The sequence below is a fragment of the Colossoma macropomum genome, unplaced genomic scaffold, assembly GCF_904425465.1.
Source record: "Colossoma macropomum unplaced genomic scaffold, Colossoma_macropomum, whole genome shotgun sequence".
In the NCBI taxonomy this organism is placed as follows: domain Eukaryota; kingdom Metazoa; phylum Chordata; class Actinopteri; order Characiformes; family Serrasalmidae; genus Colossoma; species Colossoma macropomum.
The window spans coordinates 1,859,539-1,931,627 of NW_023494797.1; the positions used below are offsets into that span (position 1 = coordinate 1,859,539).

General features: G+C 37.8%; 2 protein-coding genes across 2 annotated transcripts; both read right to left on the reverse strand.

Moving 5' to 3' along the window:
* Window positions 1–586: 586 nt before the first annotated feature.
* Window positions 587–23,737, reverse strand: lpcat2 (lysophosphatidylcholine acyltransferase 2). Its single transcript, XM_036584140.1, has 14 exons — window positions 23,367–23,737; window positions 20,321–20,463; window positions 18,397–18,614; window positions 16,451–16,563; window positions 15,294–15,354; window positions 12,227–12,285; window positions 10,503–10,537; window positions 8,497–8,551; window positions 6,126–6,208; window positions 5,890–6,015; window positions 5,162–5,315; window positions 4,710–4,808; window positions 3,517–3,658; window positions 587–2,878 (listed from the first exon to the last, which is right to left on the reverse strand). The coding sequence occupies exons 1-14, from the start codon at window positions 23,514–23,516 to the stop codon at window positions 2,694–2,696; spliced, it is 1,623 nt and encodes a 540-aa protein (XP_036440033.1). The 5' UTR covers window positions 23,517–23,737; the 3' UTR covers window positions 587–2,693.
* A 2,983-nt stretch (window positions 23,738–26,720) lies between these two features.
* On the reverse strand, window positions 26,721–54,439 carry mmp2 (matrix metallopeptidase 2). The gene is made up of 13 exons (XM_036584017.1): window positions 54,118–54,439; window positions 53,383–53,609; window positions 52,318–52,466; window positions 51,013–51,141; window positions 50,610–50,783; window positions 50,123–50,296; window positions 47,597–47,770; window positions 47,302–47,457; window positions 47,076–47,202; window positions 39,707–39,843; window positions 35,568–35,727; window positions 34,137–34,246; window positions 26,721–27,725 (listed from the first exon to the last, which is right to left on the reverse strand). The coding sequence occupies exons 1-13, from the start codon at window positions 54,271–54,273 to the stop codon at window positions 27,625–27,627; spliced, it is 1,974 nt and encodes a 657-aa protein (XP_036439910.1). The 5' UTR covers window positions 54,274–54,439; the 3' UTR covers window positions 26,721–27,624.
* Between the last annotated feature and the right edge of the window lie 17,650 nt (window positions 54,440–72,089).

The following is a 72,089-nucleotide window of genomic DNA, read 5'->3' on the forward strand; positions in this document are numbered from 1 at the left end:
ATTAATAACTGAACATTAACCGTAAGGCTCCAGGGGTTCACTTAAACTCTGCTCCAGTCTAAAGAGGTGCTGGCCTTTAGGTCTGCCTTTTATTGTGTTCTGTTATAATTACGGTGGTTTTGAGTTGGCTTTCAGCTTTAGCTTTGTTTTGATAATGGAAGTGGTAACAATGCCTTATGTTTGGCTTTGTTCAACAGAAGGGCATTAGGAGGGGTCACCCCCTTTGACCTCTGTGCACTCTGCAGTGACCTTTAGGGCTGGATGAGTGGCAGTCACACACACACAAACGCACACATACACAAACTACAAAGCAACCAAAACATAAGATACTTAAACATCTTTTGAACCATGTTCTGAAAAACGCACAGACTAAACATTGCTCCCACAGTCTTCAGTCAATGTGTTTGCTCTAGAACAGTGTTCTGCTGTCACCTGGTGGAAGACCACAGTATGAGAACACTGCTGTTTTCTCTGGCTCAGCCATTTCCCATTGTGTATCTACCATAAGTTCTCTGCTGTGGAAAAATTTCCCTAAACAAATGTTCAAACAGTGTAACATAAAAGACACTATAAACAAAGCTTGTTAAAATTCAGTGTATTTTTATTGCAAAATAAAAGCACAGTGCTGTGTTAACAAAAAACAGTCCTAATTGCAACCTGAGCTGCAGCGAGGCAGCCGCACCCCTGGTACGTGCTGCTGTGTGTGTTGTGTTGCCTGTTTGCTCACAAATTGGCCTATTTTCAGCCGCTGGTTGAGCATTAGACTAAACAAGCAACAGGGACAGAGCGCTAACTCAGCAACATCTCTTCTCAATAGAAATGCAAATACCAACAGATGCCGAGCAAAAAACCTTTGATTATTGAAAACCTTCCGCACCAGAGTCCCTGAGCAGAGAGAAAGAGAGAGAGAAATAGAAAAGGAGAAAGAAGGCAATAGAGAGAAAAACAGCATGTATATTAGCATCTTCCCTTGGGCTACAGTTCATCTGCCTGCCATCTTTAAAAATATGCTTTTTTCTTAACACAACTTTCTGTAACTGGCCTGTTTCAGCTGTTGGACCCATTTTCCAAAGTGACAAAAAGTTTGGCAATTGCTTACATTGTTCTATCGCAAGCCTCTGTATCCACTACAAGCTAATGATCTTGCTCTAATTCTGTGTTGGCCTGACATTATATTATGTTAGAATAAATATTAGCAATTATTAGCTTTAATCTGCAGTTACTGACAAGCTGCAAAATAGTGATTTCTCAATATGGCAGTATGAATTATTTCGAATGAAATTAACATTCAATAATAATAAACTGTTTGCAAAATAATGATTGACGCGTCTCTCAGCAAATCACAACTGTCTCTTAGTGCCACTTCCTCTGTCAAACGAAGGAAAAACTCAGACAAAAACCCTCACAAGAAACCTGCAGTGAGAACGGCACTGGCAGAAAATAAATCTGAATTATTTGGCTAAGAGAGGTGCAAAAGTGTCAATGGTGAGCATGTAATTCAGACTCATACTGTTTTTATTTCTTTGCAGAGGCTAGAAAACTTGGACTGATCTACAGACAGCACTCACAGCTTGAAGGCAAACTTATTAACAGGCAGACATAAGCTGGCTCTAAGGTAATGTTACAGAACAACAAGATTAGTTGGCTAATGTTAAATATGTTAGCTCTTCTTAATTCAGCTGCTGATAGCTAGCTTGAGAAATTAGATGAAACAGAACCTTTCAGTGTTCACATTTGCAAAAAAAATTTTAAAGATCATAGTCATGCACTTGTATGCATACCATCATGTTTTGTTCCATTACAGTTTACCAATGAAATTAAACGATCTCTCTGGTTTGATTAATGTAAACATGGTTTCCAGAATACTTTTTGCTTTAAATTGGCCTTCATTCATACTGTCATTTCTCCAACATTTATTTTTATGCTGACCATCTTGTGAAGCCAGTTTATTTTTGAATAATAATGAATAATGTTTAAGGTAATGCAGTTAACCTTTTGGGTCTGTAAGCACAAGTGTTACAGATGCCACCAGGTGGCCAGAGCTGAAAAATGTGAGTAATGTAGCAATGATAACTAAAGTAGAAGGGTCTTTTCAGAACTTTGCAAAGGGCCAATTGTTAATCTTCAGGGATGAAACAAAAACAACATCCCCCTACAGATTATTAGCAGAGTATGTTTCCTAGTCTGACAGTTCAGACTAATTTACTGCCACTGCCATTCTCACTGCAGGTTTGTTTTGAGAAGACTGACTGAAAGGCATGTTATTTTTGTGCAAACAGTCAATCGGTGAAGCACCATATAAAAAAGCCTCCTGCCATAATCACAGTAAAATACAGCACACTGCTACAGAATGCTTTAAATAAAACAGCTGATGCAAGCAGCAACATCTGAAGACAGTATGTGAACAACAGGCGGGTACAGCTCAACCCAGATTTGCTGAACTGTATGTAAAGGAGATTTGCAGCCTTTGGAGAAATGTTGCCTATGGCCAGGGCAAAGCGGTTACACACTTCTAAGGCACGGGTTAAGATGACATTGGCAGAATTTCATCCAGGGGATGGTTGTGTTTAAAAACAATGAAAGGCCAGCTGATCAGTAGCAATGCATGTTCTGTTAGAAGTTCTCCAGTGATTCTCTACTTATCTCACATAACCCACATGTAATAGTTTTGGCTTTGCCTATCACATGGGGACTTAGTCATCTTTCTTGTCTGAATTGCTGTCTTCCTGGTGGTCGCTAGGGGAAACAGTACAGCAGTGGGAGAAGGAGTCTGAGTCTGGCCCCTCCCCCTGGAGGCCTTGGTAGCGCTGGAGCTCGATGTATGTGGTGAAGAGTTTGGCATATTCGGGGTGGGACAGAGCAAAGGAGCGGAACTCATCTACAGCAGGAAACATTAGAAAAGTTTATTTAGAGCTTATAAATGCATGAATGTTTCATTGTGCATGAATGTTATTGTGTACACTGCTTACATAGGAATAATATCCTTTTAAAAAGAAATAATTACAGTTTGAGCACGACCACGATCATACATCATGAAGGTTAGTCACAGAACACCCCAACCGAGTGTTACTGGACCATCTGAAGTACAATGTTGTTTAGCAGTCGAAATGCTACACACATGCTACAAACAAGCTAAAGCACTGAAATGACGTTGCACAGAAGTAGTATTTTATAATATAACATATTATATAACAACACCAGCTACTCACTACCGTCCAAACAAGTGGACTGATGTCAATCCAGTGTGCAGCTGTGTTAGCTTGCCTGTAGCAATAATCAACTCCTTAACAACTGTGTAATCCAATAGCAATACGAGGAATTATGGATATACTGCAAAACGAACATTTCTGTTTACAATAGCATTGATTTTCTCCTTTTTTGTTCTCATTTTCTCACATTTTTCCCATTGAGAAATCTGCTTATACCCTAATATGCATGATACCGACTGCAGAATGACAACTTGACTTCAGGGATCTTTTAGTGCAGCTTGGATTCTGAGGTGAATTTTATACGTACCATATGTGATATGTCCTGATCCATCAGCATCGATCTCATTGAAGAGTTTGGAAACGTTGAGGTCACACACACCTAGAGCGGAGCGTAGAATGCCAGCAAACTCCTCCCTTGTAATGTTGTTATCTTCATCTATATCAAAGAGCTGAGGCAAGAGACGACAGGCGATAACTGTGCAATATTTGTCATACTGACGTTATCAATGTTTACACAACTGAATGCATGTCAACAATGGATGCACCTTAAAGCACCTGAATTAATGAAAATGTATTAGAAAATGTGGCAGGAGACTTTTGGATTTAGAGTGTATTAATAAATAATATAGGCCTGGACCTGAATATTCAACTATTCGGACGTTCGTTCATTGGGTAGGTATTCTGTTTTTAATTTTGGGAATCTGCCTTTTTTTTGGCTAAATATAGGCTATCAATAAAGGTGAACTGCCAAACTGTATTCGGGCTCCAACTGTATTCAGGCTCTTCAACATAAATGTCTGTGTATGAATGAACCTAAAACAGGCCAACATGAACATTTCTTCTCTTTAAAAACTGAACTACCTACAATGCAGCGTAGCAACACCACAATACATTTTGTCAGCACATTATTGTACTATATTTATACTTTTTAATTGCACTGTTAAAATATGGAAACATATACCATCTCAGCTTGGGCGACTCACAGCAGTGAACGTCACGATGCTAACACAATGCTAGATGGCATGTATTCCAATGACGGCTGCAAACAGTGGCCCGCCATACTGGACCCTTAGGGCTACGATATATACCCTTCATGCCTCAAGTTAGACCACCTCCATGAAGCGCTGTTTAATCTGTGCACTGTGCTATTATCCCATGGTCGCTGCCAAGAGAGGCTAGCGGGCCTGGTAGATGGGACAAAGCCGTATTGTGAGGACCACAGCGCTCTGTAAGGAAAGCAGCTAGCCTAGAGATTCGGATTTTACTGCGGATGAAGCCGCAGATGTGCTTTCAACACAGGTGTCGGATCTGGATTTTCTAAACAACTTTCTCAGCCCAACCCCTAACCCATGGGGCTAAGCTTCAAATATTCACTGTTAATCACTGTCGAAGCTCTGTAGCTCAAAAAAGCATCTGGAAAAGCCCTAAAAATACACTCAGAAAAGAACAGAAAAAAAAACCTAAGGAAATACCTAGCTAATCCTCATAATGGGTTTGTACCTTAAAAGCTGTCTGGATGACCTCCTCTGTGTTAGCAGGTCGACACAACACAGTCACACCAATCACGTACTCTCTGAAGTCAATGGTGCCATCCCCATCCTACAAAAACACACAGTAAACAAATCAGTCTGCCATATAAGGCAAAAGTCAAGCCTGTTCAATAGAACAGGAGATAGAGGGCATTCCTACTGGGCAGTCCTCATTTTTCCTCAGGCTCTGTCACCTTACCATAATAGTTTTGTCAAACAAAACTGTTCTGCCTAACTATTCTATGAAATGACACTATTTCTGTCTAATAAAATGACCAGTTTATGTAGTTTATTGTTAGTGTAGCTAAAGACGTTCAATTTGCAACACCGCCAACAAAAATATGAGCTAACAGTGGAGATTGGGTGTTGGTTACATACACACAGAACACTGGATGTTGGTTACACAAACACCTAGCAACACACCCTGTCAAAAAGACTAAAGAGCTCCTGAAGGGCTGGGCTGATAGGTAGTTTGAGGAAACTGGCAAACTCCTTGATTCTGATTCTGCCTCCTTTGCACGAGCATGCTATGGTGGCGAAATTCTCCAGCTCCTTCTTCACATTGTCCCATTTCAGACTGAGGGAAGCACAGAAACAGAAAGTTTTTAAGACAATAATTAAGTTATTTAATAACCACTACTAATTACATGATTCCATATTAACTGACTTGACAGCTGCATATGTAATGATTTCATGTGGTTAGTGTTTATATCTAGAGACCTTTGGTGTTTAGGCAAAGTATGCTTAATATTATTATTCACAGATTATTATAATCAAGAGTTGTAATTACAAAGTAATTATAATGTAGTAGGTTTGAGATGATGCAACCAAACAGGAATGTTTTGCCATTTCTCGGGAGCATTTGCCATTTTTTGACATTGAATCAGACAAACAGAAAAAAAAAGGCAGAAGTGCAACCTATTGATAAAGAATACAAGTGCAATGTAAATGTAATTTATTATATAACTATGTAATTAAACATGTAATTGTGTCATTCTATTTGAATAATATAAAGAAATGAAAGTAATAACTATTGCATATAAGTAAATTACATACTATATACTGTAACTAATAACTACTAATATAACAACTTCTAAGAGTCAGCCAGTACATGAAAAATGAAGTGTCAAGCACTGGGCGGTGTGCCTTACTCAAGCTTCCTGCTGATCTTGGTGAACTCCACTAGCCCCGCCTCCATGGGTAGGGTCAACTCCCCTGCAGAGATCATCAGACGACAGTCCTCAAACGTGTGGTCTGTTACTGGGACACGCAGTGATCTGGCAACATACACAGCATGAATTCATCAGTACAGTCAAGCTGTCTGCCAGTATCCAGTATAAACTTGTATTTTGTGTTAAAAATGGAAATGGTAATCATCCTTCCTTACTCAGCCATTAGACTCCGGACTGACTGAGCAAATTTGTTGGGATTCTTCTTCTCATCTTCTGTTGGAATATGAGGGGGAAGAAACTAAAACAGACAAAAGCACATGTTCAAAATGATGTCACACTTACTGTAAATTACACTGTAAACTAAACTTTTTAAACAATGCAACACTTTTTAACACTTTACAGTGTTTAGAGGAAAGCCTGACTGTAACTAAACTTCAGTGTTATAGAAGAGAACATGTGGCGTTTAGGTTTTAAATATACTTTAAAGACCACTTATTTTAAAAAAACAATCTCATGGCATTAGGGGTGGGTGATATGGCACAAATTTAATATCATGATACTTGAAGACATTTTCATGATACATGACATGTCATGATATATCATTTTTTTGAAGTTAGATCATTTAGGACAGGAAAAAGCCCCAGTAGTGGCACTAAAAATATAAGAGTATGTGATATTTGTTTAACATTGCACATACTGCGCTGCACTAAATCCTATTAAACAAGACAAATTATGCACTCTTTGCAATAAAACATGCAGTTTGTTAGTGTTCTTTAAGCACTAGCTATATCCTCAGCATGCTCAGAAAAGTGTACTGTGATGTAATTTATCACAATGATGAAAAAGATTATTTATAATAATAATACATTTTTTAAATAAATATTATTATTCGTATTGCCCAACTCTACAACACATTTAGCTTTCAAATACTGGTGTTTATTTGTTGTTGCTGCAAAATGTCCCTCTGTTTGTTCTGAATATATAATATTTAGCTTTTCAGAGCTATAATAAGTTGGACACCCTGAACCAGCAAAACCACAATTACTGCTATCAAAAACCATAAGTACGACGATTGTTTATATTCAACTGTGCAGCACTACAGCCAACTAATCAGGAACAATCACACAATCAAACACACACTGAAGACAAGGCAATAGGGCAAGACCTTACAGAGTTATGCCATGGGAGCTCCAGTTAAAACTCTTTTTAATTAAACATGCTTTGGTCACTGTTCTGGAATTACTTATGATGCCCACAATATTCTCAGAAAAACATATGGTGATATAACTTGACATGATAATGTCACATCATGTCGACCCTCCCTCCTGTTATAACTCAAACTTAATCTGAAATGTCATCTGTATAATCTCTGAACTGACATAGCAAGCAAATACAAATTACTGTATAACTGACAAGCTATATTTTTCTTTTCCTTGCCTGAGGAGCAGAGGATGGTGTAGTCTGTGGAAATTTTTTAACATAATTTTTTTCAAAAGTGCTTTTACTTTGGAACTTTTTATTATATTATTTTTTTACTCTATCTATTCTGTCACTGTGTCTTTTGTATTCTTTTATTTCTTTACAATCATATTTATTTAGCTTCTAACGGCTACTGTTGCATATATTTTAAGTTCTTGTTCTCTTTATTCTCTTAGCTTTTCTGGGTGCTTGCCCAGAAAACTACAGTCTTCTGCAAAAGTTTGGGTGCCCAAAGTTTGGGTGCCTCACTTCAAATTGAAGTGAAAATTACTACACATCTTCTACAGAGAACACATTCCTGCACATTTTAATTCACAATTACTGTTTATTTGCTAAACCTAAAATAATGGGGGGAGACATAAATCTGGCCTGTGCAAAGGTTAATGCACGTTTTATATTTTGTGTATTATTTTTTTCTAATATATTAAACTCAGTAAAGAAATATAAATTGTGCATTAAAGTTTGCATAATGACATGTATGGCATATTAATGGCCATACAAATGATATACAAATTTTATGACTGTATATTACACATAACAGTAGTGTAGAAATCTATTACGTACTCACAAAACAAGCAAGTTGATGTCAAATTCAGAGCTGTTACAGCCTACTCCACTAGTGGTGTAGGTGCAGATATAAAGCACTTTCCAATAGCTTGAATTACAACAGCTAGCTATATAAATATAGATCTTGTACAGTTTCCTATACAAAAAAAATGATTTCCTTTACTCAGGAACACTGATATCTTACAGTTATAACTGATACTTATGACACTACCTATGATACTATACTTATATGACTATGCTTATGGTACTTCTTTATAAGCCGGATGTCTGATACCTTAGATTTTATCATTCTGAGTCAGACAAATCTGAAAAAACATTTTCTCCCATTAATTATACAACACTTATTATATTATATATTATATTATAATTAAATTATAATTAAATAATATAATTCTATATATATGTCATTTCATGGTCATGAAAGGTATTTTTGGCTATGTAAAAACCATCTGATGCCGTTTGCACATAGTACTAATGAAGAGCTTAGGTATTTCACAAGCCAAAGCTAGAACAGAGAAGTAGTCACCGGAGGTGGCTAACCTCAATCTCCACTGTCGTGTAGAGCTGACACAGTGTGCGAAGAAGCAGGGCCCGCCTGCAAGAGGAAGCAACAGTGATGTTATCCTACTTTCTCATAACCTCTCAGGGTTTATGTCAAGACAGAAAGACGCTACAGCAAGAAATGATGTAATATTAAAAGAACACCTCCAATAAAGTAAAAGCCGCAGTGGGGACTTTCTGTAAATTGCAAATTTTTTTTATTCACACATAAAAGCAAACAATATGCAAGTCTAACAAATATGACACATTTAAACTAGTTCTGTAAAAGCTTTTTTATTTACATTTTTGATTCTGAGCTATTAAATCATGTGCAGGGCAGCTCTGGTACAATTGCTGTGGTAAATCACATAATTCTGGGTACTATAATCACAGCTATCTAGGTCAGTAATGTGGATATGCCTGAAAAAATACATCTGTTTCTAAATGATGAACTGAATGTTCACATAAAGTCAACAGGAGCTGATGTAACACTTGTTTCAGCAGTTCTGTAGTGATGCCTGGATTTGGCACAATTTCAAGGAATTAAAGCAAGCAAGTCTGGGCGCAACATGGGTGAAAAACAAGAAAGAATATAGTATGACTTGCTATGAATCCCACACCATCCCATCTGTTACATGACTGAGCCTGTCCACAAAGTACATTCAAAATCAAGGCAGAATCAAGTGCTTGAGATACAACCCAGGTGTGAGTATCTTCATATGAATACAGAAGCACAGATAAATACAGTTAAGATTTGACTTCAGTAGTGCACTGATTAAAAAAATATGCATGAACTGCATTCTCTGGAGTGATAAAGCTCCATCCAATACCTTTGAGATGAGCTGAAGTGATCCAGAACTAACCATCTAACATCAGTATCTGACCTCACTAATGCTCTTGTGGCTGAATGCAATCAAATCCTCACAGCAATGTTCCAACACCTTGTGTAAAGCCTACCAGAAGAGTAGAGGCTGTTGCTGCAGCAAAGGGGGAAAAACTCCCTATTTGCCAGTTTGGACCGTGCCTTCAACATATGGTGGTAGTATAAGGGGGGACTGATTGAAGGGGAGAGAACTCTGAGAACTTGCGCTGGAGTTCTAGGTGGCTTCTGCTTGGAGCTAGAAAGCTGAACCCACTCCTTTTGAACTATGGTAGGACTGAGGAACAAGAAGAAAATGGTGTGGTGGTAGGGATTGCAAAAACATTGTCATGGGAAAACACTGGATGAGTGTACATATACATTGTATCTTGTGGGAATTATGTTGTATAAAAACATAGTTACATATATAATGTTATAAAAATATAGTTTTGTTAAGCTGATGTGATCAGTGTTTCCCTTAGGTTGCATGCCATCATGCATAAGGCGATAAGAAATTAGCAGTAGATTGAGGGTTAAGTGTGGGGAAAAATCTCTGCCAACAATTTTTAATTCTCACCTCACTTCTCTTCATCTACTTAATTTCATAGCTCTTGGATTCATTAACGGTTATTGTAACTATGGCATTAACTGTTGTTGTTTTGGAATGGTTTGGAAATATTACAGGAAACATTTAAACTGTTACCTGGGAACACTTTGCTTCCTGGGAATGTTTAAAGCATGTGCAAAATACCACAAGCAGCATATGTAGTGTATGCAGTCCAGGCATACAAGAAACTGAAGCTAAACACTAATGACTGTGCTGTTAACATACAGAGCTGCATATCTGTGAACAATCAACAGGTTAAATCAAGTGTTACAAATGATAAGCACACTATTCACATGAACTTACCGTATATGTATATGTAAATGTAAGCAGTTCTGAAAAACTGATAAATATGTTTAGTATTTCAGTGACAGTTGCTAAACAAACTGAGAGGGTGACTGTGGGTGGCTCTTTTATCTCAGGAGGTGGGGTCTTGATGGTGTGAAGATAACCATCTTAAGTTTGAGTCATGACTGTATCTTCTTCTCAGGGCTTTTTGTACAAATGAAATTCATGTAATGATTTGAAAAGGTCAGCACTTACGATTTGGGCCCTTGCCATGTCCATGTCACTGTATCCTGAAACACAGAAAATAAACTGTCAGTGTGAAAGTATGACTCACAGTAGTGTTTCACAGATAAACTGTTTACTGTTCAAGCTGAGGACTGCAGCGTAAGCAAGGTCTGAAACATGGAAAATAAGAGACTAAATAACTGTATGAAATACAGCAAGTTCCTCAGTTTCTGGGCGCATGAGTGTTGCTTGGTTACATTTCCAATGATGCACAGCTGCATAATTAGCCCACAAAGCTTAAACGTCTCCCAGTTATTACTTACTTACTTAAAATGTATGCTGTAATGTGACTGATGTGCATAAGTTATATGTGCATAACTTCAGTTTAGGACTGAAAAATGATTCAGTATTTTTCCAGAAATTGCTCATGTAGTCTTTCTTGGCAGTACCAGTACATGCATATTAATATTGTTCTGGTACTGCAGCTTTAAGATGAGAGTAGATAATGTGCGGTTAATACAGATTTACTTACTTCTGTTATTATTCTATGCTTTATCAATTATTCAAAGGGCTGCACAAACTATTGTTTGTTAATTGTTAGCATGATCTTGACCTATTTATATAATTCTGATACTGAAAGGCTGCAATATGCAAATTAATTGTCTAAGAAATTATAGTTTTATTATATTATGAGCTGTGAGCATTCTGACCAACCTCAGATATTTCTACCGAGCTGAGTTTATGTGGGTTTTGATAAATTAAGGCATCACACAAATGTGTTTTAATGTATTGCAAGAGAGTATTACCACAGCACAGTTGTAACCAGATTTGCAAGTTGTAACCTTATTTCCACCTCTAATCATAGCCTTTCCATTACTAGAGTGATAATTAGCTCCATTTTTTGTTTTTCAAATATTACAGTATCTCATTCTAACAAATCTTCAACCCAAAATTGTTCAGCACAAATGCACTATATGGGGAAAAGTTTTTGGACACTTACACATTACACCCACAGGAGCTTTTATGACATTCCATTCTAAATCCATAGGCAATAAAACGGAATTGGTACCCCCTTTGTAGCTATAACAGCTTTCACTCTTCTAAGAAGCTTTCTACAAGATTTTGGAGTGTGTCTGTTTGAATTTTTGTCTTTAGTGGCTAAGCTGTTGTTCCACCTAGACACTTCTGTTTCATAATAATAGCACTTATGGCTGATTGTGACAGATCTAGCAGGACAGAAATTTCACAAACTGACTTGTGGCAGAGGTGGCATCCTATGAAAGTGCCATGCAAGCAAGCAGTAAGTTAACCACAATTAAACTAAGCAATTTTGATGTAAAGATATTGGCATATATTGTTCGGTTAGGTTGTTACCTGTCGAGAATGTTAACTTATTTTCACTTAGAAAATCAACCCAATGTTTTCAAACTTTTGCTCTCGACTGTATCTCACTAGTACATAAGAGAGTAAGACTTTATATGTTTCACTCTTTTATCAGTGTACGCACTTGTTTTATTCAATATAAAGAGCAGTAATAAAGTGGACTGGAAAGCTTAAGAACTTTTTGATAAAGAAAATATTTTGTGGGTCTCAGAATAAACACTTCCTCTACACGCTTCCTCTACATGCAGGCAAGCAGTGAGCCATTTCCTTGAAGAATCATCCATTAAAAGGCTCTTTAAGGCACCAAAGGTTAATGAACCTTTATTTTTAAAGAATGTGGCATTAGGAAAAGGGGGGCAAGCACCACTTACCAGCTTATTGGGGTACCTCAAAAGAACAGGCTGAACAGGAACTCCTGGCACAAAGGCACCTGAAAAGAGAAGCAGAGAGATAGAAAAGTAAGGATTGTCACAATCATGAAATTTTAGCTGACAATTAATTGCCATATAAATATTTGAACTAAATTGTCTTTTCTTGTTCACGCAGCTACTAAAGTACTAGCCTTAGTTGCCCTGCTGAAAAAAAACTCAGAACAGCATGTAGTCCAAGCTGGTCTAAGCTGGTTTATGTTAGTCTAGTGCTGGTCTGGTGCTGGTTTAGCTGCTCTCCTAGCATGGTCATGCTGGTTGACGAGCACACCAGCAACCAAAACACAACATATGCTGGTTTTCGTGGTGATCAGCATAATAACTTTCATTGCTACTGACCAGCGTACCAGCATCCAGCATGATTAGCTATCTAGCTTCTTAGCTATGTTTACTAACTAACTAACACTAGTTGTACCCACGAAACAATAGACTACACACACTGACAAAAATGTCTAAATTACAGAGAATCATGGGAAGAGTAAAAATATATGAAAATATAGGCAAAAAACTCTCATTTTGCTAGCATACATGCCAAACAACTACATGGCTAATATTATTTGCACTGCCTTCTAAATGTTTACAGTACCAAATTAAAAGTTAGAATGTTTATTGTTTTCAAAAGGCCCATCATGTGACGCAATAGATTTATACTGATTTGCCTCAACCTACAGCATCAAAACACATTCATAAAATGCAGAGTTGGGTAGTAATGGAATACGTGTAACGGCATTACACATGAGGACACCAAAAATGGTAACTGTAATGTTACCTGTTACAGTTCCAGAAAAAAGGCAGTAATCAGATTACAGTACATTATAATAGCAGGGTGGTTACATTACCACTCACTCCATTTTTCAGCTAGCAAAAAAAGTGATATTTTATTCATCTGATGTCTACTGGTATAGCAACATCCAAGTTCACCAGACGATTAGGTCATAGCAATTACTCTTAAAGAACATCAAAAAGATTCATTTCTCCTCTGCTTTGTCACATATGGAGCTGCGTCCGAGAATTTGTAAAGAGGAGAACCATTAATATGGAGCATTTTAGCAAAATCAAAATTTGGAAACGCTTAAACACAATATAGATAAATGCATTCAGAACAGCATAAAACATTTTAACACCACTGTTATATTTTTGAGGCTTTTGAACTCCAGTTATAGGACTTTATAACAGCGCCTCATGTATGTTCATGACATCAGTGTGTAGACTGCTTCATTCAGCCAATAAGCTGATCAGCTCGCCAACCAATCAGCACTCAGTAGCAGTAATTCTAACAATGCCACATGGATAATGTGTAAAATAAAAATATTGGCTAGCACTTAGCACATTACACCATCTTTGACCAGCAAGGGGCAGCTGTATTTTTCCCCCTTTCCCTTCATGGACTGGGTAAAAAAAATTATGAATTGTCATAAAAATTCCTAACTGTTAGCCAGTTAGCTTTCCAGTATTTTTTTACACTTCGTTTATAAAAAGTAATGAGAAAAAAAAATCAGCTGCTTCCTTGTGGTCGAAGCTGCTGGGGCATACTAATTGTTAGCCACTTTGCTTTTTTTTCACCTGGTTTATGAAAGGTAAGAAAAAAAATAAAAACAAATTGTACTGTTGTGGAAAAAATTGTGACAGAATTTTTTGATAGCTGCAATTTTACAAGTGATGCTAAAAATATTTTTTTGGCTGTTTGGTGCATTATAGAGGCAGAAAAAATGAATAAAGTGGAATAAATAAAGTTGATTTTAATACTACCCTTAAGGGCTTCCCTTGTTTGCCTGTTTTACTTGATCAAAGACATCTTATTGAAATTTGTTTGAACTCGTCTTTATTTAATAAGATTTTAAAAAGACAAGTAATCCAAAATGAATTCAAAAGTAATCAGATTCTGTTACTTTAAAAGAGTAATCCTTTGGATTATGTTAAATATTACATTTTAACATGTAATCAGTAGCTTTTTAATTTTTAAAGTAACCCTGATAATATGACTTTTTATATCTAGCAACTGTGGAAAAAGGTTCCAGTCAGCAATCTGATCACTTTTAAAGTATTTTTAAAGTTATATCATAGAGATTCTCCTATTTTTAATCATTGGGTTCTACCGGAATACATATTCTGTACTCCCAACCCTGATACCATGACTGTTATATCTAACAACTGAACTCAAAGTGCAAATACAATTGGGACAAAACACACAATAGTTAACCCTCTCTTCACCTCAAACCAGAGGCTGAATATCAGTTAACATTCTTTGCTGCTCTGAATGTCAGTCAATAGACTCCATTGATCAGACTGTGTCCTAGATTATGCATCCTATTTATCCTACTGTGCAGCATGGTCTCATTCAGTCAGTCAATAATTACTGATTACCAAGCCAGTTCTGTGTGGTTAATATGGTTTGCAGTTGAGGCCTTAGATTAAGTAAATTCAATACATATTGATGATGGCAGAGCATCCTGAAATGAATGTCTGCAACACTGAAATGATCTAAAATATGATTATTGAACAAATATAGAAACAAAAGAAGGAAGTGGCTAGTATGAAGGTCATATCTAAAAGATTTCACATCCCTCTCTAACTTGTGTTCCTGTTTTTGCTAGCCTCTGTAAACAGCATTCTGGATGCTTCTGTAAGCAAAAGCAAACTGCTTATGGCATGAAAGCCCCATTCATCCTCCCTGGACGTCTCCCTTTCTGTGCATTTGCATTACAGGCAAATTGCTACACTGGTTCATTTCATGTGTAGCAAACAAAACTGAACATACTCTTTATTCATGGTGCATCCATGTCTGTGTAGACACAACATTCTTTTCATATTATGCTGACACTGTAGCCACCTGTTAGAACAAGCTGAAGATTGTGAGCTTTTTTAAAAACACACTTCAGAATATGGCAAAAGCTCAGTGGGAATGACTGCCAGTATTAGTGCTATTAACAAAAATCACTAACTAATGTAAACAAATATTAAGCAAATAAACAGACACATACACAAATTAGGCAAGAGCATGGTTCATTACCTTGCTTGAAAGTAATGAGACAGGATCTGTTTGTGCATGTTCCTTCAGGGAAAATCAATACCTGAAAACAAACAAACAAGTACCTAAAGCTGTTTTCTTTTAGCAGAATATTTTTTTTAAAGAAAACAAGCCTAAATAGTTGCATTATCATTTGAATATTACAATTGTATGGCCAGAAGTACGTGGACACCCCTCCTTATTATTAAATTCAGCCGCACCTGTTGAAAATTAGGGCTACGATTAAGCACATAGCCACGCAATCTCCATAGACATACAATAGCCCCATTTAACTGTAAGTGTTATTGTTGTGTAAGTATAAGTAGTAGTAAGTATAAGTGTGGAGGAGAACAGCTCAGCTAAGAGGTAGACCACGCAAACTCACAGAATGGGGCCGATGAGTGCTGAAGCACATAGCATGTAAAAATCACATATCCTCTGTTGCATCACTAAGTACAGAGTTTCAAACTGCGTCTGGAAGCAACATCATTGCAAGAACTGCGTGACTTGAGCTTTATGAAATAAGTTTCCATGGCTGAGCAGCTGCACAGAAGCCTGAGATCACTATGTGCAATGCTAAGTGTCAGATTGGACAGATTGCAGTGAAAACATATTCTCTGGAGTGATAAATCATTGTTTACTATCTGGTAGTCATATTGGTGTGATGGTCAGGTGTTCACATACTTTTGGCCTACAGTGTATGTAGGTTATAAAATTATCACTTTCACAAAGTTATCAAACATACATTTTAGTACTATTTTATATTTATTGAAAATAATTATGTATAAATTTATCTTTAGTATCCTCTGGTTAAATGTGGAGATTTAGGCCTTCCTACATCATACAGGAAGTAAAGGTCACCATTTCCAGCTTTCGAAACACAAAGACTCAACTCTGAAATTCCCTTTTCAAGACCGGTTGTGAAACTGCCATTGTTGGCTCAATTACATCATACTGTATTCCTTCAAGTTGCATGTTTGCTTGATGGTATGTATGCAACGCAGAACTCAAGATATCTCTGTGAACAAGTGGAACACAAGTGGAAAATTCCTGTTGTGAGCTACTGTATACTGTTAAACACTTGTATGTGAACAAACACATGATTCTCATTCTGCTTCAGGAAGGAAATATAAAAAACACTAGCAGTAGTTCAGCCTAACCTGCGGCCAGCGGCCTCCAGATTTGGCCCGGTTGCTGATCTCTAGGATGGTGTTTTTGCGTGAGTCTGGGTCTTTGCGAGAGACGAGCACAGGCTGCAGGCACCGCAGAAAACCTGAAGCACACAAAACAGCCTCAGACACACAGTGTAAAGCATGCATTGTATTGTTTACTTACCCAGTTAGCTTCGTAGACTATTTCTCTTTATCATCGTGGTTTAAAATGCACAGATGCTTGCAAGTTTTAACGGTTACTGCCAAAGCCAACATGCAAACTGTTTCAGGTTTTTTGGTACACAGCTGATTATATAGAGCAGGGCTGTCCAAGCATTTTGTCTTTGAACAGAAAGTCAGGCTAAAGGACAAAACAATGTACAAATGAAGCAGGCAGGTGGGTTTTAAATTGAGTCTTGCATGCATTATATTTATTCATAGTTTTTTCTCTAATAAACGTCAGGTCTACAATACTGTGCAAAAATACCACCCTTCAGTTATTTAATTTCTAGTTTGAAAAATATTTAACAATATAGAAAAAATGGGACAGAAAATAGAATTTTCGTGTGGAAAAATATCCCAGCAGATTTCTTTGAAAAACTGAAGGTAAGTCTTTTGCAAGACAACAAAGTGGAGACATTAAATACTGTAAAATTTGACATTACATTTTGTTGTCAAGGCTTTGTGTAAATTTCTATAAAAATATTTTTCTCCCGATGGTGAAAAATTAAATAATTATTCTTACGGGAAATACATTAAATGAAGGGCGGTCTTTGACTTTTGCACAATGCTATATATCATTTCCTTTGGTACACCAATTTCATGATATCCAGGTCAGTGTTCGCTTATTATTCTATTTTTTTAGTAACCATACACTGCTTGGTTAATAAAGTTGCTTAAAACCATAAAGGAAACATCAGACATTGTATACAAATGTTCTCTCACTGGGTGAGGGGATTATAACCCTGGTATAGACACCTCTAAAGGTGGCAGTGCTGTAAACCCATTGCACCCCTTTTCCCAAAGCAGGGTGCAGCATATATGCTTTCCACTTGTGAATGCTGACGTATAATGTTGTGGTGTCCAAGCAAACCTGCATGTCAGTTCCTTTCTTGGAAGCTTCTGCTTGGGTTGAAGACCAATTACTTTCTGACAACTGTTCTAGCCTCCTTTTATGCACAGCTTAGTCTGTCAGATGGCCCAGACATTTGTGCCAGGTAGTTCTTTCTTAAAGATGGATCTGCTTTATTGATATGATTTTGGTATTTATCTCTATTAAGTATCACTGCTTCATTTGTGATGCTTTCTTTCATTTCACTGATCAGTCCATGAGCTACACTTTTGAAAATGAAGGTGTCAAAATGTGTTCTTCCATAAAAGAAACGCATTTGGTTCCATATAGATCCCTTCAATGTGCAGTTCTTTAAATAATCGTTTTTTTAAATGAGGGTGTGAAGAACTTTCTTAAAGAACCTCCACAAAATGTAAATCTTCTATACCAATTAGATCAGTTCTCCTAGCACCATATATCTAAACCAAAAAAACATCCGACCCCTTAAAATCCCAAGCCTATAACATACTAAGGCTTATTAGTCAGTAACTACAGGCACTTTAATGCAAACTGGCTGAGCTATACTTAGGTTATAGAAATGTGTAATAAAACTGTGGGCCCGCTGGTGGGCCCTGGGCATGTAAGTGGTCCAGAACATCACATTTTTTAAAGTGCAAAGTCCGAGGTCAGTGGCTCCTACATGACATTAGTCTTCAGTGCAGCTGGTGAGGAATTTAGGAATTTGTCAAGAATGAACAGCACCTGGGAAGATGTGCCAGGTTCACATTTCCATTTGATTTGCGAACAGCTTTCATCCATCACACAAAGATGGCATTATTATAAGGTAAAAGAAGTGTTATTCTGAAAGTCAGAGAGCCAAAATCAACAGCTGTTGGATACTCACGACCAAATATGGGAGTTGCCAGAGTCTCAGAGCGGGACACTGTGGATGGCAGCCCGGCCACAATACAGACAATGGCATCAAAGTACGACGAATGAGGAGCCACAGCCAGGATCGGGGCTTCAGCACTACTTGCCTGCTTCCCCTTCACCACTACGCGAAAGCCCATAGAAAAGAAATACAGCCGGCCTAGAAACCCCATCACTGTGCGACACATAAACCTGCACACACACACACACACACAGACATGACCAGAAATTACATACACGGGGCAGAGAGGGGAACAAACTAATGTGGGGTAAAATGTAACATGGCTATTTTATGTAGTTAAACAGCTTCAAGTAGAATGTGCTTTTAGTTATGTTCTCACAGTCCCATTGTAACTTCATCTGTGAATTTTGTCAGCAATCAGCCAGATATTTGTCCAGATTCACCATGAAGACTTGTTTTGTACCATAAAAGGAAGTATTTTCAATTACTGAGCTGTAATTACAGATTTCCTATCTATACTGTTTAATCACCTTCTTGTTGTGCAGGTAAACAACAGTGAGAGCTATCTAGAGTAAAGTACAGTTTCCACATGGCAGGGTTAGTTGTAACAGTGTTACAACCAATGGGCAGATTTACTAAGAGAAGCACTGATTAGTGTCAGACTACTGTGTGTCTGTGGGGATGGTCAATTTAGCGGCTTACCTACTAAGAACATCCATGCAAATGAACCCAGGCACAACTTCGTAACTAACATATGAGCAGCACAATATATGCATGTGTTTGACTCACATGTCAGGTTGGCAGGTAGGCTTTTTTATCCTTCTCTAATTCATTATTAGGTTATTAGGTTGAAAGAATGACTTATTTTTTCAATATTTTGATTTAGTAGGTCAAATTAATGACTAAAGAATAAATTGTTACTTTTTGAGAGAGTAATATGAGACATCATTATTTTGAGAAAATAAGATATTTCAACATAATAAAGAAGAAATTGAGACAATAAGTAATTATATTGACTTTTTGAAGCACAACTGTTGATTTGAGCTGAACTTGAGCTCTGTGCCAAATGTATTTGGAATTCATGTGATGTAAAATCCCTGTTTAATTTCACTGAGTGCTTCCTGCTTGATGCAGGACTGCATGATTTGAACCTGTGATGAACACATCCTCTTAGCTCTGTACAGTACATCAAACCACGACTGTGACATTTTTGTAACAGAAACTTAGAATATCAGGAAAAAATGTTATTTAACTAGGGATGTTCAAACTTTTGCAGATGACTATATGTGTATTTGCTAATTCTATGCTAAAAATCATGGAATGACCCTCAAAATATTTGTAAGGGGATGGGAAAGCGTCACTCTGTGTCTAGATCATCTACCAGTGTTTAGCTTCTCTGACCTTATGACCCACCACAATATCTCAAATATGTTATGTGATATAATCACAGCCATTTCCAATGTATTTTGTGTATTTGAACTATTCTGATTCGGAATTCTGGTTTTGTTGGATTCTCTGCATATTCGTTGACTCCTACCTTTGAACACTGTTCTGTTTTAAACTGCATACAGTTCCTGTCATTAAATGCCTGTATATGCATCCACGCTTTATGGCTTTAGCTCGCTCTTTTCAATCTGCTGCAGCTTGTATGCAGCTCTACTAGATGAATGAGCATTTGGGCCTAAGGCATCGTTTGCTTAATCAGATTAGAAAAGGAAAAAAATACCCTGGGCATGTTAGAGTTGGATAGTATCCTTAAAAAAATGTTTCTTGGAATCTTATGTGAAAAGGTGTAGAATGCTATGCAAATACATGTTTTGAATAGAACATGCTATTATTTGTAAGTGAAATAGACAGTCACTTGTTCCTGGTGATCAGTTAGATGATACATATCTCCATTGTTTTGATAAAGAAGACTTTATGTCCCTGTATGTACCTCCTCCAGCCGGTCATGGGCTTCATGTCTCCTTTCAGAGGGCGCCTGAATGTTATCAAGGCAGCAACAGGCCATGTTACCATCAGAACCAACACCATGAAAATGGACCGCAGTGGCACAAGGATAATTCCCAGGAGGAAACACTGTGTACATAAACAGATATGAGGTTTAAGTACACAAAATAAGGTATCTGTTGTCCATTAGAAGTTAATACAGTAACAGTACACACAGACATAGACGTAACATCTGTAGAGCATGCCTCAGTGTGTGTTAAAAATATAGGTATGGACTGACTTTATGGCTCTTATTTTGAAGCACAGTATTCAAAGGTCCAGCTTTCTAAAGCAGGTGTTATGATAGCCACAGATTGGTTAAGCATTTTCCTATATGAATGCATTTACCCTAAGAAACTGTTCATTAGTAAGAGTGTAACAATTTCAATACAGTATCAAAAAACTGGAAAAATTAACGTTTGAGTGTATTAAAACCACTGTCAGTGATCAAAACTGGGCATATGGGTGCATCCAATCAGAGTAAAGTGGGCAAAGAGGGGTGGGGCTTATTCTTTACATGTACCAACACTCAAATGACTAGAGCTGGTTCTTTTGAAATGTTTGTTTCAATAAATCGAATGTCCGATTCAACCTATTCATTTTCACTCCGGGGTGCTGCAAAGTGGAATGACTCAGTAGTATCAAACCAATTTTCTACAAACACAGGGCTACATGACAATGTGAATCAAAGCCAACACACAAAACTATACAAAAAAGTAGTGTTTATGCTTTGATCTAAACAAAAACATGTCTTTATCTAGTCCAATATAAGGTGTTAAAAAACATGTTACCTGAATGCCTGTTTGCATCTTCAAATATCCATGTTCAAGCCAGGGCTTTAATACTAATGCTACTTCAAAGTGTAAGTAAGACTAAATGGAAAGTTAATGAAATGACTTTAACATGTGCTTTATTTCATGACTGCATATTTCTGTTATCAGCCTAAATGCCTTCATAAGGTCGCAGTGCTCTACAGGTCTGGCTCTATTGAGCTTTCAGCTCATTTTTAGCTGAACATGGCAGAAACCAGCTTATCTATCCAGTTCGACTGAGTTTAAGACATTACGGTGATCACATTGGAGAACTGATAAAGTTCGGCTTAGACCGGTCAGGAACTGCCACTGTGGCTCTCAGGTTCTGCAGTGCCTAATATATGAGTTTTGTGAGGTTAAATTGTGAAAGATTATTATTCTTTTTTATCTGAGTTATTCAGTTTATAACAAGGGCGTAAACTTTGCAAACATGCTACAGAAAACTTTGATTAACCTCTTAAAAATCCCAGGCTTATTACATACTATTTTTCATGTAAATATCTGCCAATGCTGATGCTAAAACATATACATCTATGACATGTAGAAATTGAAAATGGATCCATCTGGATTAGATACATGAATACAATGTAGATTTTTTCAGCACAGCAGTCCAGCCTTGCCTTAACGTTCTGGTCTTTCACACTGCAATAAATACATCATCAAACATTCATTTAAAATATCAAAAATCTAAATATTTGTCTGATGATTTCATTTAAGCAATTATCTGCTGTACTGATGTAATTCTGATATTCATCATTATTCTTTATCGCTGCTTCACTTGGGATGCATTCCTTCATTTTACTGATCAGTGAAATGAGCTACACTCTTCAAAGTGCAGACTTTTTTTAAAGACTTTTGAAACAGTTTGACTGATTTTTGAAATGCACCAGTTCATAAGAAAGCTTCATTTATGAATTTGACATCACTATGAAAGGGTTAGAGTGGCATGCAATAAAAAGTTTATTTATCTTATATTTATAGTCAAACAACTCTGTGTAGTCAGCACTTGTGTATTGCTACAGCCTTATTCATTAGCTTTGCTTGAGGCTGTCTTTATGACCAGACATTTACAAGTCTTAAAGGGATATTCCACCAATTTTTTAAATTTTCAGATTAATTCAGTTCTTGAGATGTATATAGAGTCATCTGGACTAGTTTGACATGAAATGGTTCATTGTAGTGAAACTTACAGACTCTGATTTCTTTAAAGTGGTGATGATAGGAACCAGCGGTCAAAATGTCTCCAACACAAATACAGCCATTTTATTTACTATACAACACCACCAGTGAACCTACATATGCCTTCTGAGTTTTTATATGTAACGGTGATGATAGTAAAAAACTCATAAATCTGAAATCTGGGGACTATTTTGCCTCACAACGTCCTGTGTGTGCCCCTCCCGCCGTGAATGGATAAAAATAAATGGATTCAAATAAATTTTGCGCCAAACCTTTATCACGAAACTATCATCAGGCAGCATGTATCTAACCACTTCTAGTAATGACCTTCTGTAAGGGAGCTTTTAGAGGTGGACCTCTGTCATGAAAAAAGCCTTATATCACTCACTACCTGAAACCAGTGAGTGAGGAAACGTAAAGTCAGGTGTTCTAACAATTTGTCCTACCCACTGAGCTATCCTGCCCAGCATGCGCATATCAGTAGTGTAGTGTAGTTCTTAATGTATTCAGTACAGACTCAACTTAATATTACTAGATATTAAAAGATTTAGGCTATCAAAATATCCAAAGTGTATTTTAATGCTGGTATGATTATCTGACAAGATGATTTAGACTATCGAATATCCTGTCTGTAGTTTTGCTGCTGGTAGCCTTTTCTTTCCCAGAGATTTAAGGTAACTATATATCATTCCTACAGTTTTATGTACGGAGCTACCCATAAGCGCTGTGGTAGAACATTTCGTCAGAACACCGGAATGTGAGAATACTTGTGTTTACACGCCTTATCTAACCCTGGGCTGCTCTTAGGAGAGTACACGGATGGCCAGAGGCTTTATCGGATTAGATTAACTACTACAACCAGTCAGTGGACGCGTTAGCCATAGCACAGTACTGCATTCCCTGCCATTCTTAACCCAGCCGTACGTTAGCAGACAGACATAGTGCATACAGATGTAGGGAAATGTAGGCATGAAATCAGGAAAAAATATACTCAGTACTCACTTTAATTTTCTCTCTTCTGGTCAGCTTTGCTTCCAGCACAAAGGGGTTGAGAACAGCGGGCAGAAACAGAGACTGCTGCCTGGGCAGAGCGAACACTCTTTGGGGAGGCATGATTACACACTGATCGCCGCGAGCCTCTCCCTGCTTCATCTGCCGCTACGGATGAGAAACTTCCTTGATGTGCATCTTGGCCCGTTGCGCAATGTGGGCCAGGCTCTACCTTCCGTCTCCCCTCCTGAGGTGTTATCAGCTCCCTGTCAGGAAGGTTTTTTTTAACGTTTACCCAGCCTCCCCTAAAGCTAATCCTCTTCTGAGGTGCAGTGACACCGTGAGGCGACTGCTGCCCTCGCCATTGCTGGTGTAATCACGAACTGAGACCAGCTTCCTATTCGCTAGCTTAAAGGGGGTTTCCACTGATTTTTCGAAATTTCTGCATAGTGAAATCGTTAAGGCGTAAAGAAAGTTATTCAGAGTGGTTTAGTGTGAAATGTTTCGCTCTACAGAATCTTTCCGAGTCAGAATTGTTCACAGTGGTGGTAGAGCTGACACCTCTAAATCCTCCCTCACAGAACGTCATTACATGAAATGGTTATGAATACTTAGCTTGATATCTGTTTCACTGTAGTTTTGTGTTAAAGTTTTGGGCTAAAACGTATTTTAATCAATTTATTTTAATCTGTTCATGTTGGAGGGATACATAAAGGGTGTTTAAGACAAAATAATCCCTCAAGAAAGGGCCAACATCATATATATATATATATATATATATATATATATATATATATATATATATATAGATAGATAGATAGATAGATCCGGAGTACTGTTGGCACACGTTTATCTCTACTAATGCTGACAGTGAAACATGACGCTGGCATCCTGTGTAATGCATTAGTAAGTAATATTTAAGGGCGTGAATGACGTAGCACAGCCTTCTTGTGAACAGCCACAAGGTGTCGCTGTTTATTCAACTGTTAAATGATGAAGGCCGTCTGGAGGCCTCTGTGCACCACCGTCCACTTTATTAGAAAAACCTGCACTGTCCACCTGAACATCATACAGTTACAAAATACATCCCATCTTTTAACATGCACAAGTTGTGTCAGCCATCTTCAAAAATGGTCAGTTTTTTACAGCAGTATCTGCAGTTTGCTGGCTAGTAGTGCCACTGATGTGTAAAAATTCCAGCAATACTTCTTTGTATTTGCTACCCTCCTACAAACACCATACATATATGACCATGCCACCACAATGTCAATGTCACTGCTGTGCTGAGAATGGACAACCACCCAAATGATATCTGGATGGTCAGAAAATGACCAATGATGAATGGATTCAAGGGTGGCTGACAAATCATGGATGACAGTAGATGAGAGCAAGGTGTGACCCATGGGCCAAATTTGGACATGAGGACACTTAATTTGGCCTGCCAGAAAGTAACTCTAAAGGCACCCTTGCACTCAATATGAGAACAAACATATTTTTAAACTATATACAATTTATTAAATTCTTATTTTCCTTTTACAGTCGTATTTGTTAAGCATTTCTGTAACAAAATGTAATGTTAATGTGTAATGTTATAAATTACATTTGTAAATTCTGCTTTCTTTATTTGTATTTTGTTTTGTCTTTTTGGCCCTCATTCCACTATTAACATTTTACAATTTTACATAGGTCTAGTAAGTATTTTTTTCCTCTCAGTTGTTTATAATATTTGTATTAGCTTAGCTTTTCCAATATAAAAGTCTATGTGCATTTAAAATCTGTTTGAGAAGATTAAAACTAGTTAGACCTTGTATGCAGGACAATAATCTGGGCGGTCAGACTAGCAGCTGGCATACAGTCAGCGGGGTGCCGGACCTTAATAAGCCAGCAGACCAATATATGCCTACTTTGTGGGTACCCTTAGATCAGGCTTGTCAAACTTGGGACCTTCCGGGCCAAAGTGCTGCAGATATTATTGTTTACCCTCGTCTAATGCTCTGAATTCAGTTCACAAAGTTCTTGCTAATTAGCTGAGGAGCTGAATCAGGTGTGTTTAATGAGGCAGCATGCTGAAGTCTGCAGTATTTTGGCCCGCAAAATTGGAGCCTGACACATGCTTAGACAATAGTCTAATTAGGCTTGTCACAATTATTACATAATCACAATTACGTTATTATTACAGTATCTCTTAAGCGCAATTATTTAGGCTAACTACAATTCTCCTCCACAATTGTTAGATTTCACATTCATATTATGCTGTGACAAGCAGAATTTATATTGTTTGCACTAAGTTAAGGCCAAATCAGTGTATTTTTATTGTGACACATCATGTCTAACTTGGTTCTATAACACATTTAGAGGGCAGTACAGGTGAGGTTTGTTTATTTGTTAGTTATGTAACAGTTTTAAGCATGTATGCTAACAGAGTGTTGTTATGTCTATATTTTCACTCACAAGAAAAAAATTTAGCCTTGACTCTACACATGAATCTGTATGACTGACACTGCACACACACAGCAGTGTAGTGTATCATTTTGACAGTGCAACCTGTGTTAGCTACTAAGTAAACACAGCTAAGAAGACATATAGCTAATCAGCCAATTGTCCACTTGAGGATATTGTAGTAGTTCCATACAGTGAACAATAAAAGACAATTAAATCATCATTAGCAATTTCTCATATGGCAATTCAGCTAAAATTGCATGATCATGCCAGATCTAGGACTTTGGTCATAAAGTGGTGAGTGAGTGCAAGTACAAGGTAGATGTTATACAATAAAGTGATCAGATGTTTGTCTAACAATTAAATGGACATTCTAAAATGAAAGAGACACAAAAACTGCAAAAATTACATCGTTATACGTGAAAACTTCTTAAATGTAGTCAATACATATAAAATTTCTCGTATATGAGATTCTTGTAACATTATACGCTTATTCCACCTATTTCTACACATTTGCATTTGCTTTAAGTCATTTTACATAAATATTTAAAGTGTCTTATTCCATTGCCAGATCGTTTTATTTGTTTCAAGATATAATACAAGTAGCTGTGCTAGTTTAAAGAAATAATGATTAAAAGTAGTGAAATTATCTGCCAATAAAACAGGATGTTTTCATAAAATAACATTACTTAAAACAGGTAAAAATGCCTAGAAAAAGTTAATTAACCTTATAATATTCTTACACCACTCTCATAATGAAGAACAGGAATAATGAGGGAACTAGATTCAAGATGTTTTCAGTTGCTTTGTAGTACTAGTGGATGTACACATAATTGTTCCTATGCTTAACTGACATAAACTGCCATAGACCACTTTTGACTTTTTAAACTGTTTAAACAAGCAAGCAAGCAAGCACAGATACAGGAATATTAGACAATCTGTCTTTATTTTCAGAATTACATGTAGTGACAAAGTGCACAAAGCAAATAAAAAAAAATTATAATGCCAACTCAAAAGATAAAAATAATAGTACATACGATTAATCAACAGCATTTTCATGATACTTTCTAGTCATGAGTCCATCATGCCACAAACCCCTATACAATCTCAGGCAACCCGTGCCCTGAATGACGTCATGAAATACTCTCATGAAAGGAATCAAAGACAGACGAGAAGTAAAACTTTGTGTGCTACTGATATGTTTGGTCTCTGTGTTACTGCAGAACACAATTAGAATCAATGTACAAAGTGCTATCGCTTATGAAATGTAAAACTTGTATCTGATATACATTTAAAAGAACTGCGTCAGATTACTTTACTTTTCCACAATCCATTTAACGTGATTATTGTGAATGCTTTTCAAAACATTTCTGAAACATTGCTCACACTGTTGCCCTCATAATTGTACTTGTGCAGTCCTACTTGAATGAATCCAGTTTAAGTGACAATAACTATACTACAATGAGGCAAAAACTGCATGAATGTTCAGTGGGGACATACCTGATGTCTTTGCAAATATGGTAATACACAAATGATTTTTTTTTTCTTTTAAAGAGGCCAAAAAAAGAAACAAAAAACACTTTAACAATGAAAATAAACAGCAAATATCACACAGTATAACAATACAAAATGGTTTTATTATCTCTCTGGTGTTAGCCATGTTCCATTACGGAAGAGACCCAGAGCTTAATGACTATGATAAAGCCTCACAGGCTAGCTAAGGCTAGAGTGTCCTCACCAGGCTGAGGGAGAGAACAGTCTGACCATGGTGGAATGTGATGTGGTGACCCAAGGTTAAAGTTCACCTTGTGGCTCAGGATTGTGCTGTTGCTCAGCAACGCAGCCAGTCCGTTTTCACCTCGCCAACTTTGACGATCTTCAGGCTCTCATCCATTTTCAGATAGTGGGAGTCTTTGAAGAAGTAGCTGTGGCCTGTAGAGTAAACAAGAACAAGAACATCACAGAAAGCTGAAACAATGCCAGAGGAATAAATGATTGAGACAAAAATAAAAAAAATAAAAAAATAAAAAGGACCAGTTTGCAGACTTTAAGATGGCTTGACAAAACCAGCTAATAATGTTTCAAAAGCAGTGGGCAGAACACCGTTGACTGTTTTTGACAATACTTGGGTTAGTTGGGCTTATATAGTAATTGCAGGCAGTTGCTATGATGTTGCTACAAGGTTGCTATGATATTCCTGATTGTAGTCAAGGAGTTGCTTGGTGATTTCTAAGGTGTTACTAGCCTGTTGCAAGGGTATTCCCGGTGGTTGCTAAACTGTTACTAGGTTGTTGCTATAGTATCCCAGGGGGTTAATGATTAATTACTGAATAATAAAGTCTGCAGTTTAACCCTGCTGGCTTGTTAGGATCAGTATGTGGACTCATACCTCCATACCTAACTCTTATTAGTAGAGAACATAGTTTTTTTTTAAATACTTACTGAATAATTTATAGTAAATACTTAATAATTTGTCTTAAAATCAATTAGTAAGCCTGCATTTTAAGGAGTTGCAACACACTTAATTAACATTTACTTCACTTAAATACCATACCTATTTTGTCAGTTTTGTATGTTTCTTTTTCCAAAAAAGTTGGGAAATGTAACTGAAAACAGAATGGAATGATGTGCAAATCATGTAAAGCCTATATTTAATTGAAAATGGTACAAAGACAACGTATCAAATGTTGAAAATGAGAAATGTAATTGTCTTTTGAAAAACACATGCCCATTTGAAATTTGATACCAGCAACAAAATTTTAAAAAGTTGGGATGGGGGCATGTTTACTACTGTGTTGCATCACACTCTGTAAGTGTTTGGGAACTGAGGAGACCAATTGCTGTAGTTTTGAAAGTGATTTTTTTCCGTTCTTGCTTGATATAGGATTTTCAGCTGTTCAATAGTTCTGGGTCTCCTTTGATGTGCTTTTCATTTCATAATGTGACAAATGTTTTCAACGAATGACAGGTCTCAACTGCAGGCAGGCAAGTTTAGCACCTAGACTCTTTTACTATAGAGCCATGCTGTTGTAATAGGTGCAGAACTTCATTTGGCACTGTCTTACTGAAATAAGCAAGGCCTTTTCTGAAAAAGACGTCATCTGGATGGCAGCATATGTTGCCAAAACATGTATATATCGTGCAGTGCTTTCACCCATGCCATGTACACAAATGAATCTCCATACCATCATGGATGTTGGCTTTTGACCTGTGTGCTTTTAACAAGCCGGATGGTCCCTTTTCCTATTTAGCCTGGATGACAAAGTCTGTGATGTCCATTAAAGAATCTGAATTTTTGATTCGTTGGACCACAGGACACTTCTCCACTTCACCCCAGTCCATCTTCTGTTTATATATGTTTTCTGCATGGTAGAGTTTTAACTTGCATTTGTGGATGTAGCAATTAACTGTGTTTGCAGACAATGGTTTTCAGAAGTGTTCCTGAATCCATGAGTGATTTCTACTACAGAATCGTAACTGTCTTTAATACAGGGCCCAAAGATCACAGCCAGCCAATACTGGTTTTCAGTCAGATTCTCTGAATTGTTTAACGATATTATGTACTGTAGATGATAAAGTCCTTTGCTAGTTCACGTTAAGAAATGTTATTCTTGAATTGTTGCACTATTTGTCTGTGCAGTCTTTCACAGAGTGGTCAACCCCTCCCCATCTTTACTTCTGAAAGACTCATCCTCACTGAAATGCTCTTTTTATACCCAATCATCTTACTGACCTGTTGCCAATTAACCCGATCAGTTATGAGATATTCCACTAGGTGTTTTTTTTAGCATTTCACAAATTTACTATTCTTTTGTTGTCCCTCTTCCAACTTTTTCCAAAACATTTTGCTGACATCAAATTCAAAATGGGCATATTTTTGTTCAAAAGGTAATAAAACTTCTCAGTTTCAACATGTGATATGTTGCTTTTGTATTATTTTCAGTTAAATATAAAATACAAATGATTTGTACATCATTGCATTCTGTTTTTATTTACCTTTTGCAAAACATCCCAACATTTTTGGAAACTGGGTTGTATTATTTTGTTATTATATTTTTTCCAAACTGCTTTTATTTATTGTATTTATCATTTGTCTATTTTCTGTTTTAGTTTTTCACCACTTTTCTTTTCTTTTGGAAAGCATTCACATATTCAAAGCATGAATGGTGTTATAAAAATAAAAGTTAATGATTCTTAAAATGAGCAAAAATTAAAGCACAATCCAAGCACTGCTCTGTTGGTGTGACTTGGCTTTGTGAGAGATGTTGGCAGTTTTATGAGGCTATGTAAATACGCAAAGCTTCTTGCAGCACAGCTGAGAATGGGGAAATGCAGTAAAGTTAATGGGAGAAGCATAATGAACTATAAGGAAAGCATTCATTATAAAGCAGTTGCACTGGAAATGGCAACTGTCTGTTTAAGAAGGTGCCAGCATTTAGAAGAGGCAGAAGCAGTGATGTACAAATCTGTTCATCAGCACTGACGCTCCATCACTGCTGAAAGACACAACCTCTGCTTTCCAAGCATTAAGGTGGTTAATTACCAGCACAGAGGCTCCTTTCACACATTACACAGACTTGCTCTATTTAACAGCTCTCTTAGAGAGAGCGTGTGTGTGCCTGTGGGTACTAGTGCAAGTCTGAGTGTGTGTGCATGTTGCTTTCTGTAGAAATGTGTGTGTGTGTTCTGTATTCTCCTGTGTGTAGGAGTATAAGTTTAAGTGTATGTTTTGTATGCAGTAATTCATAGATGGCCCATATTCTACATTTTTCTTGCTTTTCTTTCTCCCTGAGATCCACTTAACGCTGTTTGTGTTAGTGATGGTAGAAATAAGCAAGATGATCAATGTTACACTCAACCTCATTCAAGTGGGCTGGACTAAAAACGTTTAGTAGGTTTAGCAGGCTAATAGACCAAATCAGAATGTTTGTATACATCAAGTTTGGCTGTACTTCTGGATGGAAACTCATCCAGTCAGCATGAAAATTACAATAAACACACAGAGACCAAACATTCACAATAATGGTAAAATGTTATGTTTGAGGCTGTTATGTCTGGACCCAATTATGAAATGGATTCTTATACACATTTTCCAGCTTTAAAAAGCAAGTAGAGTTGCTATAAGCAGTATCAAGCCCTATTTGAGCTGGATTAGTTTTACTAGAGAAGGTCTGGTAATGTGCATGATTTGACTGGTTGACAGGATAAAGTATGTGTGTAATTTCCCCAAAGTAACATTGGTTCATTAAATTTAGCAAATGCCTCCCAACAAGACAGAAAATGCATTGCCCTGCAAGAGGTTCTTTCGAGATATTTCATGTTCTTTTACCTTGTAATTCGTGCATCATCGAAAAATGTTGTATATTACAGTAGTCTTGTAATGAATTTGAGGATTAAGGAATTAAATCAAATCAAGCTCCATTTGAGCTGTTAGCCTGGTTTTCAGGTCAAGAAAAAGAAAAAAAAAAAATTACCCGGTTTTGTTATTACATGACTGTAATGTTGATTTGAACTGGACTGCTATTACTGAGGGAACTCTGAGTTCAGTGAATTATGAGCCCTATTCGTGCTGGATTGGTTTTATCTGGGGACATGCTATAATTTGAGTAAATATAGATGAGATCCGTGATTTTAATCCAGTATGAATCTGTAATGTCCATAGTTTTTACAAGTCTGCTAAGTAATAATTATGGAGCGAATTACATTTTATAATGCGCCAATCTGTGTGCTCCGTCAGTAATAGCAGTCCTTTTTAAATCAACAACACAGTCATGTAATAACAACACCAGGTAATGAAAAGTGGTGTCTCCATTTTTTCCATGTTTTATTCACAACCTGAAGACAAGGCTTACAGATAAAATGGATCTTAATTTGACCCAATTCTTTAATCCTCAAGTTCAAGACAAAACTAAAATCCACATTTTTGGTGATGGCCGAAGTAGACGGAAAATGTAATCTTCATTTGCCATTTGGCCGCATAACGTGTTGTTATTGTTCGGAAGTGTGGCATCTGTCGCATAGTGTTGGCATAAACGTATGCGCAATATTTTGATCCGGGCTATTCAGGGGTAATTTGAGAAAATTACAGATTCTTTATCCTGTACGAGTTAACCAGCTAAATCATGTACAAATCACATCCTGTGGTAAAACTATTCCAGCTCAAATAGGGCTACAGAGGGTAATTTGCTCTGGAACTGTTGCTTGTAAAAACTACAGGCATTGCAGATTCATACTGGATTAAAAGCACAGATCTCCTTGGTTATAACTCAAATCACAGCAACTTGCCAGGTAAAACTAACCCAGCTCAAACAGGGCCTTAATCTCACTGAGGGATCCTCTGCGTTTGCCAACACTTGCAGCTGAAGCTAATGACAATTTAACAAATTCTGTACTCCTCCAGAACAAGTCACCTGGAACTATTACATGACGAATAAGAACACCTGAATGTGAACTAGGACGTATTGGGAGGTTGACTGCTATAATTACAATTATTACTTTTTAGAGAGTCTGACACGAGGCAAAAAAAATTAAAAAGCTGACACTATTAGCATCTATCCTAGTGGCCACAGAATGAGTGCCTTTGGCTCAGGTTTTCACACCTGACAGAGTAAAATATTAACTTTGTTTGATTCTAGACATATGATAGTACTCCTCAAGCAAGGATACTAAGGGCAAAAAGCCGCAGTATATTAAGTCTTTTTCTAAAGCTTCAAAACAGTGTTTCCCCAACAAAGGACTTTGACTGAGCATAAAGAAACCAAACATGTTGCATGTTGCCTAACTGGAAGTTCTTTCTATATATTTATTTTCCAAGAGCAGGCAATTCAGTAGTGGGATCGGAGAGACAATGGTTACTGCCTTACCCAACATCTTCCACTCCCTTTCTCCCTTTCTCTTCATGCTTATGTTACAAGGCATTACATTATGACCACCTCCTTTTTCTATGCTCATTGTCCATTTTATCTATATACTATATAGGTGCAGTTTGTAGTTCTACAATTACAGACTGTAGTCCATCTGTTTCTCTGCATATTTTGTTAGCCCCCTTTTACCCTGCTCTTCAGTGGTCATGGACCCTCACAAAGCAGGTACTATTTGGGTGGTGGATCATTCTCAGCACTGCAGTAACACTGATGTGGTGGTGGTGGATTAGTGTGTGTTGCGCTGGTCTGAGTGGATCAGACACAGCAGTGCAGCTGGAGATTTTAAACACCTCAGTGTCACTGTTGGACTGAGAATAGCCCACCAACCAAAAATATCCAGCCAACAGCATCCTGTGGGCAGCGTCCTGTGACCACTGATGAAGGACGAGAGGATGACCAACACAAACTGTGCAGCAGTAGATGAGCTATTGTCTCTGACTTTACATCTACAAGGTTGACTGACAAGGTAGGAGTGTCTAATAGAGTGGACAGTCAGTGGACACAGTGTTTAAAAACTCCAGCAGCACTGCTGTGTCTGATCCACTCAGACCAGCACAACACACACTAACACACCACCACCACGTCAGTGTTACTGCAGTGCTGAGAATGATCCACCACCCAAATAGTACCTGCTCTGTGAGGGTCCATGGGGGTCCTGACCACTGAAGAACAGGGTAAAAGGGGGCTAACAAAGTATGCAGAGAAACAAATGGACTACAGTCTGTAATTGTAGAACTACAAAGTGCACCTATTCAGTAAGTGGAGCTGATAAAATGGACAATGAGCATAGAAACAAGGATCATGGTCATAATGTTATGCCTGATCGGTGTAATGTGACACCATAGTGGGACCATGTTAAGAGCTGCTACCCTGCATATGTATAAAACCTGATGAAACTGCAACTTGTTTGACTAAAATGCATTTCAATAACAAGTTCTAGTACTAAGAAATGAGACAGGCTCTAAAGCTGTGAATAAAATGCTCCCATTTACAGTCCAGATGATGGCTTTTTATTGCTAGTGATGGCCTAATGCTAGATGGAAATGAGGTTTGAGTGTAACTGGCAAGGACTCTGTAACAGACTCCAGACTGGTTCTCTGAAATCACTCACCCACACACAGATACACCCACATGCACAGGGTCAGACAACGGCTAGAGTTACACTAACCCTAAGAACAACTTGCACCAAATCAACATGTCAGTGCTTTGCCAACAACAGATTTCTAACCATCTGGTTCAGATTTCCCACACAGCAATATTTTACCTCAGAAATGTCATGGTTATATTGTTTTTATTTGCGATATTAACTTTACCCATTAAGTGTTGTGTAAGATATTTCTGGTCAGTCACACAAACCCCTCCCCCCCTACCCCCCCCCAAAAAAAAACAGTATAAGCTTTTTTCTGACATAGACTCTTACCCTTTCCGTTCATACTGAAGGCAGCGTCCAAATCATCAGGAACACCATTCCAGGAATCAGCAATAAGTTTGGGAAAGCCTGGATCCATCTTCTTCTTGGCTTCATTGTACCTGTACAGTTATTACAGCGCAAATCAGGGCTGCTTACATGCCAACAGACCACACCACTTCCATAGTTCCCCCCTTACAATTAGCATTTTTTATTCCATTTTGTGTGTGTTTTTTGGAAGTGTAGCTGGATTTAACCTCCCTCCCCCTGCTTCCCCATAGATGGATAATGCTTAGAAGGTTTATATCGCTGTAACTAGAGTATTTCAACTAATTTCGCTGTAACTAGTGTATTTCAACTAATTTCGATATTCAAGTATCCATAGCAGTTAATGAATGCATATCCAGTTAACCCCAGAGTAGGAAAATTCTACAACAAAAAGGAAAAAAAAAACAGACTTAGGACTGTAAGCTTACATTTCAGATGACAGCACTGTTGTCACAAGGCTTCAATAGTGAAAACATCTTTTATTATTCAAAAATAGTCAAGGGAAATCTGTAGGTTTTCCTGTGGGATGAGCAATCAAGGCTGCCTCAGATGAGCTTATCTGCTAAAACTAAAGCACACCTTACTGGTATGCCATCGGACACTGATGAAAACTTGTCTTCTACATGAGGCTTTTTACTCCCTATACTATGTGCCAATATGCCTTTTCACTGTTTATGGACCTAGCTAAAATCAGCTAGAGTAAGCTAGTTAGCCTGTTAATCTGCTTAATGTCAAACCATATCAACTACCAGAACTACCAGACCATGTCTTTATGGATCTCGCTTTGTGCACAGGGGCACAGTCATGCTGGAACATGAAAGGGCTTTCCCCATATAATTGTCTAAAATGTCTTGGTGTAGCATTTACATTACCCTTCACTGAACCGAAAGGGCCTTGCCCAAAATCTGAAAAACAGCCCCAGACCATTATCCCTCCTCTACCAAACTTTACTGTTGGTACTATGCAGTCAGTTCGGTAGCGTTCTCCTGAACCAGCTTCGTCCTTTAGACTGCCAGCTTTCATTTCAGAATAAAAGCACTTATAGTTGACAAGGGCAGATCTAACAGGGCAGAAATTTCCCGAACTGACTTGTGGCAAAGGTAGTATCCTATAACTGTGCCACATTTAAAATCACTGACCTCTTCAGTATGACCCATTCTACTGCTAATGCTTGTCTATGGAGATTACATGGCTTTGTGGTTGATTTTATACACTTGTTAGCAATGGGTGTGGCTGAAAAACTGGTCAATGATTAGGAGAGGGGTCCACATACTTTGGGTCATATAGTGTACATCTATATTTATAACTACCTAGGTGTAAGCATGAAACAAACAGATGGGCAAATCACAGCTTAATTTAACCACTGTTGTAAATAGAAAAAAAATTGGCTGGTACCTCCAGAACTTGTCTCCAGAGAACAGATATGTTTTCTTGCTCTTGTGGTAGGAATAGGCTGCATCTACGCGGTGCAGGTCTGTTGGTAGGCCCATGGAAGAGATCTTCTTAGGATAGCCCCTTTCCAGAGTACTGGCCGAATACACCCACATTTCATCACCTGTGATGCAAACAAAGACAATTATCAAATTTTTCATGTGACTACAAAGATGCTGTTAGGATGTATGTGAAGTATTTTTAGATGCAAAGCACCTCATGGAAGTCGATTGTGACCTACTCTTTCACTCATGTTTAAGAGGCCACAAATTCTTCACAAGAGGGTGCCATTAGCAGTAAAATAGCTTTTGATGCTTCATTAGATTGGTCCTTTGCATCAGACATCTATCATTGTTAAGAATTTAGTAAACTAAATAGTCATTGTTACTTATCAAGAGATGATTAAAATGTTTATGGTATAATCTGCTTTTATCAATCATATCAACACTTCACAATAGTCATGGTCAATTCTTCATCAAGATAAGCAGAGTATTTGTGTATGTCTAGGTTACAGTGTGCTTTTACTAACAAAATAATCATGCTGCAAAGCTTTGACCTGCTCTACTTACTGTGAATTTGTTTATAATGCAGTGTACTGTGAAGTCCAGCTATGCTTTGCTTTCCAAGGAGGTTTTCATCTGGCCAATGCCTCAACTTTACTTACATTTAATCATGTTCAGAACCCATTTTCTCCCAGGTATAACACCACAGACCTAGCTTTTCAAAGCTTTTTTATTGTTATTATTGGCACTGCAATTCATAAAACTGTCATAGCTGCATACAAGCCACCAAAGTCCTGATATGCCAAGGATAGCATCTGGAGTTAAAAGGTACAGAAGTGCACAAATGTATAAATCTCTTAAACCTGCTGAACTCTTTAGTCCATAATCCATGTGTAAGAGATTCCACAGAGGTTAAATAAACCACTGTGAAACAGGATATTACACCACTGTTAAGTAATGGAGAAATAAAGGAACATGCTCAATAGCTCACATTTAAAAAAGATGCTCAGCAGAATTCTGAAAAGCAGTCTTAGCAATGCTGTACAGTATATTGTAAAGGACTGAACTAAACACTATGGATAGAAACGCAGGGAATAAATTTGATTGCAGTGTTAATACATATTTAGAAATCTGATTTTCCTTAAAGGTCCATATGTTACATTTTCTTTTTATTTAAATTTCTCTCTGAGGTTGACTTTTGACATTTGTGTAGTTTTATGTAACAAAATTATTAATTTTTACATGACCAGTTTGCTTTGAATTAAACAGGTTGTTCTTGTTGCTGTGCCTTTAACACTGATATATGTAAATGAGCTCTGTTCTGATTGACCACCCTGTATTGAGTCTCATTCAAAAAGCAGTTTAGGCTGAAACACTCTGTATAACTCCAGCGTGAATGGGCAGAGCTTAACTGAAGTAGGCTGAATGGCGGCTATATGTAAGTGTGTTGGGTTTTGTGACATCACAAAAACAATGATTTCAAAACAGGCTACACTTGTAAGTAAATAGTACATCTTGAAACTTTAACAACTTTTACATACTACTTCAAACTTCTCTGTTTAAAAAAGTGAGGACATTGTGGTTTTTTTCATGACGTGTGACCTTTAAAAAATGGCTTCTTGATCTGTTATGTGCCACTGCAAGCTAGCATTTTATTACGTTCTTTTTTGTTGCATTTGATTTATTATCCAATTTAAATATATATGTATGTATATTACTAATACTAATTATTTTAATTTCCTTTTACTATTTTTATTTCTACTTTATGCTTTCTTTTTTTCCCTTCCACTGTTTTACACTTAGTAAACAGATATGCAATGTACTGTTTTGCAACTTTTTATGGTTTTATGTAAATAAAGTGTGATACACTTTTAGCTGCCTTTTTGAACACAAAGCACCTCATGGACCTGGCTTCTCTTTCTCCCCCTCTCTCTTTATGTCTCTCTCTTTCTCTCAATCTTTCTATGTCTCTCACTCACTTACTAACTCATGTTTAACAGACAGAAAACTGTCCACAAGGGGGTGCTATTAGCCCCAAATTTTTTTGGTGCTTATATAAGCAGTGCCTTGCATCAACGACACTGTGTCTTTGTTAAGCATGAAAGATGCTACTTAAAGTTATTAATGTTTTTCTTCTTCTTCCTCTTCTTCTTCTTCTTATTATTACTACGTAAGCACAGGTGAACACAATTACATGATTTATTTCAGTAACACTAAGGTTATGTTCATAATAAAGATTAAAGTGGACCAAATCTGATCCTTTTTCTTCAAATAGGACACAGATGGCAGTGCAAACAACAGAAAACACACTGAATCAGATGTCACCTAAATCCAATATGTATATGATATGTGGCAGTATTAAAACTGTCTGAACAGTCAGATCGGAATTCACATGACTTTTACGTCAACCTCACACAACAGACCAAGAATAGACCCTTTATGGTAACATCAACATACCCGTTACTATGATGATGCTTTGCATATTTCGTTTTTCAGGACGAGAGAGACAAGTGCGGATAGTGTAAACAAGTAAATTCAGCACTTAATAATGAGACAAAGCAAACTAACAGCTATTCAAAATCAAATTTACTTTTCAAAAAAATGTTTCCTAAGTTTAAAATGAGATAGGAGAAAGAAACTGTGCTTCTTATTTTCTCTGTGGTGGTCATTTTAGTGTCTGCTGTTTGTCCTGCAAGTTTAAACAAGCAGTTTGAACATGTAAAAGTTTGATGTAATGAGACAGAAGCCTATTAATCTTAAGGAAATGTAGAGGGCAGCTGTGTTTTTGGATGAGTGTGCCAGGTGGATCAGTGTTCTTTTGTGCATGTGGTTCAGTTCAGGAGCACAGTCTGTTCAGACTGATATCAAACATGGGCAATTCTACTGAATTAGTTCAACTGAAGACCCACAGAAAAAAAAACAATAAAAAAGAAACAATTAAGCATTTAGACATTAGATATTTACAAGAATTATAAATTGAGATAGTAATAAGCTAATATATACAAAATCATCATGTATAGGGTACTTTCTGTTGAGAGGCGCCCGGCACAAACCCCTACCCCTACATTTCAACTCATGAAAATAATACTTACATTTTTTAAATAACTTTTTGATTTCTTTTAAAGTAAAGTTCAAAGATTCAGATTTATCAGAGTTCAAGTTTTAAAATAACAAACATTTTTTTAAAAAATGCTGTACCAATTTTTCATGTCACTACCCAAACACAGTTATCCCCACCACTGTATTGTAGAGCAGGAAGTGAGACTGTCCCTGTCCTTCATGGCCACATGGTGAGCAGTTAGACCCCATTTACACCTGATCACTCTATCCATCTTGAGTATCAGGACTGTATGTGGATAAGGCCAAGCCATGTAAGAATGCAAGTGTAAATGCATCCAAGACTTGTTTAAAACAGATACAAATCTGATCACTCAAACCACTTCAGGAGGTGCTCTGAGATGCATTTGCGCCACAATATAGCAGTGTAAACGCACCCGTCTCTCTAAAACACGTTCAACAACCAAATCCCCTCCCAGTACATCCGAGACTCCTCCCCATCAGCATGTGATCCGTGTCTATGAGAACAATATATGATAGAGGACGCACATGGTTGGGAACCAGATGAAATGAAATGCAACAATATGGACAGACACTACTGTGCAAAACAAACTGCAGATGAAGAGGCTGAACGGATAAACAACTGATAATTGGTAGCCATGTAACGAGCGTATTTGCATACTCTGTCCCACAAAGCAATTAGATTTCAGTCCGACTAAATGCACGTGGATAAAATCTTCTCAAGATATAATCCAGATACTAGTCACATTAAGTGACCAGGTGTAAATGGAGTCTTACTTCTCAACGTTTTGAAGTAAACATGTCCCAAAGTCTAAAAATCAGCGTGTAACATTATTTGTCACTACCGAAACACATATTTTCTGCAATTAAGTAAACTTTTTTGTGAAAAATATTATTATTTTATGTGTATAAAACTGTTCAGATTTGTGTCTGCTAGTTATGTACTGGCTACATTTTTTTTATTTCTGCTCAAAATTAGCCATAATTCATTGCTTTCGCTATCATGTTGCTGTGCAACTTCACCTGCAAAGAACACTGTCTTTTCCTCCAGAGGGTTTTCATAGGCAGCATCTATCTTCTCAGGGAGCTCACTCCAGAATGTGGCCACCAACAGCGGGCCTGTTGGCTTTGTTTGTTGATTAGGACTCCTGAAGAGGAACCTGAGAGAGAGAGAGACAGAGAGAGAGAGAGAGACAGAGAGAGAGTGAGAGAGAGAGAATGTCATGAACTAGGCATGACTTATGAATTGCTGAACTTGAATGACACTACAAACAAATCAAAATGGAGAAACCAAGGGAGGGGGTTATGAGTAATACGACAACTTCACATCAAAATAGGGAGAGAACCGGCAGCCAGAGGCGAGAGAGAAAAAGAGGAGGAGTGAGAGACAGTGAGAGACTGAGAGACAGGGAGAGAGAAAAAGAGAGAGAGAGAGAGAGAGAGAGAGAGAGAGAGAGAGAGAGAGAGACAGAGTCTGTATTAGTCGATCTATGGCCTGGCCACAATGGGGTGATTCATTTCAGCATCTGTTTCTCATTATGGCAGCGGGCTGAGAGAGCAGAGCCAGCGGAACAGGCCCAAACTCGCCCGCTTTTCCAGCATTCAGCACAGCAACAATACCCACTTCCCCCCCAACCCCTTTTCCACTGACCTATTTTTCCAATGGCCAAAATATTTCAACCTCTGAAAAGGCAGATCTGGACACCGCATTTCGATGCGTAGCAAATACGACCCACTTCTGGCTACTGTAAACTTTAACTCATTACATCCACCCTTTGAGTCACATATGATGCAGAGGAACGAACCAGACAGGAAAGATCTTTTTTTCTATAAGTCTATAAGTCATTTTTCTTAGGTTGTCTAGCTGATTATCTGAGATTATCTTATCAGGCTTGTTGCTGCAAGAGTCACCTTTAACTCTTTCCTCTTAGTTATCAGTTTTCAGACCTAAGCCTAGCTTTAAATTAAGACAAAGTTTAGGTTGTATCCAAAAGTTGACCCCCAGTCAAAGCACTTAATTCCACTATATTCCTTTTTACTTTTGTATTCATACTCTTTGGCTTTTACCTTAATCATTTTATTTACAACATTATATTTTATAAAGCTGCCTTTTGAGACCCATATCCTATGTTTTTCTTGCATTTTATTTTTTTCCCTAGGACAAAAATCCACTTTTTTATTTGTTCGTGTGGGTTTATGTACCAAAAACTGTTGTAATTCTGATTGCCGGCCATGTTCATTCAAAAAATCTGAGCCAAAACACTCCTTATGACAGTGTGAATGGGCGGTGCTAAACTGCTGTGGACTGAATCGGTGGATATGTGCAAGTAACAAAAACAAAACTCTTGCAGCTTTATATATATATATATATATATATATATATATATACATACATACATACATATACATATATATATATATATATATATATATATATATATATATATATGCTTACATACTATATCAAACTTAAAAAAAAAACATTTCCATGATTTGAGACCCTTTATAGGAAAAAAGGTATGAGATTTAGTCCCAGACAAAACAGCAAACGATTAGAAAACAAAGACAAATTTGTGCATGTAGTTTCTCCATTACCTCACGCTAATTAAAACAACAGTGTTCCTACAAGAATGCACTCTGCCTATACCTCCAGACAGGTTTGGAATGGCAAACAAGGTTTAATGAGAGGTGATCAAATGGCTAGCCTCCAGACACCACGCCCTGCTAGCACAGCGTTAGCAGCAACACTGCGCCTTCAGTGAATCCAGACATGTCAGCATTCCCTTCTTACACATGCTCCAACAGGACAGCAGGAGAAAACTGCCTAAAGCTCCTCCGACTCAGTGGAAAAGTCCAGGACTTCAATTAAACTGGAGATAAAAAATGTATTAATGTAATATGCTAGATTTAAGGCAATAATAAGAGAAGAAATGTGGATTTCCAGGCAGCTGCACAAATACAGTAAAGGATGTGAGCCATAGATGAGTCTTTCACCCTCTCACTGTTTGTCTCTGTCTCCCTGATGGTTTGAACAGCTGTGGCAAGTGACCCAGCTGTGTGAATATCTGAAGGCTAAAGTCATCCTCCCTCACAGAAAAGTAAGCCTCTTTACTTGCTGACTCTGAGTATGCACGATCATGCTGCAATACGTTTATTATCATAGCCCTTGCACAATGACATTTCCACTCATTTTGGTTACTAAATAGTAATTCAATCATTTGCAAGAAAATTAAACTCTTTTAAGCACATGGTGTATTATTCTCAGATTATTGAATTATGGCATGAATCTCAGTGTTTAGACATACTGATTCACAGCTAGAAGGTTGAGGATTTGAGCCTAACTGGGCACCACAGGAGACTGTTTTAAAGGATATGGGTTCAAAGCAGGGGTGAGAATGGCCAGGTTTTATTGGCAGAACCCTATACTCTTACAAAAGATGATTCTTCAAGTATTATTTAGTAAGTTATATAGAACTATGAACACTCAAAGAACCATTTGCATGCTTAAACAGTTCTTTGCATGATGAAATTGTTCATCAAATTGATGGAGAATGTAGAACCTTTTTGAAAAGGGTTCTGTATAGAACCAAAAAGGGTTCTGTTATTGTTACAATGCCAAGCTTGTAACAATAGAAGAAGCATTAACACTGTCCTTCACATTACTCTCCACTGTAGCTAAGGGGCCCTGAAAAAAACAGCCCCAGACCACGACTGGTCTCCTGCCATCTGCCAAATCCAGATTTGTCCATCATACTGCCAGTAATAGAGCATGATTCGTCTCTCCAGAGAACACCAGTCCAGCGGCAGCATGCTGTACACCACTCCAGCTGACACTTGGCATTGCACATAGTGATCTTACGCAGGTGTGCAACTGTTTGACAATAGAGGCCCATTTAATGAAGCTCCTGACGCAAAGTTACTTTGCTGATTTTGCTTCCAGAGGCAGTTTGGAACACTGTAGTGAGTGATGCAACAGAGGGTAGATGATTTTTACACCCTAAGTGCTTCAGCACTCAGCAGCCCCACTCTGTGAGTTTGTGTGGTCTACCACTTCTTGGATGAGCTGTTGCTCCTAGACACTTAAATAATAGCACCTAAAGCTGACTGATGCAGATCTAGCAGGGAAAAATTTTCACAAACTGCCTATGTTTGCCTACAGAGATTGTATGGCTGTATTTGTGATTTTATACATGTTATCAATAGGTTTGGCTAAAACACTTGAACTCAATATATAGAAGGGTCCATATAGTATAGGTTCTGTGTAAGCTAACGTTAGCTAGCTGATTAGCTGTAAAGAAGTCTGCTCATCATTTTACAAATTTAGCACCAGCGTTCAAGCTTAGTGTTCTAGTCTTGGCAACACATGTGAAGTGTAAGGCTTTGAAGAGATTGAATGGAGGAGTTTCCTTGTATTTGTTTGGCTGTTTCAAAACAGCTAGCTTCAGCTAACTGCTGCCAAAATGTGTTTAGTGAGAATGAAAATACAAATGGCTAGTTATTTGCTGGTCACACTGTCAGAAGTGCCAGTTAAAACAATTTAAACAGAAATTTCACATACAAGCACAACTTGTCAATGCACATGGCCATGATAGCTAATCCTCAAGATAGTTTTATAGTACATCATTTCCGGCTAAGCGACAGCCTGCATACACTCAGTATGTGTGTGTGTGTGGTCTTCTGATTATCGTTGTTAGCCACAGAGGCATAAGGACTTTATTCGTATTAAAGATGGGTCTGTGTACAGGATGGTGGGTGGCTCTCTCACTCCATCAGCTCTGCTCTGAGAGGATGTTAGCGAACTTCTGTTACTGAAGGCCTTTCAGTTCACTGCTGTTTGCTTTGGACACTGAGTCGCATGTTCCATTGGAAATTTACCTACAGAGTGTGTATGCGTAGGTGTGCTTTGCATCCAGTCCATCAGCTACTCTATATCTCTTTGACGTGTGTGTTTCAAAGACGTCTGCACAGAGCATTGTATTATTTGGGTTAGCTACTCCCAACAGACCTGGTCCCCGACAGAGCACATCTGGATTGGATGGATGTCTGTATGTGTGGAGTGCGTCTATGTGTGGGTGTTGGCAGCACTGAGGGATTTACTTGCAGTCACACTCTGGATAAAGGAAGAGTTGACTAAACATGCTTACACTGCTAGCAACAAATGGCAAGTCTTTAATGGTAATTGGCAGCTATTTACTTTCATTCATTGTTAGAAGCATTATCAACTTTTGACTAAGTTTGGTGTCCAAGTTTTACTTGTTTAGGTTGGAACTGGAGGCTTGAACAAGGCTAACACCATGCTTAGGTTAGTGCTGGAGGAGTCCACAATTCTAATGATGTTAACAATGTCCTTAATGAAGACCTGGATGTGGTTTAAGCGGGTTGAAAGAGGTATTTTCTGTATTTACAGAAAAGATTTGGGTGACTACTGACTTCTAGCGTTAGCAACTTTATCTACACAGCTCAGATTATGGATAAAAATTTAAGTTGAAAATCAGTTCTTGCAGTGGGAAAATGTGAAATTCAATGCACACAACATTATTTTTCCATAGTAACATGCGAAATGTGTGCCAAAATGAAATGAATCATTTGTGTCAGAATTGAATGCAATCCACCTTGAAATGTGGTCAAGGCACATCTATAATGCTTTCCACCATGCAGTGCTATACATGCAGTCATAACAGTGAAAAAGTGAAATGCAGTGCACATGAAAGATTGCATTTAAACAGTAACATGCACATGCAACATGAGAATGCAGCAAAATATAAAAAAAGTAAAAGATTACAATGATTTAACCTTGTTTGAGGTACTGTATGGTGGAAAGCAAAATACCTGTGCACTGATTACATTTCAAGGAGGATTGTATTCAATTCTTGCACTAATTCAGCATTTCTTTTAAATGTAAATTCTCATGTACTGTTTTTCAGTAAAGAGTTTGACACAAAATACACAAAAGTAATGTAATAGAGATTTTGCCTTTCAATTTTGGCACACATTCTGCATGTCACTATGGAAAAGTAATGTCATGTGTGCATTGCACTTCATGTTTTCGCCTGTATTGATTTGTATTTCAAACTGACATTAATTGCTCAGCAAATTAATGCTTTATTACATACTAAAACTTACTAATAAGTAACTACATGGACTTCAGTGCAAACTGCCTGAGCTATTCTTAGGTTATAAAAGTGTGTAATAAAACTTTGTGCCCATTAGTGGACACTGGCCATTTAAGGGGTTAAACAGATATAAATGCCAGTTCTGTGGCTTTCACAGCCAAATCTGTTCAGCAATATCTCTCATTTTTGCTCCTGCAAGTTATCCAAAAGAGTTTGGCATATAAAATCATTACTACTCAGTCCCTAAATACAGTCCCTGACTAATGCCCTACTTGGTGATGCGCTGGAAAGTCTACAGAAGACGAATGGAATGTCTTATGTGGGTCGTACTTATGTAATTGTAAAAAAATGGTACAGTCAGCAAGACTGTTTGTAGGCTGCACAACAGACTGACAAAAGGCTCCCATCAAGCATGCTATTGTTTTAGGTACAACAGTTTAGCTTTGGAATCTGTGGAGAGATCTGTGGTTACTGTACCCCACCTATCCACAAACACACACACACGCACACACATATGCAAACACACAAAGACACTCACTCCACGCAGTGAAGTAAGTTAAGGTCAGTCTAAAAATCCACGGTTGCTTCATTGCTGGACCTCAGAATAGCAGTGTGGCTGCAAATGGCATAACTTGAATACTTCCCTCTTTTAAAACATCATTTGCTCAAGTACTTATGACATTATTATTCCTACTTAAGATGACTTCAAACAGATCTGATTTTGTTTTGGAAGATAAACTAGGTTAGATTTCCCTGCTGCGGTCGCAGGCCCATTTCCTGGCAGTAGATTCTTTTAAAACCACAAAAAAGATGAAGTGATTATGTCTTGCCTGGAAGTCACTAAATATCCTCCCAGCCTACCACTCAAAGTAACCTTTCCCCAAGATTTTCCTGCCCTATGTTGCAATTTCTGAAGTTCTTTCTGATCAGTAAAATAGAAGTTTAAATGTTTATGAAAAACTGGCATAGTTGTGTAATAACATCTTTTTTGCTTTTTTATACCCTCAATGGTACAGACAGCCTGGAAGAATGCTTCATTTTTGTACATTATGTATCAAAAACAGTCATAAATCATTTTTACATGACCACCTTTTAACCTCTCTTTATCCTTCATCCTTTTTCCTGTGCGTTTACAACTGATATAATAATTCTGATTGGCTGCCCTGTAATGTGCCTCATTCAAAAAACAGTGAAGACTGAAACACTTCATATAATTTCATCGTGAATCGGTGGGGCTAAACTGCCTTAGGCTTAATAGTTGGATTTTATGACAGCACAAAAAAGCCATCTAAGTTTAAATTGGACAAATGTGTAGATTTTACCTCTACAGAGAAAAAAATTAAAACATCACATTTTTTCCTGCAAATCTAAAAACACTTTTTTTTTATTTGCTTAGAAGTTTTCGATATTGGAAAAAAGTGTAACGTGCCATAATGTTGGCACAATCCACATTTAATATTTTATTTTTTTATGTTAAATTCATTTAATGATGTAGTCCTAAAATTTTATATAATTTTTTATAAATTTTTCACAGAAATGGTCTCAATTTACTTGTATTTGATATCCCGTTACAGTGATATACTTTAAAATCTGTAAATTAGTATTTCTGAGATGTGAGGCTTCGATAAGGGAATTATGCAGTTTTATACTACTTATATTGCATCAGCTCAATAAGTCACTCAGCCTTAATGGCTCTTACTAGTTTTAAAGTTACTGTCTCTCATAAGCCTCTTTTAACAGGCTTTGTTTTACACTTGAAAATCCATTAAATTCTGGATAAAACTGATAACAGACAGAAAACTGTGAGAATTACAAACTTGCAATGCAATCACACAGACACACATGAGCATGCCAACTGCATCCACTGAAATAGTAAATAAGAATCTGTAAACTGCACTAGTAAACTAGCGGCATGTCCCATAGTTCACATTTGCAGTTTTGCTTAAGAGCTCACTAATGTGATGTATTCTGGAATTTATCGAAAGTGCGTCAGCACTTGTTAAGTGTGAGGATATGGATGACATCTTCATGAGACAGGTAGCCAATGTTCTTGCAATGATAGTTCTTCCCCAACATTTCCGAAACAGAGTGTAAGAATGCAACCAACCATGGGATGCAGTCTTCGTGAAAGGGTGTGGTCATTGTGAAAAGGATGTGTTCAATGGGACACACTTGGACTTGGACCTGAAAGCAAGTATGAACTTTGGCACTGGCCTTAAGTTATATTGCTTGTAGCGAGAGTTGGCTCAAGAATCTCTAAAAATGCATCTGACAATTACCTGTCCTTAAAGAAGAAGGTCTCTCCTCTGATCTGTGCTATAGCATCAAATATGATGTTCTCACTGCAGATATCCATAGGAGTGACTGGACCCTGAGTGGGCGGAAGAGGCTTGTCTGTTGGCACACCTGAAAGAGAAAGAGAGAGGAAGTGAAAAGTAGTTTTCAGTTGGTTGTGTTGCTTTTTATTTATATGTCTGCTTGTTCTTTATTAGCCTCTATGCTCACCGTAGAGGTGCTGGATGCCTCTGATGTCATCGTTGGACAGCCTGAAGTGCTTAGTGTAGGTGTAGATGGGAGCCATGAGAGCACCAGGGTCTTCAGAGTGCTCCAGGCCCAAAGCATGGCCAAATTCATGAGCTGCCACCAGAAAGAGACTGTAGCCTGGAAAACAGTAGTTTGGTCTCAGTTGAAATGGCCCTTTTTAGCTCAATAATGACTGGACAAAATGCAAAATTGACCATTGGAATCTACTGTATGTTATATTTTACCTCTAATAATCATAAGTCATATGATTAGTCACCTTGATCAGGACAGAAACCCCACTTGCGGTCATCATCAAAACTCTTGGTGACAGCGCACCACATTTTCCCATCACTACGGCCGGAGGTAGTGCATGAGTCATAGGTTTTGCCCAGGAAAGTGAATGGAAAGACACAGGGAGCACCTTCAGAGTTCCCTCCAACTGTCGACATAGCTGCAGGAGCACAGGAGAGCTTCATGAAAGGTTAGCAAATAAAAGAGCACCTACAAACATACGTTAAATTAGTTTTAGCCAAAGTCCTACCAGGGCAACTGAATAATGGAAAATAGTTGGGCATAAAAGCCAACAGTTAGAATGGCTTTCATGACCTGTAGTAGTAGTAGCTGAAATTCTTCCTCAGGTGTGAGTTTTGTCACAACCATTATACATGTATGCTACAAATAAGTGCAGATAATGTGACATACAAGCAATGCAAACCAGGCTAATGTTACCCATTTTCCCAAGCCTGGGATGCAACATTCAAATGAAAATAAAAACGCACCAGTCACTCAATCACCTCCTGCTGTCTAGTCCGTTGCATCTAAAGTACTCCACTTTGTTTTCGAGGCAGCGGACATAAAGGAATGGTTGATTTTTAGGGGGATTAACCATAGCCTGACATACACACCAGAGAGCATTTGTTTCCTTTCATAAAACAACTTGGTCAGCTGCGTCATGACTGTAATATTTTCTAAATTTCAGCATGTCTGTTGGTTGGAAGCATGAGCGTATGCAATGCACACATGAGACAAATTACTTCAATGAAATTCAATGAAGCTATGGATGGCATATCATCTGAATTTCTCGATCCACCTTAAATGCTGCAACAGTTACAATCAGTCCCCCAATCAGTGTCAGAATGTAATGTAGCTTTTTGTTTGAATTTTCTGTTCCACCTTAAACGGAGCAACTGCAAAGAGGCCAACTTTAGCTTTGTAGAAATTAAGATGTGAAACATTTAGCATCGAAAGCAATATTGACATAGCTTTATCGATATGTTTGTCCAGTTTTGTTTTTACTGTTTTGCACAATAAAAATACATCAGATTTACTTAGGCCGGTGAAAATGTTTTCATTTTATAAGCCACTGTTGATTTACAAAAGGTTTAAACTAAAATGTTTTTATTTAAATAAATACATAGACTGTGACATATACCAAAAATGTCTTGATTAACCAAAATTTTAATTATTCTTTAATATACATTTTGGCTATACTATCACTACTAGTTTATAGCGCTAAAAGAAACATGAAAATGTGTCCAAAATGTCTTGTTATTATTTTTTTTTGCGTAACTGCAACCATAGCCTTCCACTATCCAGGGAGAGATGAATCAAGAGAGTAGCTGCCATTAAATGACTAAGATGTCCCACTAGAAGTTAACAGCAAGCCTGTATTATGACCAAGACTGAAGCAATAGCAAGTGGAACAAAGAGGTCAGATCTCTGGAGCATAGAGGAACAGAAAAGATATGTCCCTAATACTCTTTGGATTAGAATACAACAGAATCTTATTGAGAGGGATACCAGATGCTTTTAATGTCAGCAAAACAATCTTATTTAAGAAATGAAAACCCAGAATGGCACTGAAGTGAGGGGCTTTTCTTTCTCTGACCTGCTGAGCTTTTATTTGGAGTCATGGCTGGCACAGCTCAAGGCTTCTGCTGCTTTTTAGTCAGGGGGTTATATGAACACACACACACACACACACACACACACATACACACACAAAGTTGAATTCCCAGTGAATTAGATCCAGATGAAGAGGCCTACTCTCCTGGCTAGCTTTAGCCAGCTCCCTGACACAATGGAAAATAACCACTGCCAGCCCACAGTGAAAAAACAAAGACTTTTACAGCCTTCTTGGAGACTACAGGAAGAGTCGAGGCCACAGCTATGAAGGTTTTTTTCTTTGGGCAGGTTGTATCACATTAGGCTCCTGAGGTACATCTGAAAGAAATATGCTACTGCACTCTCGAAAATAAAGGTGCTAAAAGGGTCTGAAGAGGTGCCATTGAAGAACCACAGTTGGTTCCCTAAACATCCTGTCAACAGACGGTACCTTAAGAACTGTTTTTGGAAATAAGGTATGAAATGAGTGTGAAGAACCTTGGTCAAAAGAACCTTATGAGGGCGAGGGCTAGCATGTGCTTCCTCTAAACACATGAAGCCCTTACACCTCTTCAAATCACCACTAACGCAACATCATTGGACAGCATAACATACATAGAGAAGAGTGCTCAGCTAACGTCCAGCAAACAGACACTGAGCATCCTACCCACTCAGAGAGAGCAAGGACAATTATGGTCTCTTAGACTTCCAGCCATGGATGGCTCTGGCATTGTCTGGGATTGAACTCAGGATCTCCCAACAATATGCTAAACGCTTAGACTGTGCCACTTAGGAGCAGGAACCTTTATTTTTAAGAGTGTATATAAATGCTATGTACTAGTCTGCTAGTCTACAAGGACTCTCTAATAACATATGATTTACTGAGATAAAATGTGGACAGTAGAGAATAATGATGTACCAGTCTCAGGGCAGAAGCCATAGGTCTTGTCCCGGTCATAGTCCTCGGTAGTGGCACACCAACGGTACCCATCATCTCTACCTGACGTGGTGCAGCTGTCATATTTCTCCCCTTGGAATGTGAAAGGGAATTTACAGGGGGCTCCATCTCCATTTCCACCCAGTGTAAACAGCACTGTAACACAACAATTATAGTATGTAACATACTGATTACCAGTTTTGAGCAGTTCATTCTAATGTTAATTAGATTTAAGATTCACAGCAAGCATATGAGATTTTACCACATCATGTAACAAAACATCAGTATCAGGGACATCAAGCATTTAAGGTATTTTTCATATCTAAAGTGTCATTATCATGTCCTTGCTTGAGACAAAAAATCTAACTAAAACAACTTATTGTAGAACAATGGACACTTACACAAGTTGCCTATTTAAGAACAATGGGTACTCCTGCAAGCAGACCATTCTGGAAGCCAGGTTACTCACGCTCATGTGGGCAGAAGCCGTATTTTCCGTCCTCATCAAAGTTGTAGGTTGTGGAGCACCAGAGGAAACCATCATCACGTCCCTGAGATGTGCAGCTGGTGTATTCTTGCCCCATGAAGAGGAATGGAAACTTACAGAACTCTCCTTCTGCATTACCAAACTTAACCTTTACAACTAGAAAGAGAGAGAGAGAAAAAACCCAATGGTTGGAAGCAGCTCAAGGATACAAGAGTCCCAGTTCTGCTTGGGACAAAGCAGTTGAAAAGGATTCTAATATATACCAGTCACATGGCTATGAAATTTTTGGATACTGTATTTTACATAAACTTTTGATCATGGAGGAAAACTTGCTCATGCAGAAGAAAACCTCTGTATTACAAATAAAGAAATAAAGTAAAGATACCTTGCCCTTCTCCCAGAGTCCACTGTTCATCATCATCAAAATGCGAGTCTCCTCCAATTCCGGGTCCAGGAGCAAATGCGTGGGCCAGGAGACCATCCTTCCCATCAAATGGATAACCATCACCATGCTCTACAGAGCAAACCAATGCAGAGTCACTACAGGCCATGAACCCAAAATCTCCTGCTAAACTGAGAATGCAGTTACGGCACATTTAACACAAGAACAAAATTTATTGTTATTCAGCTTATCTTGATTTCTACAACTTGTGGGAAAGCCTTTAAAACTAAGGGGTACAACATACCAGTGGCCGAAGTAATTCGAAGATAAATATTAAAATGGAATTATTATTATCCTGATCTTGGATTCATAACTATGATTTGGAGGTAAAATATCCCTGTTGATTTCTTTGAAATACTGAAAGCAGGCCACCTGAAAAAATGGAAACTGTAATAAAGGTAAAGGATGAATGAAATTAGAAATAGCAGTTTAGCTGACTTTTAAGGCTTTTGCGTAATTCTCTGTTAAATATGCTAAAAAAAACTAAAAAAAAAAAAACAGCTAATGGCTGTTTTAACTGGAAATCAAATAAATGAAGGGTTGTCTCTGATGTTTGTATAGTAGCAGCATTTCATAGCCATAACAAATTAATCACAGTTGATTACAGATTATAGTGTGAAATTGTTTTAAATGTGAAGTAAAAATTTTTGTTATTGGTATCAGCTCCAAGATCTTAATTATTGGTTGTCATTATTGGCCTAGAAATCCCATATTGGTGCATCCCTACTTAGAGTTATACCATGATGACAGTAAGTTGCTATGTCATGTCACCCCTTTGGGTTCTGCGGTATCAGCTCAATAATTTTTCTTCCGTCTTGACTCAAATATCTTGCTGAATAAATGTTTTCAAATGTGAGTAACTGTCTGGTTATTTCTTTGGACAATATAGATGGCATGATCTACAATTTCCAGTCCACTGAGCTGCACTTTGCATTTTCACTGTATAATTTAAAGCTGTTTCAAACCACAGCTTAGGCAGACGGTCACTTGAGTCTAGCTATAATCTCTGAGAGTATATCTAGCATCAGCATCACATACTTCCATTTCCTTAGGACTCTGTGGCATATGGGCATTTTCTTTGTGACAAAGTGTAACTAAAACTCAATGCTTTCTATGGAAGGGAGGTTTAAGAGGCCTGAAAAGGCTCGTAAAGAATAAAAACAGCACACAAGTGTACAGCAATACTCTATACAGGTGCCTTAGGCTGAAAACTCCAGTCAAACCACACCAGAGAGTGGTCGTGAGTACCGTTGCGGCCAAAGTTGATCATGATGTCAGCCTCTCCGTCCATGATGCGTGTGAAGGTGAGAGGAGTAACATCACTCCAGACTTTAAAAGCACGGAAGAATGCATCATCAATCGTCTCCTCGTCCAGGTCAGGAGTATGGCCCAGGATCCTAAAGAGGAGAGAGGTAGTTAGACCTTTAAACTCTAGAAAAGAATTTTCTTAGCGCAATATAAAGCCTAGCCTAAGACAAAAGAGTGGGAATGTTTTCCAAACACAAAAGCCAACAAAAGCCAACTCTAGACTAAACGATATTAAAAACGAGATCCTCTCTTTGATTCAGCTTTGTGTTAGACATAATAAAAGCTAACGAAGCATACTTATGGCTATGATTCACTTACAAGAAATGCTCCAGAAGCCAAACTAGCCAAGTTCTTCTCCCTTTTACCAATAATAAAGCCTTGTAACAGCTTTGTCCACTCCTCTGGATTGTTCTCACAAGACACACAGACACTCACATAAACAACATACATCCCCTAAGAGTATTTATTGCCAATTCATCATGACGACAGCCTCATGTTATATTAACCAGGTAATTTGTTTCTTGAATAACATCACTCCAGCATGTACAGATGACCAACCAATATATTTTCAGTAAGTCAACACTCCTGCTGCTTCTCTGTCTCTAATTACTTCCGTTGCTGGTAATGCTAACACCATAATTCCAGTCAGATCTAGCCAACACAGACAGTTCAGGACATTCTTGAGACATTGCTAATGTTGTTTTTGTTATCTAGCAGGGACTTTTTGCTTTGGAATACCAGGACACCCAAATATGGCCTTCATGGCTTTATTTTTTTTTGGTTTTGAAAAATATTTAGGGTCCAAACGTATTTTAACAAAGTATAAACATATTTTATCAGAATGGAATGTGTGATTAGGCAAAATAAATAAATACATAAATAAAAAACAGGGTGACAAGGTGACCTCTCTGACAACAAACAACAAGGAGTCAGTCAGACACAGCCTTAGGTTAGGAGTATCTGGGGTACAAACACATACACAAAGACGAAAAACAGTCTCTCAACCTGTATGTAATGCCGTTCTTTTCCCACTTGGGTGATCTGTGGAAGAATTTATAATTGGCAACGTCTGGGACTCCACAACGTGGCTTCTTCATAATCTCAACTGTCCTCTGGTCAATCTCCCCTGTCTCTGGAAGAGAAAAAAACTTCTGCATCTTCTTCAGTGTGTCCTTCAGGACCATCAAGTTGCATCGGTCCTCCGGGCAGCCATAGAACTTATTCAGATAGTGCTGTACAGAGAGAGAGAGAGAGAGAGAGAGAGAGAGAGAGAGAGAGAGACGGGCGGGGAGTGTTTGTGTGTGTGTGTGTGTGTGTGTGTGTGTGAGAGAGAGAGAGAGAGAGAGAGAGAGAGAGAGAGAGAGAGAGAGAGAGAGAGAAAAACAAGAACAGTTTACAGAGTTTAACCTTCCTGGAAGTGCATACCACATTCCAACTTTCTCAAACCACATCCTACAAAAAGTCTTCTGAAGTGTTCAGCACACCATATTAGAACAAAAGACCAAACTTAGAAAACATAACACCTCGATTTGTGCTCTATTGCAAACTAATACATTTAATAAGCATTCGGGTCTCTATATATTAAAAAGACTATGTAATACTTCCATTCACTCTGGCAACATACATAAATAGAACAATTTTATTTGGCTTCATTTGCGTGTTAAAAATGAATGGATGCCTTACTCCTTACACAGATTGTAGTGATGTAAATCCATGCCAGTTTTGCGGAGTCAAACTCACCAAGGCTACTTCTTTGTCTGTCCGTGGTACAGAGTCATCTCCGGGGAACTTGATAATGGGCGAAGGCGCAGCGAAAGTTCCCAGAGACGCGAGGACTTGCACCAGGAAAGCTTTCAGCACAAAATGCCGGCAGCTGGAAAACGTGAAGCACTTCATTTCGAGCCGTTATCGAGGAGCCTTGGCTGGAAGAGCAGAGCAGCGCGTTCTACACGGCGATGCACCGTGCGCTCTGAAACTGCGAGCCGTTCTGTCTCAGCGCCTGCACAGCTCCGCTCCTCAACTGCACATCCTGACCCACAGCTCTGCACAAAACAGCTGCGCCTGCACTTTTTTCTGGATTGATGGGAAGTTCGATTCACTTTTACGAACCGATTCTTCCCAACTCTCCGTTCCAATGAATTGGATTTTTCAGATGAATCAACGATTCAGATGAATCAACGAAGTCAAGTAAACTTTCTTATTTAAGTGCGATATACACTCTTAGCAAAAAAGGTTCTATATAGTACCAAAAAAGGGTTCTTTGGCTTGTAACAACAGTGGAACCCTTTTTGGTGCTATATAGAACCCTTTTTAAATGGTTTTATATAAACCATCCACAGCACATTTTCCATCAATCTGAAGAACAACTTTCACGATGCAAAGAACCCTTAAATCAGGTAAAGAGTTCTTTGAGTGTTCATGGTTCTATATTGAACCATTTTCTTGACTAAAGAACCCTCGAAGAACAATCTTTTTAAGCGTGCCAGCACCAAACGTACCCTACTACGGATGTCCAGAGAGGCCATAAGGTAGTTATCTTGAAATAAACAACAAAGTTGTTATCTTGAAATAACAAGTTAGTTTTCTCGTTATCTAGAAATAACAAAAGTTGTTGTCTTCAAATAACAAGTCAGTTATCTTGTTATCTCGAGATAACAAAACTTGTTTTCTTGAGATAACGAGTTAATTATCTTGTCATATTGAGATGATGTATTAATTTACTTGTTATCTCAGGTTGACAATCCAGAAACAGCGTATGGCCTTTCTGGACTTCTGCACCATACAGCACCAAAGAGGGTTTCACTGTTATTACAAATAAAATGTTTTTGTGTTACTATAGCCTATAGAACCCTTTTAAATGAAAAAAAAAATGTTACTGACCACAACGTTGTTATTTGAGGTCACTAATAATGTTAAACTGTAAAAGATTATTTTATACTACAAAAAAGTTCGATTCATTTGGACTGTTGACTCGGTTTGATTTATTGATTCAAAAGATTCGGTTCGAATCAACGATTCGTTTAAGAGTCGGGCGTCACAGTTGTTTTGCGTCGCTGCTTGGCTCCGTGAGTGCGCCGTCTGTAGGCAAGCGAAATAGGAGACGGACTCTGCTCGAAATCACAGATGTTAGACTCATGATTGTTTTGCAATGACGCTGAAACCTTAAGTTTTTTCCTTGGATAAATAAATTGTTAATAACGTGTCATCCGCCGTTCGTTTACTATTATGGCTTACTGAAGGCTGTTTACAACTTGAACTTTGTTTCAGATACCAAATAAAACTTGTTTGACAGAAAACAGTATTTAATTACACATTATCTCAGTGATTTTGAAACAACTTACGCATATTGTTTATAGTATCGTGTTCCGAAGCAGCGAACTTAAACGTTAAAGCCCATCAAAACAACCTGGGAGTTTGAACTACAAGCTAATTATCTTAAAGCAACTGCTCCTCCTCAGCGGAGCTCTCTGAACGTTTCCCTCTGATAGGTGGAGGAGGTGGTGGTGAGGGGCGTGGTGGCACCTCATATTATTGCTTAATAGTATTTTGCACGCGTGACGTACACTCAAAGAAATGATTTATGGCCATCATAAATTTTAAGCAAATATTTTACGTAAAACTTATTTAAAAACCATTAAAATATACTTATTTATACTCATTACTTACTTATTTATATTCATTAGAAGCACCCCAATTTGGATAAATCCAAAACTGATTTAAGTGAATTGTATAAGACCTTTTAGATTTTTCCACTAAATCTTACTAGGAGGCAGTGGGCATGTGCAATAGTAACAGGAAACGCATCATCAACCAGGAAATTTCTTCAGCTGGCATGGTGGACATGAAATGGCTCTTTTTATTTTTTACAATCTCCTGCCATCCTTTGTTATACAGTGCAACTGCAATGAATAGTGATGCGCATTAACTTCATTTGTGTTTCATTTTGCTTATTTTGAGAGGTACTCTAGATAACATGAGTGAATTAGCTAGCTAGCATCCTTGCTAGGTCTGCTGTCATGTTAACGGATACAAAACGTAGATTAAATAAACAATGGGAGTGATTTATTGTAAAGCATAGCATATAAAGATATGTTCTATTAATATTTAAATCAACAGTTCATGGTTTTTGTAACTGTAGGTGACCTTGACATATTAGCATGGCATGAAGTGACTGATAGCGTTAGCTAGCTAACTTGCATTATGGTTAGCATTTGAGCTGCACCTCAATGGGAATGTTGTGCACATAAACATTTGCTTTAATTAGTAGTTTAGTTGTGAGTGAATAGAAATTCTAAAGCAGGGAATTTGATCACAGCTGAAATATATAGAGTTATGTTCATTTCTTTCACATTAGACTTTAAAGTTTACGTGTGTCTTGTATTGTGCCTCAGCAAATACTGTTTGATACAGTTTGGACTACAATAAATGTTTGTGAATTTAACATGTATTGTCATTTAATACATTTACACAGTCTAAGTAATTGTATTAAATAATTGCATAAATCCTGCACGTACTACTAATTTAAACGTTATTTAATTCATTCAGGTTTAATGAACATGATGGAGAAACAAATTATAATACCATTGGATTTATGAATTTAAATTGACTGGAAAATTGATGTAATTAAAATACATAAGTTTTAACTTTGGGCTTAAATATTTTTTTGAGTGTAATCAAAAAATCAGAAGACTTTTGAGGTGGGTCGTTGTAGTTTACTTCTTTAAACTTAAAGTTTTTTTTGTTACAATAATAATATCACTAATGAACATTCTCAACAAAACATGACACAGGGAGTGGTTCTATGTAGAACCATGAATTCTATTGTTGGAGAATGTGTCAACATACACATTCAATGTACAATGGTACAACACTTTCTCTATCAATCTGAGAAACCATTTCACTACAAAGAACAAATTAAGTATGAAATGGTTCAATGTAGGACTCATGGTTCTAAATATTACTGTTGCCTTTACTAAGAAACCCCTGAAGAACCATTTTTAAGTGAACACAGTGTTAACTTCTTCATTCCACACGCTCAATTCTTTAAACAGAGGTCCTCAAATTCTCAACCAACCCTGTTTCTCTTCTAACTGGAATTAAACTCACTTCTCCAATGCTTACGTCATGTAGGAACCCGGAAAAGTAATCGATTTTTTAAATTATTAGAACTGTAACCAGAGAACTTGTAGAGAGGAGAATTCCCACTCTGCAATGTCTTCCGGTTTTCTCAAACGCTAGAGGGCGCTCCCGAGTGAGTCCAAAATTAATGGGTTGATACGGAGCATTTGAGCAAAATCATAGTTTATAAATGCTTAAACATTTTTAATGTAAAATAATGCAATAATTTCCTGAACACTGAACATCATAAAACATTTTAACACCGCTATTATATTTTTAAGAGCTTTTAAACTCGAGTTATAGGAGTTTAAAACGGCGCCTCATGTATGTTCATGACGTCAGTGAGCGCGAACAGCCAATGAGCTGCTCCGCTCGCCAATCAATCATCACGCTCTAGCGTAATGGCCGCCTCCTGCTGCCCAAAACCCGTTTGCTGTAGAAAAAAGGAAACATATGGGTGAGTTTTCTTTGTTTTTTAGTGAAATACATCCTTCTACTTTCTAAAATTAAAGAAACGTTCTGGGCGAGTGATTAGAAACTATTTTAACTTTTCGTTTTTAGCCGTTGAGCTCCATTCACTCCCATTCATTGAGGACTCACTCGCGGGCGCCCTCTGCTGTTTAGGAGTCCTGTTTTTGATATAACGGGAGGAATAGGGAGTGGCCAGGCTCCTCATAAACCGGCTCTGCTGTAACTATAATATTTTTTTTTACAGTTGTATGCATGTTTCAGCATGTTATATTGTAAGTTAACGATAAAGCTATATTAGATCCAGCCAATCAGCAGTCAGGACGGGGAAAGAGCCGTTACAGCTCCCCAGCGCCCTCTGCAGGGAAACAGGGGCGAGAACTCTGCGAAGGAAAGTTTGAACTGAATACATACAGAACTTGAAAAAACCGCTATTAAGAGCTTAGAGAACCAAGAGGTTTGGTAAGTTAACTTTCTTGTTGTGAATTGATGCCTGAGTCTGTTCCAGAATTTTCCCCCAGGTTAGCAGTCTATGATAACGTGCAGCGTGACTAAAACGTAACGCTAACCCTATCACGGTAACTTAACCCGTTCTGTTTATATCGAAGTAAAAAGTGTTAAAAGAAATAATAACAGTGCATTAACGTTACCTCTAAATAGCACCTAAGTTACTCTGCTAGCCGCTTTAAGGTAACGTTGCAGTGCTAGCTAGCTGCTAAAAGCTGCTGTGCTAGCTAGATGTTAAGAGCTACTTAACAGTAGTTTTATATGATTTGCACTGGAGTTGTCGTCCTCAGGATAAAAGAAACACATAATGCATTTTGTTTCAACAAACGTATTCCATTGTAAATGATATGTTGAATAATATGTTTGCTCGCAGTGTTGTTTTAGTCCATGTAGAGGTGTTTTTAGGAAGGAGAAGTAATTATTGTTGAAAGAGAGATACAAGAAAAGTAAAATATTTCTAATAGGATATGGCAAATTGTCCTATAAGGAGTGATGCTGTAAAGGTTGATTTTGAATGTGACCTGCAACACAGGTCAGTTTTTTTCTCTCTCTTTTTTTTGTTTTTTTTTGGTCTTGCACTGGGTGCTGCACTGCGATGACCAGCTAACTCAGAATCAGGACGTAAAGTGCAGTAATTGGTAAGTACTGTTAGCTACAGTAGTGATAATTTACTTGAATACAAGCAAATTCCTTAAGTAAAATAAAGAACCTGTCTAGCTAAGTAAGACTGATTTTGTTTTCTTTTTTGTAGTCTGCAAATATTCCTCATTTGAATGGGCTGTATGCTTAGAAATAACTTGTACAAACAAAACTAAAGCAAAACTTGATATCACTGTTAAAGGAGAACGTTTTGAGTGCTGACGCTGATCCCTGTGTGTTCTGTAAGTGTACATTAAAGGAACAGACCTTCAAAAAATCAGATTCATACAGTTTTCCACTAATCACTAATGTAATTTGTAGCGTCTATATTCCCGTATTACATGCCTGCACAAGGAGGGGAGTGGGAATTTGGTACAACACCTGCCTATCGGCTGCCTGTAGCATTCAGCTACACTGATGTTTTGTTATTTTTTATAGTTCTCAGTAGAAGTGTGACGATACATTCAGCCCGCCATTCACTTCACAGTACAGGGCTTATAATCTAAAGTTTTCACTGTATCTGAATAGAGGAAAAGGAAAATTGATGCGTCCCTGTTGTTGCACAACATTGTAATGAGACTAGAGCTGTGAGGCAGGAGAGTGTTGTTGACTGGTGTTGGTCGTTGGTGTTCGCCTGTTCTCAACGATGCACCTCCATGATATACATAATCATAGTTTGCATTGTGATACCTTAATGTCACAATGCATTATTACACTAGTTTGCAGTAAGTCATATTGTGTCCTAAACCATCAACAAGTCTCTGAGACCTAAATGAAGACCTGTGTGCAGTTTGAATGGGTTGTGAGAAGTTTTGGGCATGTATTTGCAGAAAGATTTGGGTGATTATTAAGTTCTAGTTTTTGTTAGCAACATTATGCTTGTAGCTCCAGTACTGTGCTAAAGAAGCAAAATTTGGACTTGACTGATTGACTACAATGGAAGTATGTCTAAAATTAATTGTGTAATTGTAATGTTATTGTGACAGTTAGGGGTGGGTAATATGATATGTTATCATTTATCATAATAAGTTACATCACAATATGTTTTTTGAGCTTATTGGATATCATCATTACTTAAAGAACACTGAGACACTGACCAGCTGCATTCATCTTTACAGAGAGAGTATAATTTGTCCAGTGTAACATTTTGTCTATTTTAATTTATCAAAGCTGAGTAAAATATAAAATCTACAAAAATATTGCAGTGTATGTTGTCTATTTTGAAAATGTGTTCATATATTCTGTTGGTATAGTTTTGACATGCTGTCGCTCATGAAACCATTACCCTTTACCCATTACCCTCTTGTGAACAGTACCTTATATAAATTAGCTGGTTAACAGGCACTTGCGGGAAAACGTAGCATTTTTTTCTGTAATAAACTCATATAAAACTACTGTGATTTAATTCTACTCAAGTTCTGTAAGAAGAGTAGTGGTAACTTGTTTTTTTTTTTACCTCTTTTATGGATACGGAATCTGGATGTGGATACTAAACTCTGATCAGTGCATCTTCACTAGAACTTGGAGGACTGAATTTGTTTCTTTTATTGGAACAACTTTTACACTTAGACTGACACAAATACACTCACATCTCCCACTTATTTTTTATTTACTCTCAACAGACAATTATTTTGAGATGCTAATTACTAATCTTTTAGGTCTGTAGTTATTTTGTTGTATTTTTATTGAAAGTGTTTTACATTCTTTTTCTGTCTCTTTGGTGTGTTGTTGGTCTGACCATTTATTTGAATCAGTTTAACTCATACATGTGTTGGTCCTGGTGTTTAAATAGGTATCTAAACTGAACTACTCCTCCCAAAGCTAGTGTTCTTTTGATAGACCCATGACGGTAAGACACACTCTAGTCATGGGTAAACTTGCAAGTTTGGTCATGGGTAAACTTGCACATTTGAATCCAATAAATTGCTAAAATACTGACATACAGACCATTGTATCTCAGCAAACTTAAGTCAGAAAGAAAAACAAGACAACCTTGTTCTGGAAAGTGTTGGGGAAGGCTGAATTTCTCTCAGCTGGGTCTAAGAAGGAAAATACTTCCCTCTAGTGGTCATTGCCTGAAATTACATGTTTGCCCATGGTCTAGCATTGCCTCCAACATTTCTTCTGAAATCAAGGGTATTAATAGGGGATTTGTTTCCCCCTTTGCTGCAGTAACAGCCTCTTCTCTACGAAGAAGACTTTACGCAAGGTGTTGAAACATAGCTGTGAAGATTTGATTGCATTCAGCCATAAGAGCATTAGTGAGGTATTGATGTTGTATGTTTAGTTCTGGATCAAAAATGTCGCTCATCCCAAAAGTTTCAATTGTGACCTCATTACTCCAGAGAACGCAGGCACTTGGCATCGGGCAGGCTCACCTGTGGCTGCTCTAGAGCATGCTATTCTATTGGAAGTCCTTTTCTATGGAGATTATATAAGCTATGTGCAAAATTGAAGAACTCTGTCTACAGTTGATGTTTCTTAAAGCAGTTGAAATAATCCATCAGAAGGGATGTCTGGATAAATTTAGGCATATAGTATATTTCAATTAGGTATGCACAAGCCTGGCCATGTAGTTAAAGGAAAACCACCAATTTTTCTAAATTTCTGAGTAATTCAGTCCTTGAGATGTAAGCGGTGTCATTTAAAGTGGTTCATTGTAAAGAAACTTATAGACTCTGATTTTTACAGTTGTGGTGATAGGAGTTGCATGTACAACACAAATAAAGCCATTTTTATTTGCTGCTATCCAAAACCACCAGTGAACCTATATGTTTTCTGAATGTTATTGATGGTAAAATAGTTAATTATGTAGAATTTTAGACAACTCGGTGGATGACACATGCATACCTAACTAGCTGTATGTTATAAAATTTATGTCAGAAATGACCACAATAAAGGTGAATATAGTATGTGGTCTAGTGTGTACAATATTGATGACGTCACTAATGCTGGCATAGAATAATACCACATTCCATATACTGCTTGTTAGATTATCATAAGATTGTCTAACAGTTGTGTCTGTAAATTAGGTATCTCATTGCTGGTGACAAGTTTCTTGTTTGGCAGATTGGTGATTTATAAGAATAATGGCATGGGTGCCCTCTGATGGCAGGCTACAGCACTGCAGCCTTTGATGAGTACTCAGTAGGGCTTATTGAGCTTGACTAGGCCTGCGTATCCACTCCTGGATTTCTTTTAACTCCTCTTGACATCTCTCTCTTTTCTCGTGTGGAGGATTAGACTCGACAGTATATTGATGTGGGCTCTTTATGAAGGAAAGCCGGAGGACTTAGCGGAGAGATCTAACAGTCAGAGTGCTCTCAAACAGGATTTCTTCTGCCTATCTCGTCCTGCAAATCTCTCAGCACTGAAGGGAGTTAATTTTTCAGTGCTGAGACTGCAGATGCTGAGGGGGGGCCGGCGGTAAAGGCAGCGTCCGTTTGGCCGTGATGGCGCAGGCTTGTGGCTCTGCAGTCTGCCTTCATTTCATGCTCTGTCACATACCGCGGTCTCATGCTACTGACAGGAGGATACAGCCCCTCTCTTTTTCTCTGTCCTCTGTCTCTTTGCTTCTCCTTCAGTATGTGTACAGGCTCTCTTGCCTAAAATGAATGCCTTTGAGCTTGAGAATGCAAAAATGGCCAAGAACAGACGAAAAAGAGATGGAGTTGATAAACTTTGATTTGCATGTAAATTGTTTCTTTTATGCATTGTGTTTTTTTTTGACTGCTGCCTGGGTTTCTTTTAGGTTGAAACGATTTGCTCTCTCTCTCTCTCTCTCTCTCTCTCTCTCTCTCTCCTCTGCTCACTCTCTGCCCCCGAGTCGTCAGAATACAAACACTTAACTGGTTTATGTTGGGTTTGGATAAACCACTCAGTCAGAACCGCTCAAACACACACACATATTTTAAAAATGAAATGCATAACTTATGCAAATCGGTTCTGCAAGAATCAGTATCGTCCTGAACAAAATAACAAAGTGAAAACATCATATCTAGCTAACATTTTTCTGCATTGTCTTTGTTAGTGCCAGATCCAGTGCTTGTTAAAATTATGTTTCTCAAACACTCTGTCTCTCCCCCATCTGTCTCTCTCTCTCTTTTTCAGTACTGTTTTTAACATGCCCTCGTCAACTTGTACTTGCTGTTTCCCCGTAGGGAAATCCCAAAGCCAGTTTAAGGGCCATTCCATTATTGTGCTACCCCAAGTGAAGTTTGTTAGATGATGCCTTTGCAAGATGAGGGATCAAGTCAGCATAAATGTTGTCAGCAGCAGAACTTGCCCAGAAGTTATGCATGTGAAAGTCCTCTTATTCTGGTAATCATGTGGCAGATAACTGCAGTAAATGGTAAACAGTTAAACCAGGTTAGGAGGGGGGATTTCCTTTGCTTTATCATGTCATCCTGTAATTTCACGATGGTCCCTTGCACTGAGTGAACACAGGAGGGAACATAGTGATACCATGTGAGTTGAGTTTTAATCTTTGTCAAATAAAAGAACATAATAAATAACAAAGCACTGTTCAGTAAAAATCATGGTTGTAGTACACTGTCATCTTTAATTTGGCTCCAAAACTGTAATAAACGCAGTAATAAACAATGAAATTGGGAATGTCACATAAACTTTATTGTCTGAGAGTTTGTGGCTGCTTAGCTTAGGCCTTTGCCTTCTTCTCTGAAGCCATTTTGCCTAAGGCCGTTTGAAATGACCCGTTTCGCCTTATGAATGAGAGCTGGGACATGTTTTACTGGCTTTTCTCTCCCGAGACCGACGTTGTTTTTTTAGTCTGAAATCTGACGCTATGGTGTGAGGATTTTACTGTAGAGGAGCACAGAGTGTTTAACCAGCACAGCTATTTTTCTAGAACAATGTTAAAAATGTGTTATTACATGTGAAAAAACGTGACCACCTATGAAAAAATGTTTGATCACACTGTCTTCTCAAAAAAAACGGTTTGTATCACTAAACTTTATAGCTAATCAGCTTACTGAAGCTAACCTAGCTGGGCAGAAGTGTTCCATTTCTCATTGTCCCATTCTCTCTTGTCCTGTCCGTCCTTTATGTAATATAAATGCTTTGCATGTGAAGCGAAGATCATGAGGGCAGCATTGAAACGGAGCATCTGTTTTTCTCTCTTTTGCTGAAGATGCTATGCAGACATCTTCACTTTGGACTTGCTAAAAGAAATCTTTGACATACACTCTGTCTGTGTTCCCGCATCACTACACTGTGTTTTGGCTCCATATCTTCTAGTCTGGACTGGAGCGTGTGCTGCTGGGCCCATGAGTAGACCAGAAGGGGCTTTTTGGCATTTCTGAGAAGCTCTGGCCTGTTCATCTGGGTCATGTCAGAAGCGGTGTCAAACCCTCAGATGCCTTCTCTATTTGGGACCCGCTCCATATGTGTCTGCATGCGCCACTGCACGGGGACGTCCCCTCTGCTTCAGTGCTCTGCTATCAGCCCTTATGGTCTCGTTCCAGTTTGGATGCAGAAGTGTGCAAGCACACACTACAAAGTGAATCACAGTTTGTATGTAGTACAAGTGTACACTACAAAGTGAATGCTGGCGGCATTTTTTTTAAAGTCCCCAAAAAACTCTGCAGGCTAGTGTGCTGAGAGTTGGACGGCTGCGGTGGACACATGTCGCACTCTTTGAAAATGGACAAAATTCAGGCTTCAAGATGGCTGCTGATTTAAAACTGAGGAGTGTTTTTTAAAGCGATGCTTCGGTGATTTGCACATCTTTCCACTTGCTCCAAATACTTACCCCAAGAGTAGATGATCAGCCAAGACATGTTTGGTGGGCAAAGTTTGTTTCTTTAGTTTTGTACTGCAAGTTATGAGGCTAATGTACAGTTCTGTGCAACATTCAGAAACCACCCTTCGTTTAATTTCCATTCAAAAGTACAAGTTTTTCCTTTTTCAGGGGATATTTCTGAAAAAAGTAAGTGGAAAAACTGGGTTTTAAATATATAGAAAACACGGGACTCTTAACAACCATGGAAGACTTTGTAGACAACCAAGACAGTCCTCATTAGATAAACAGTACTTAAAGCTTTCATCTTTGAGAGATAGGAGAAAATCCAGCTCTAATCTTGCTTCAGATCTAAAAAAGTGAACTCCTGTTTCTGTCCATCCTTCAAGTGTGAGATGAAAACTCAACTCTATAGGTCTGAAAGGATGTGCAGCTGTCAAGAAATTAAAGTGTTTGACACTGAAGAGTGGGGCAGTCCCAACCTGCGAGTAGCTAGCCATGCTGTGTGATTTTATCCACTTTTTGACTGTTAAAGCCAGATCATGCTGAACTGAAAGTTTCATAGTGAGCCAACAACTTTAATTAACGTTGTGTTGTCAAGTCAATGGAAGTCAGCTTTATTGGCAATACTACAATATGTATAGGACATACAGAGTATAGAAATTGCTTTGATCTCAGACCCCATGGTGTTGTCGATATCGAAAGCAAGTAACTATTATAGGTAACATTGGCAGCTAGCAAGCTCCACATAACTAGCGTAGCTTACTAAATAGTATGATGATGATTTCCCTGCCTTTGTCTGTTTTGAAATGTTGCTTCTGTGTGTGCCTCACGGTGCCTCTCTTTAAACCAGCTAATCGGAGCAGAGCTCATCAAATTATTCCTGATCTCAACAAAAAAGGGAAAACAGCTTGTTTCATTCTAGGGCCAAGTCATAGGGTTGTAAATGAGCATGTAAAACTGCATCTGGGCATTTTTTGCCCTGACCAATGTCAGATCTTCTATGTAGACGTCAAAGAACAGCTTAATATACCGAATAAATGCATTCTGATGCACATTTAAAATCTAATAATTAGCATTGTGCAAACTGCATGCCACATGGTTAGTTCTTATGTAATCTCAAATAGATTTACTTTTGTGGTTTCTGACACTGTATAATGCAATACTGTTGTTATAGAAGTTGAAAAAAAGCGTGAGCATTCAGACTTCAAAATTACTGCTGCTAGCTATGAGTCGGGGGAAATTGTGTACATTTGATTTGTCAGTGAACTGCTGCTTTTAAAACCACACTGACTGACACTGAAATTTGGTTCTTATGTCAAAGGAGCAAAGAAAAAAAAATCACCCACTAAACAATGCGATTCTGCTTTGGCACGCCCAATAAATCTGTCTGAAACAGAAGTTAATTTTGCTAAGTACTTCATAACAGCGCGGTTTTACACCTCGCTGTGATCGCATGATGGCAACATTATGATTAATTATTGAACATGAATCCATCATCTTTTATTTATGCATGCATTAAGCAGACCTGGGACTTAGCCTAAGCGGCACAGTGTAATTATTGTTCTATTGTGCCACCGTTCTTGTTTCTGATGTGACTGGTGAAGCGAAAGCGGGACATGATGGATCTAGGCCTTCGCTTTGATTGACGTTTTGCACGCCAACGTGACCCAGAATGATTTCTGTTTAATGCTTTTTTGCTCGTCTCTGTTTCTCCTTTAGAGCCGGCTTGTAAACACTGATGGAATAACGCGCTCCTCTCTATAATAGGTCAACAGCTGCATTTAAAAAATTAATCAGCGTTTCTTGGCAAGTCGCAAAGGTTAGCCGCCGCGCCTGGAGATGCGGTGGGAGGCTTCGGCGTCTCGGCGGAGCTGTGAGGCGCTGCTTTGATGAGGAGAGCATGTAAATGATTTGCGTGTCGGGGTTTGGGGGGGTGGGGGGGGTTGTGCGCCAGCCTGTCATGTGCCACAGCAACGTGTGCGCGCCACTCTGTGGCTGCAGCTCACAGGCACTCGAGCAAGTGTTGAGACAAGGCTGCTTCATTGTGCTGCCTCTGGGTGTATAAACAAATACACACACACACACGTTATAAGTAAGAATCATGTTGGTATCGTCAGATAATTACTTAAAGAATGATTGGCATTGGACAGATGTTTAATTTTGACTGGTATTTTGACCCGATGTATGATGTATTTATTGTTCTCCAGAACAGCAGTAAGTTTTGTTTTATTCATAGTACTGCTTTTGTAATACTTTCAAACTAAATGCAACATTTGTCTATAATGCTTATGTAGGTATAGTCCTAGTTTCTACATTTTATAGATGTTCGTGTATCGGCATCTGCAGATATGTCCATGTAAGACATCGGCCCAAAATTCCCATATTGGTGCATGTGTAATTAAATTTATCGATATCGACGTCAACATATATGTAAATGAAAATGGTCTGATATTGGTAACAGCCTAAAATTCCCATAATTCCCATGTCGGTACATTCTTAATATAAATGTATCGGTATCGTCATTAGCAGATCTGTAAGTGGAGAAAAGTATCAGATATCGGCACTGGCATCAGCAGATATGTACATGAAAATTATCAGTGGTCGGCATTAATATCAGCCTTAAATTCCCATATCGGTGAATTCCTAATATAAATATATCGACATTGGAATCAGCACATACACTATATGGACAAAAGTATTGGGACACCTACACATTACACCTACAGAAGCTTTCATGACTTCCCACCCTAAATCCTAAGCATTAATATAGAGTTGTTCCCCCTTTGCAGCTAAAACAGCTTCCACTCTTCTCGCAAGTGTTCCTTCCAGAGTTTGGAGTGTGTCTGTGGGAATTTTTGCCCATTCATTGAGAAGAGCATATGTAAAGCATTTTTAATGGCATTGTGCATTTTGATCTTAGGCTTGTGTATAGCTGCTTGGTCATGGAAACCCATTTTGTGAAGCTCCTAACACGTAGTTCTTTTGGAGATGTTGCTTCCAGAGGCAATTTGAAACTCTTTAGTGAGTGATTAAACGGAGGATAGGAATTCAACAGAAGAAATAGGATTCAGCACTTGGCGGCCCCACTCTTTGAGTTTGGATGGTCTGCCGCTTTGTGACTAACCTGTTTTGCTTCTAGGTGCTTCTGTTTTATAGTAATAGCACTTATAGTTGACTTTGGCAGAAATTTCACAAACTGACTTGTGGCAAAGGTGGCATCCTATAACAGTGCCATGTTTAAAGGCTATGTGCTTAATTTTATCCACTTGCTAGCAATGATTGTGGCTGAAACACGTAAACTCAATAATTAGGTGGGATCCAATACTTTTGTCTATATAGTATATGTACATGAAAATGTTCAGATGTTGACATCAGCCCAAAATTGCCATATCGGTGCATCCTAATATAAATGTGTCGGCTTCAGATAGGTATATGAAAAATATCGCATATTGGCATCCACTCAAAATTTACATATTAGTGCATTCCTAATATAAATGTGGTACAGCTGGGAGATATGTACAGGAAAAATATTGGATATTGGCATCGGCCCAAAATTCCCATATTAGTGCATCCCTAATATAAGTGTATTGGCAGTGGCAGATATGAAAATGGAAAATATTGGATATTGTCATCGGCCCAAAATCTCCAACTTAGTGCATTCCTAATAGAAATGTATCTGCAGTGGCAAATGAGTAAATGAAAAATATTGGATATCGCAATTAGCCCAAAATTCCCAAATCGGCGTATCCCTTATATAAATGTGTTGGCATCAGATGTCAAACGGAAAAATGTCAGATGTCAGCATGTGCCCACATTGATGCATCCCTGATTATAACGTATTTGATGTATTCTGCTGGAGAATATTGCGTCATTGGATTACAGATATATTATGCAGCTACACACACATAGATATTTCCAAACACACAAACATACACAAGTAGGCGTAAACCCTCACAGACATGCAAGCAGACACACACAGACAGCCGCACACACATACAGAGCTCTCTATCATAGAACAATCAGACTGTTACTGACATTTAGATTAGCTCAGAACAGATTTTAATCTAAGCGCAGACACATCCATATTAATGGAGAAAGCCACCAGTTGGCTGGTACAGGCATGTCTGCTCTGGATGGATTTACTGAAGGAAATTAGCTCAGAGAACGAGCATCAGCCCATGGCTTCTTTTGAATCTGTGTTTACTTTTTACCAACTTGAAATATTGATGCTTTTTCAAGCTGTAGACAGATTACTCCCATAGGTGTCAAGAAGTGTGTGTGCATGGAGGCGCAGATGAAATATGCATGGCTACCCTGAATTGCTTTTAGTTATTGTAAAATATTCACCCAGGTGTGCATGGGGCGCAGTAATATACGTGAGCTGACAGAGGAGATGAATTTTTCAGAGCTGTACAGATTCATCCCTGCTGAAGAAGCAAGGGCAAGTGTCTGATTGCTCACGATATGGAATCAAAAATAATCTTACTGAAGATTTAATAATAAATGTCATTTATAGTCAAAGAAAAATTAATCTGCAAATGTTATCGCAGCTTTGCCGCAAACAGACAAATCTCTGACCTCACAGTGATTTGAGTCAGTTACATTTTTGTAGGAAATAAGCAAGAAATTACGAAAACTCAAATTAATTTGCTACAATTTAGAATTATGTTTAAAATTGCAAGAACTGCAAATTGAAGGAAGTATTTGCACAGTAGTGAAATATAGACAATAAAAACAAAACACCACAAAGCTTTTTTTGGGGGGTTTACAATTGAAAGTTTATTTTGGCCAAAAATTACTTCATAATATTATAATATGGATACATCTGTACGTAATGATTCGTATTATGAAATGTCAAATTTTGCTACAGTTGAATTTGATTTGCTTATTTTAATACAATTCAGAATTATATTAAGAAAAAATATACACACAACTCCAATCATAGATGTAGTTGGAGGAAGTATTTACCCAGAAACAGAAAGGAGACAATAAAAACTATAAACCAGGCTTTTTTTTGGGCGGGGGGGGATTATCATTGTAATAAGCTTGATAATGTTGTTTTGGCCAACAATTAAGTGCATACTTTGTTGAACATTATTACAATCAGTTTTAATTGATTCAGTTCATCACGAAATGTCAAATTTTAGCCTAGTTGGATTTGATTTTGATAGGATTCAGAATTATGTTTAAAAAGTGCACAGAATGCATAGAGATGGTAGTATGTAAAAGTTTGAACACCTCTGGTCAAATTACATGTTTTGTTGATTTTCTAAGTGAAAATAATCCTCTACAAGGAACAAATGTAAATATGGCATTTTCTGCAAATTTTGGGGCATAGTTTCTATTTGCTGAGTTTAACATATTGAAAAAAAGGAATAAAACATAAAATATAAAATGTATCATAACTTATGCACAGGTCACATTTTATTGTAAAAAAAAGAAATGGCAGCAGGGTTGCCAGGAATGTACCATTGTAAAATGTACAGTTCATTACAGTTTTTCATAAATATATAGTATATAACTAAGTTAGTATATTTACAGTATTATATACTGCTAGTGGTTAACAGTTCATTACCTTTTTTGATGGGGGTGCACTAACTTTCCTTGCAGGTATAGCTACATATTTGTTTCTGTACTGTAAAAACACTGTGTTTTTACTGCCTGTTAATCTTGCCAAAATATTATCAAGCAGTATTTCAATAAAGCGTTTTCTATAATGTGACTTAAAAAATGAAAAAAAGAGTACATCTTGCAAAATGTGTTGCCTTTTTGTAAATGAAGTTCTACTTGCAAACCATTTGCACATTTATTATATCAAAAAATGTAATTTCAACAAAGTAAACCATTTAGGCATGAAAATTTACAGCAATTTAACTTGGACGTTGTCCAAATAAAAGTATCTAATGTGAAAGCTTGGTCTCTTTGGATGTCATGTCAGCATAAACAAATGAACTTTGACAATAATCTTTGTACAACAGTCTACGGCTATAACTGCTTTTACTTTTCAAGCATCTCCAGCTGACTTTGTCAAGTCAACACAAAATTTGACCACAAACTTCCCTCTTCTAGTTTTATTTATTATAAAAAGTAGAATCTTATTACTAGTAGACTGCCATTAGAGTGCACTTTGGGAGAGTGATGGCATATGGTTGCACTGGACACTGCACTTGGTTCTAAATGTCTTACGTTCAGCCTTCTCTCATTCAGTAGACAAGAACCAAGCGCAGTGTCCAGCGCAACAATATTTCAAGTTTTAAAGTTTCAAAGTTTTATTTGTCACATACATAGTCAAACATGGTACAACTAGCAGTGAAATGCTTGGATAACTGCCCGCTTACATCCCGCTTACATGAAGCAATAAGGTAATAAGAGACAGTAGTCAAATACAAAAACAATAATGTAGAAAATGTATAACAAAATATTTGTTTATGAAATATACATTATAAACACAATGAAGATATGAAATGTGCAGTGTACACATGGCATTGTTGGAAGTAAGGTGCAAGGTGCAAAATGTGCAAAGTGAAAGAGCAACATAATGCTGTGCATGACATCACACCGCAATGGTGACCCACTGTTAGAGGCATTTACTCTGTATGTTGTAGTTAATTTGATTATGTGTTCATGTCTCTTCTTTTTCATATTAAAGTTGTAGATTGTGGAAAACTTTGCTTGTATGCCCTCACAGATGATGTCTCCCTCAAGACTGACCATCTGTCGTTCAATATAGCAGCCAAGGAGTTGCTGGTAGGGTGACCATCCTCTCCGCGTCAGCTGCAGTGGCAAACAGCTAGAACACATGTCAATTTAATTGTTTAGTTTAGGCAGAATAACAACAGTATGCACCATGTTTATGTGTCCCTCCTTAAGATACCAATATCACCACTGAACAGATTCCTTAATTTCCCCTTTTTAGAGCTAGTTACATCTAATAGTCTAACCTAATATCAACCAGCACATACCAAATATAACTAAAGTAAGCCATACAGGAATTGACATATTAACTAATAAACATATATTAATGTAAAAGAGACTTACGCTATCCATAGTTGCACAGGAGGGAACAGCAAGCTGAAGGGAAATGCACTGCTAAGATGATATCCATTCTTGCTAGCAAGGCTAGTTGCTGAATATGCTAAAAGGACAAAAATGTAGTCTCCAACTAAATGATAATCCAGATGGTTGGAAATGAAAAAAAAATGGCTGTTAATTTGCAGCA

What these genes read in the sequence shown, in the direction of transcription:
- mmp2 (XM_036584017.1), bottom strand. Translation starts at nt 54,273, where the DNA reads ATGAAGTGCTTCACGTTTTCCAGCTGCCGGCATTTTGTGCTGAAAGCT. An exon ending in CAGACAAAGAAGTAGCCTTG is followed by an intron (nt 53,610 to 54,117) that starts GTGAGTTTGACT and finishes CTCTCTGTACAG; the next exon opens with CACTATCTGAATAAGTTCTA. An exon ending in AAAGACAGTGTTCTTTGCAG is followed by an intron (nt 35,728 to 39,706) that starts GTGAAGTTGCAC and finishes TTTGCATCACAG; the next exon opens with GTGATGAAATGTGGGTGTAT.
- lpcat2 (XM_036584140.1), bottom strand. Translation starts at nt 23,516, where the DNA reads ATGAAGCAGGGAGAGGCTCGCGGCGATCAGTGTGTAATCATGCCTCCC. An exon ending in ACACGACAGTGGAGATTGAG is followed by an intron (nt 6,209 to 8,496) that starts GTTAGCCACCTC and finishes TGTCTGTTTTAG; the next exon opens with TTTCTTCCCCCTCATATTCC. An exon ending in AAGATCAGCAGGAAGCTTGA is followed by an intron (nt 5,316 to 5,889) that starts GTAAGGCACACC and finishes TGCTTCCCTCAG; the next exon opens with TCTGAAATGGGACAATGTGA.